This window comes from Quercus lobata, chromosome 3 (genome assembly GCF_001633185.2).
Source record: "Quercus lobata isolate SW786 chromosome 3, ValleyOak3.0 Primary Assembly, whole genome shotgun sequence".
In the NCBI taxonomy this organism is placed as follows: Eukaryota; Viridiplantae; Streptophyta; class Magnoliopsida; order Fagales; family Fagaceae; genus Quercus; species Quercus lobata.
Window position 1 is genome coordinate 7,935,528 of NC_044906.1, and position 72,089 is coordinate 8,007,616.

The following is a 72,089-nucleotide window of genomic DNA, read 5'->3' on the forward strand; positions in this document are numbered from 1 at the left end:
CCCAATATCTTTTTGAGTCGTTACAAATCGAGTCATTACAATTAGCGTCGTCTGTGGGAAGAGCTTGTATTAACTTAAAAGACTTCCGATGCAACGTTTATGATGGAGGAAGTAGGTCCACATCACTACGCGGTGGGACCGCATAAGGAGGATGCCAACCCGCACCAGGCAGAGTCAAGGGGCTCCCAGCATGGTAATCCCCATAGGAGTCCCGAACGAGGAGAAGGCCGTGAGGGGAGTGTACGTACAACTCATACAACTAGAAGTCACTCTCGTGGGAAGAGTCACGTCTCCCACGTGAAGCATGACGGGAATCTGCAACGTGAGATTGTCGATTTGAAGAGAGAGTTGCGCCATGTACGACGGGAACGCTCCCCACCTTGCTCTGAACCATCATCCGAGGAGTCGGATGGAGCTAGTTATAGGCGGAGATCGAGAACTCCACCAAGCGAGACTTTCTCCTATGAGGAGGAGCACCGCCATCGACGTAAGCGTAGAAGTCCACCTAGCAGGGGCTTGGGTAACGATGCCATGAACAAGGCCTTAAGTCAAATTTCCAAATCGCCCTTTATGAGAAATATAGACGATGCAATTCTTCCTCGGCGATTCCATCAGCCTACGTTCTCCTTATATGATGGCCGATCGGACCCGGTAGAACATGTAAGTTATTTTAGCCAGAAAATGGCTATCTACTCCAGGGACGAGGCTTTGATGTGCAAGGTTTTTCCATCGAGTTTGGGTCCGACAGCGATGAGATGGTTTAACGGCTTAAGAGCCAATTCTATTGAATCTTTCAAAACACTGACCCGAGCTTTTGGTGCTCGCTTTATTACATGCAGCAGGACACCTCGGCCTTTGGCGTCTTTGTTGGCTATGTCTATACGAGAGGGCGAGACTCTTAAGACTTATTCGGATAGGTACTGGGAAATGTTTAATGAAATAGAAGGAAAGAACGATGGTGTGGCCATAACCATTTTCAAAGCTAGCCTCCCAGCCGATCACGATTTAAGGAAATCCCTGATGGGTAAACCTATTACCAGTGTGCGCCAATTGATGGACAGGATAGATAAGTACAGAAGGATAGAGGAGGATCAACTTCAGGGAAAAGGGAAGGCCAAAGTGATCCCTCCGGAGATGAGGGATTTCAGGCCGGACCGTTATAATAGTAGCCGACCCCGGAGGAATTTTGTTGGGCAGACACCCAGGTGGTTAATGCAATATTTCGAGAGCCAGTGCAGCAGGTTTTGGAGAAGATAAAGAATGAGTCATTCTTCAAATGGCCGAACAAGATGGCGGGGGAGCCTAGGAAACGCAACCCGAACTTATACTGCCACTATCATCAGGATCATGGGCATACGACGGACAATTGCAGGAATTTATGGGACCACTTGGAACAGTTGGTCCGAGAAGGGAAATTAAAGAAACTCTTGCATCACTCCAGTGGAAGGGCGAGCCAAGCAGGTTCAGAGTTACGTGGGGACGCTTCTTCAAGACTTCCTCTAGGTACAATTAACGTTATCTATGCGGCCTCGGGGAGGACGGGATCTTGCCCTTCTAGGGTATTATCAGTGTTCCGATCCCCGGCCGAGGATCATTCCTAAGCATCGAAGAGAGCCAGGGTGCATGTCCCCCTGATTCTAGGCTTTTCGAATGAGGACATGATTGGGACCATACAACCCCATGATGATGCTTTGGTGGTAACGCTGAGGATTGGCGGGTACGATGTCAGAAGGGTGATGGTCGACCAGGGTAGCGCTGTGGATATAATGTATCCAAACTTGTACAAGGAACTAGGTTTGAAGCCAGAGGATTTAACAACCTACAACTCCCCTCTAGCAAGTTTTGAGGGAAGGATGGTTGCACCCAAATGATTGATCAGGCTGCCTGTACAAGCAGGTTCGGTTGTGGTGGAGGTGGACTTTATTGTCGTAGATGTTTTTTCTCCGTACAAGGCTATTATGAGCAGACCTTGGCTTCATACCCTTAAAGCGGTCTCGTCTACTTTGCATCAGAAAGTGAAGTACCCATCCGAAGGCCAAGTGTTAGAAATAGTGGGGAGTCAGGCGGCTGCTCAGCAATGCCTAGTAGCGACTATACAGCATCGGCCAGAAGTAGAAACCTTGGCTACGGCTGACAATGAACTATAGCAATTAAAGCCCCCAGCATTACGCTTGGATGTACCAGTCGATGAGGTAGAGTGTGAAGATTTGGAGAGGGTAATTGTTGCTGGTGATCCGGAAAAATTCTTCCAGGTTGGGGCTAAATTGCCTTTGCAAGAGAAGAAGAGGTTGTTGGAATTCCTCCGAGTCAATGTGGACGTGTTTGCATGGAACCCGTATGAAGCCCCAGGGGTGGACCCGAATTTCATTTGTCATTGACTCAATGTGAATCCTGCCATTGTGCCCAGGAGGCAGCCTCCTCGGCGACCATCGAAGGAGCACGCTGAGGCGGTTCGGAGTGAAGTTGCCAAGCTCAAATAGGCTGGGGCTATCAAGGAAGTTTTTTATCCTCAATGGTTGGCCATTACAGTGGTGGTAAAAAAGAAGACTGGAAAGTGGCGGGTGTGAATGGACTTCACGGATCTCAATAAAGCTTGCCCCAAGGATCCATTTCCCATGTCGAAGATAGACCAGTTGGTGGATGCAACCGTGGGTCACCCTAGGATGAGTTTCTTGGATGCTTTCCAAGGATATCACCAAATACTGCTGGCCACCGACGATCAGGAAAAGACTGCTTTTGTAACCCCAATTGGGAACTACCATTACAAGGTGATGCCCTTCGGCTTGAAAAACGCCGGATCTACCTACCAACGCATGATGACGAAAATGTTCGAACCGCAGCTTGGTAGAAGCATTGAAGTTTATATCGATGATATGGTTGTGAAGAGTAAAGTGGCGACTGGGCATGTGGAAGATCTCACAAGTATCTTCGGGATACTGAGAAAACACAAGTTGCGCTTGAATGCTTCAAAGTGCACCTTTGGTGTAGGTTCCGGGAAGTTCTTGGGGTACATGGTGACCCATAGAGGAATTGAGGTGAACCCAGATCAGATTAAGGCCATTAACGATTTGCAAGAACCTCGAAATCCAAAAGAAGTGCAGAAACTGACCGGAATGACTGCTACTTTGAACCGGTTCATCTTCAGGTCTGCCGAGAGGTGTCGTCCTTTTTTCCGTCTATTGCATAAGTGGCAAGGATTTGAATGGACCGAGGAGTGTGCCGTGGCATTCCAACAGTTGAAAGAATACCTGTCTAGGCCGCTTATTATGTCTAGTCCTGAAGTGGATGAGGTATTGTTTGCTTATCTGGCGGTTGCCCTTCATGCAGTTAGTTTCGTCTTGATACGAGAGGACAATGGCATACAAAGGCCAGTTTACTATGTGAGCAAATCCCTCCATAAGGCCGAGGTGAGATATTTGTCATTAGAGAAAGCCATCCTAGCGGTGGTCCATGCAACACGCAAACTTCCGCATTATTTTCAGGCCCATACTGTGGTTATCTTGACCCAACTACCTCTCAAATCCATACTCAGAAGTGCAGACTACACGGGAAGAATTGCTAAGTGGGGTACGATTCTAGGTGCTTTTGATATCAAGTACATACCTCGCACCTCTGTGAAGGGCCAAGTCCTTGCCGATCTGGTGGCCGAATTTGCCAAGTGCCCAGAAGAAGTTAATATGAAGCAAGACAACATGGATGAAAAATCGGTTGGCCTAATATCCACACAAGGCGGTTCCGCTTGGAAGGTGTACGTGGATGTGGTGGCAAACCAACGGGGAGCGGGGTTGGGATTAGTATTAATATCCCCCAAAAAGGTCATCATTGAGAAGTCATTAAAGTTAGGGTTCTCGGCTACTAACAACAAAGCGAAATACGAAGCTTTGTTGATGGGAATGAATATGGTCCAAAAAATGGGCGGAAAGGTCGTGGAATTATTCTCGGACTCGAGGTTGGTAGTCGGCCAGGTGAGAGGAGAACTGGAGGCCCGGGATCCGAGGATGCAGGTGTATCTGAGCCAAGTTAGGTGCGTGCAAACGAAGTTTGAGTCTTTTGACTTATCGCATATTCCCCGAGGTGAAAATACTCATGCCGACTCCTTGGCAACCCTTGCCACCTCCTTGGTACAGAATTTTCCTCGGTTGATCATCGTTGAAGACTTGCATACCCCCATGTCACCAGAAAAGGACATTTGCCAAGTCTATCAAACCAATCTGGCACCGAGCTGGACGGATCCCATAGTAAAATTCCTTGAAAGTGACATATTGCTCGAAGAGAAATTAGAAGCTAAGAAAATACGGAGGAAAGCTCCTCGGTACTGGTTATCTGAGGATAAAAAGTTATACAAACGGTCCTTCTCTGGGCCATATCTGCTCTGCGTGCCTCCTGAGACTGCAGAATTAATCTTAGAAGAATTGCATGAGGGCATTTGTGGAAGTCATACAGGGGGAAGATCTCTATCATGCCGAGCCATCACGCAAGGATATTGGTGGCCAAATATGCAGAAGGAAGCGCAGGAGTACGTTAGGAAATGTGATCAGTGCCAAAGATTCGCTCCAAATATCCATCAACTAGGAGGGGTTCTTAATCCTCTCTCCAGCCCTTGGCCTTTTGCTCAATAAGGGCTAGATTTTGTCGGCCCTTTTCCTAAAGCCCTAGGAAACAAGAAGTATCTGCTAGTCGGCATAGATTACTTCACTAAATGGGTCGAAGCTGAGCCCTTGGCGAACATCAGGGACGTAGATGTTAAGAAGTTTATTTGGAGGAACATTGTCACGCGATTTGGAACTCCACGCACTCTTGTCTCGGATAATGGACTTTAATTTGATAGTAATGCCTTTAGGCAATACTGTTCGGACCTAGGTATAAGAAATAGATATTTCACTTCGGCTTATCCTTAAGGGAATGGGCAAGCTGAAGCAGTTAACAAAGTAATAGTGAATGGGCTTAAGAAGAGGCTGGATGAAGCAAAGGGGATGTGGGTGGAAGAATTGCCACATGTTCTCTGGACGTATCGAACAACACCCTGACGTTCAACGGGGGAAACTTCCTTTTCCATGACCTATGGGGCCGAGGCCGTCATCCCTCTGGAAACTGGATTCCTAACGTTAAGGACCAGTACATTCTCTTCGGACAGTAATGATGCGATGTTGGAGAAAAGCTTGGACCTGATCGAAGAGCGAAGGGAGAGCGCGATGGTTCAACTAGCTTACTACCAGCATAAACTCAAGCAAGGTTATGATAGTAATGTGAAGCTGAGGCCGTTAGCCGTAGGAGATCTGGTGTTGAGAAAAGTTCTGGGAACCACCAAGAATCCAAATTGGGGAAAGTTGGGACCTAATTGGGAAGGGCCCTATCGGATCACTTCTGTAGCGGGAATAGGAGCCTATTATCTGGAGGACCTAGATGAAAAAGCTGTACTTCACCCTTGGAATGTAAATAATCTTAAGAGGTATTATTATTAATAAAAGTAGTTCAATTCAGGTTTTTCTTTTAACTTGCGTTAACCATACATCTTGTGTTCCTGCATCCTATGATATGTATTGAAATGTTAAACAGAAACTAAGTTTTGCCCGGTCCTCAGACCACAAACTTAGTGGAAATTAACGTCCTATGATATGTACTGAAATGTTAAACAGAAACTAAGCTATGTCAGGTCTTCGGATCACAAGCTTAGTGGAAATTAACGTCCTATGATATGCATTGAAATGTTAAACAGAAACTAAGTTTTGTCAGGTCCTCAGACCACAAACTTAGTGGAAATTAACGTCCTATGATATGTACTGAAATGTTAAACAGAAACTAAGCTATGTCAGGTCTTCGGATCACAAGTTTAGTGGAAATTAACGTCCTATGATATGTACTGAAATGTTAAACAGAAACTAAGTTTTGTCAGGTCCTCAGACCACAAACTTAGTGGAAATTAACGTCCTATGATATGTACTGAAATGTTAAACAGAAACTAAGCTATGTCAGGTCTTCAGATCACAAGCTTAGTGGAAATTAACGTCCTATGATATGCATTGAAATGTTAAACAGAAACTAAATTTTGTCAGGTCCTCAGACCACAAACTTAGTTGAAATTAACACCCTATGATGTGTATTGAAGTGGTGAACAGTAACTAAGTTGTGGCAGGTCCTCGGACCACAAACTTAGTGGAAATTAACGCCTTATAACATTTATTGAAGTATTAAAGAGGAATCTATGAACGTCATTTAATGTACAATCGAGGTACGGAAGGTATAACTTCATTCAGTTTTTGAACTTTTATAAAAAGTTGCAATTGATTGGAAAGAATACGCTCGTATCTAAAACGTCTCCCTAAGATCCTGTTGTATTAATGCTTATTATTTACTTTTAATTTTCAATTGATGATGTTTATGAGTAGAATTGTCCCATGCAAATGAAAGATAGTTGAAATGAACCCATCCAAATTACAGTAATACAGTGAACAAGTACAGGAATAACCTAAAGCAGCAAAAGCGGTAAGAAAATAAACGTGAGAATCCTTACTAAATTTTAAATTAGATTACAAAACAAGTCCTACTTTTTTGATTTGAGTTGGATCTTTGGGGCCTGGCTAGCAGATTTGTCTGCCTTCGAAGTAGTGATTTCCTCTTTATCCTTAGTAACGCCCCCAGTTGGCAGGACTATGGAAGCCAAATCCTGTTGAAAACTTTGGGAGGCCGTCTCTGCCTCCGAAGCAATTGCGGTCTTGTCTGAGGAAGCTCTCGGAGGGGCAATTCCCCCTTTGGTTGATTTTGGCTGGCCAGAGAGAGGAAAACTGTGAGACAAAACCACCTCATTAGGGTTAACTACTGAAGGAGGAGCTTCAGCCTGATGGGATAGAAGAACTGAGGGACGGATCGCCTCAGGATAGAATACGTTTTCTGGCTTACGTAACTCAGACGAAGCCTCCACCCCTGCGCGGTTAAGGGCCTCATTCCAAGTTCTTGCGCAATAAATACGGCACATCGTTGGAACCTCGGCTTTCAAAGCCGCCTCAGTCTCAGCTATACCAATCTCATAGCCTTTTTGCTCAGCTTCATTCATTGCTCGTTCGGCCTCCGTTTTCTCTTTCTCGGCTTCCTCCCTGGACTTTTCAGCTCGCTCCCTTAGCTTTTGGGTTTCCTCTGAATGCTTCTTGAGAACTAGGACTTGTTCCTGAGCCTTCTTCAATTCGGCATTCGCCTCACGCAAGCGGTTCCCCTGGTCGTCGACCTGCTTTTGATACCCTTCTAGTGCCGACTCGGCGCTCTTGCGAGCTTGCTCTTCAGCAAGTAACTTTTTCCTTACGTCGGCCAAGTCTTGTTCGAGTTTGGACAAGGTTTGTACAGCCGTCGTCCGTCTTTTCCTTTCATCGTCTAGCTGATCGGAGCAGGTGTTGAGCATCTCATCCAACTTGAAAGTTTTTTGGATAATCTGTAGAAAAAAGGTTAACACTATAGTCAGTGAAAAGTACATATTGGTGAGTAATGATCGTAAAAGGAAAGAGACAAAAAGTCAGCTTCTTACCATGCCCAAATATCTTTTATTGTCGAGGATGAGTGCATTCTTCCTCATGTTCTGTATTTCGGCCATATCTTTAGGGAGCAACAAGGCTTCCTCTATGGCCGAGGCTACGTGACACCCTATGTTGCCGTTGAAGTCCCTTATAGATGCATCATTGCGCAGGGGCTCCCCACCGTGCATAGGTGCTGGTAACCATGCTTGTGGCTCAGAAAATTGAGAATCAGATCTCTCTTGGCCCTGCGTAACTTGGTGCCGGGTTTTTTGCTGCTTTGCAACTCGTTGGGCATCCTCCTCGCGAGTAGGACGAGACTTGCCGATGTCTGCCACCTCCTTGCCCTTTTGCTCCCTGCGCCCTTTTAACTCGGCAGCGTCAGAACGAACTAGCTGAGGAGGTTGACGAGAAGGCTGGCGAGGTGTAGGAGGAAGAGACCCAACGGGAAGAGATGGAGCCTGGGATTGTGTTGATTTTGCCGACACACTCTTTCTCGGCTGACCTTCCATCAACTCCAACAAGCTTCTTTGGGGTTTTCTCTGTATCCCCATTTCGTCGAGATCTTCCCCAAGGTTTGTGGATTGATTAAAAATCCCAAAGTTGTCTGAGGTTTCGGAGACCTCTACGACTTCTTCCTGGTCTTTTTCCCTTTCCTTTCTCTCTTCTACTTCCTCTACTTCCTCTTCTCGGGGGGTAAGCGGGGATGAGGAGGCTCCTACAGAGACCTTGGCCATGAAAAGAGGCCCGGTACGAGAGGTATATTGGGGAAGTGGAATACCTTCTGGGACTATGAACCCTGGATAGGCAACACTGATGCGGTGAAGCCGAGGATTGCGGGCTCTAATGACGTACTTCGGCGCCTGAAAAGCGGATGATAGGGGGGTATAGCCGAGGATCAAATGTGTTGCCCGGAGCTGGCCGTCGGCTTCGTTCACATATATCTCGGCTTTCAACACTGTATCCAAGCTCGCCTTATTGACTAATCTAAGGTTAGGCTTTGTGTAACGTCTATCTGTAGAACCATTGAATTGAAGTAAAGCGTTGTTAAAGGTAGGAATCACAAAAAAAAAAAAAAAAGATTGGGGCATATACAGAAACCAAATGTTACGAATCTCTAGCTATGCTCCCACCTGGCACTCCTTCCACTGTGGGGCACGGCAGACCATTATGCTATTCCCCGGAGAAGATAAGGAAATCCTCCTTTAAGTTCTTGTTCGAGGTGGGAAGTTACTGGATTAGCCTCACCTCGGGATATCTCGATCTAAGATAATACCCCTGCCCTTTCAGGTGGTGGAGATTGTACACCCAATTCACATCATAGTGGGTTAGTTTTAGGTCCATCCTCTTGTTCAAGGCATCTATGCTTCCTAGAACTCTAAACATATTAGGGGCGCACTGGGTAGGGGATAGCCTGAAGAAACTAAGGTAGCTCCTAGTGATACTACCCATGGGGATGGTCATCCTGCCTTCTATAAAGGCAATCATGGGAATAACCACTTCCCCTGTTTGCCTAGCGTCAACCCATTCCCCTTGGGCTGCGTATCTCATACCAACTGTTGAGGGAATCTCGTACTTAGAGCAGAAATTTCTGATACCTTCCTGGGACTCAACTAGACACCGAAATGGACTCTTCTTTTTCCCCATTTTTCTAAAGGGTTTAGAAGAGAACTTAACTAGTTTAAGATAAAAGTGGTAAAGATTTCAAGAAAACTTACAGGTTTAAAAGAGGGACCTCGGATGAGATGTGATTATTTGTAAGGCACCAGGAAAATGATAAAAAAGGAGAAAGGCAGGTTCAGTGTATGAGCTCTGGAGCTGTGTGGTCACCGAAGGTAAGAAAGAGAATTAATTTGAGAACGCCTTTATAGTCGTGTAGAAATTAGGGGCGGTAAAATCCCCGCTCATGAAACGAGACAAGCCCTCTACTGTCTGATTTGCATCTCACCATTAAACGTGGGAGACAAGGGCGTTGCTAAAATTTAATGCTGCCAGAATCGGGATACTGAAGCGTCAGAAGCATGCCTCCGAACATAACTGGGTGTGGGCTTATGACGTCAAAATCTATTTTTTCTCCCGAGGAGTCGAAAAGCAAGATTTTGAGGGACTATTGTGAGGGCCGGTCGGTCACTAAAACTATTAAAGTCAAGTTAATTGGGCCTGTGGCCCATCCGAGGAGGCAAACCTGCCCGAGGAGGCCCATATCAGATTAAAGGGGTAACCAAATGAAGGGAAGAGGGAATATCATGAAAGGGGAGTTCAGTATTCGTCCGAGGACAAAACTCTTCTCGGCAATACGAGTCCGAGGACAATCAGGACGCCATCAGGTGACAAACACATCTCGGAGCTGCATCGCCATTCAAGGTGGGATAAAGGGCCAAAGGTGGGAGAGAGAGAGGGCAAACAAATATCTGCGGTAATAGCTGCCCCGCATTAATTGCCTTTCAACCAACTCTCTGGCCGCATTAATGTGGAAGTGATGCCTGAACAGTGATGAAGCAGCCTTATAGCTACTAGAAGGAGGTTCCAGAAGGTATTAGATGGGACAGAAAGAGATCCCCTGAACCCAACCTACACTTGTGCAGTGAAGATGGAATAAAGAGGGCGGTATATAACATGAAAAGGGGGCATGCAGGAAGGGGATCGAAAGATAGAGAAGAAAAAAGAGAAGACTCAAGAAGAAAAGGCGAAAAACAAAAGAACGGTATCGATTTCAAAGAAAAACCAATTGTTGCACCAGCTCTGACCCATCAATAAACGTGAGGTTGAATCTTTTTATTCTACGGAGGTTAATCTAGTTCTTAACATCCACGCTCTACAAATTATATTGTTTGGGCCTTTTTACGTGCGATCCCAATATCTTTTTGGGTCGTTACAAATCGAGTCCTTACAATTATTATTATTATTTTTTATTGTTTCACTGCAAATCAAAGTGCAAATGATGGAAACCTAGTCAATCTAAAACAAACTCGTAGAAAAGGTGAAAACCCCTTAATTTAGAAAAATAATTTTGAGTTCTTTTGTGATCAATAAAATGAAAGATGAGGGTCATTCGAAAATAAATTTTACTATTCAGAATTTCGAACTATTCAACAAGGGTTATTAAATATATATTTTTTAATTTATATTGCAAATAAAGAAATTGAAAGGATACATTGGATTTGAAATGCGATCCTTGAAGGTTAAATTAACTCTTTTAAAAATAAAGATTTGTTTCTGGTTTATTTAATCAAATTGATTGGGTTAGAATTTTTTTTTTCTTTACATGATAAGTTTTCAGGTCTCTTTTTTGACATAATATAAATATAGTCATCGAAGTTTCCTTCACTATTTATAATTTAGCTAGTCTTACTTCACTCATCTTGCATAAAGTAGTCTTTATTAATAAAATTTTTATTACCTATCCAAAAAAAATTAGTTAGTCTAGTAATGGAGCAAGAAGCGGTTTAACGTATCTTGAAGAGACTCTTAGGCAACATTGAGACTTGTCCAAGGTCCAAACTGACACTCAGACATCAAACAAGTTTGACCCAGGAAAACAAGATCAATCAAAATTCAGAACACAGTTTAACATGCAAGGAGGATCATAATTAAAACTCTTGAAACATTAATACAAATGGATGCTAGAAACTATATCAAAAATCATTTTCATGTTTCCCTAAGCCAACAAAACAAATAATTCCAACATAAATGAAAGTAAAGGAAACATAAAAATAAAAAAGAAATTCCCTTAGAAAAAAGAAGTCCCCTTCCCTTTTTGTGACCACCTATCTCAAAATGTTTGCACCTTTGCAAAATACAGGTCAAAAACCAATCATTAGTGTTTAAGTCACTAAACCTTAAGCGGGGGCTATGACACATGCTTAGTGCGTACATCCCTGGGACTGCAACCTCGATCAGCATAATAATTTTGTTGTCTCAGCCTATTTGGAGTGAGAAGAAAACTAATGCAAAGTTTTTTAAAATGATTTTATCTTAACATTCATAAATTGTCAATAAAATAAAAAGATTGAATTAAGTACATTTTAAACCCTTAAAGTTCAAGGTTATTATCATTTTAGCCCTCTACATTTTTAAATTTTCATTTCACTATTGATTCTTTTTTTTTTTTTTTTTGGCCTTTTCCATTTCAATATATATATATATATATATTTGGTCCTTCATTTTAGCCCTTCATGAATATCAAAATTGTGAAATGTAAGAGACCAAACATAAAACTAAATCAAACATAAAGGGTTAAAATAAAAATTTTGAAACATAAAGAACCAATATAAAAAAATTAAAAAAATAAAATATAAAATATGAAGGGTTAAAATGAAAATTTTGAAATGTAAATTAAAGAACTAATGTAGTGAAAAACCTATGAAAATCAGAACACGTTTACTTCAAGAAAAATAACCTAGAATCCATAATGTGATAATGTCTAAAATCCACTAGAGAAACTAAGAATAAACTATAAATTTTATCAATCTAATAACTAAATGTCTTAGATGCTAGAACATGTTTAAATAGTAAAATAAAAACCTATGGCGGCTAGGAAAATGCCCACCAAATCCTAATTTATGCTAATCACAAAATTAGGTGGCAAAATAGTAAATTTTACCAAGAAGCAAGAACAACAAAATTGAGATAATTGCAGAATTAAAAACTATAGTTTTTAAGAGATGTCCCAATATAAATGAAATCTTATTCTGAATTTTAAATTAAAAGTTATAAATGAAATAAATATTAAAAAAAAGCCAAAAACAGAAATTTTAGGGACTATGCCCAAAAAGTGACTTTGGATATGGCCTAAGGCGATGGGTTTTTTTATTTTTATTTTAAATTAAATCCCAGAGTCATTTCCCTACACATCACCAATTTTTACGTGATTTTCTCTTTATTGTCGATAATTTTTACTAGTACTTTTTATTAAGTCGTTGTCACTGTGTGTGTGTTTCACGGTCAAATGGTCTTACTTGAGAATTCCTAGAAGTATGTACTTTTGTGATACTTGAAACCATAAAATCAAGGGATTTAAAGAAAAAGAAAAGAAACACCCCCCCCCCTCCCCTCCCAGGGTTGAGAATCAAAGAGATAATAGTATAAAGTAAAGAAATGGAAAAAGTAAAATGCCAAAAATTGAAGGAAAGAAAAGAATATAAAACTAGGGTACCTGCTCACAAATCCAAGACCCCACCATAATTTTCTTTTTTTCTTTCCTTCTTATAAATTTGTTTGGAAGTTTAGAGAGGAAAGAAAATATTAAATTGAAATGGAATAGATTGGAATAAAAAAGGCTTAAGATAATCTCCATATTCAGAGTTTAAGAAAATTATAATGAATAAAAAATAAGGAAAAAAGAATAATTTTGTCTCAAGTGAAGGAGGTGTTAAATTCCATTTGTTTCTTTGTTGTTTTTGCTTCAAACAAAAGAAGAATTCTTTGCTTTCACTCCTCTCGAGCATAAATTTATCTCATCTTATATTGGTTTTCATCATCTTATAGGAAAATTTGACTATGTTTGCTTTACTATTTATTGAGTCATGTCATTGTTAAATTTTTTGACATAATAGTATAATCATAATTAAATGAATTTGCAAAGGACGTTGTTGATCCTTATAAAGTCATAGCTATGTTGATGGTTGGTTGAGTTTCTGTGCTGGGTTTGTTTGGGGTTTGGGATGAGTTTCTGTGTTGGGGTTTTGGGTCTTCACAGTGGTGATGGAGGTGATGAGAGAGAGAGAGAGAGAGAGAACTTAGAAAGAGACATAAATATATTTTATTGTGTAAATACTAAATATATATTATAATGTGTTGTATAGGAAAATAAAAGTTAAGATGTTGGGTATATTATAAAATGGTATGGTATAATTGATAAAGTAGTTTTTGAGATAGTAAAATACAATATTTTGATGATAGCGGATGTGAATGCTCTAAGGACATGATAACAACAACAACAAACAAAACTTTAGTCCCAAAATATTGGGGTTAGCTATGAATCTTCAACAAATTTAGTTAGGATCGGCCATATGCATGCACAAAGCTAACCCACTACATGATTTTAGATTTCCTAAAAGCAATGACAAAGGTTTACACAAAACTAAGCCACTACGTGATTTCCTAATAGCGATAACACAGTTACACAATCATGATTCATGCCAGCCAGATAAACAATAAAAAAAGAATTGCATACACTCACAATCTGATTTCATCATGTTCTCAACCATTTTCCTATCAACTATCTTCATCAAAGAATACCCGTACATAATACCCTCTGCACACCTTCCAAAGTCCATAATAGCAATGACATAAGTTTGTGAAAAACTAAAACCTCTCTAGGCTAAATCAACCTAAAACCTTTTGAAAAGGGATGTTTTCTGAACAAGACACCAGGAATCACTAACAGCAAAGATTACCAAGTGAGGGTTCCATAACACAAAACAATAGCAAGCAGCTTGACACAATTATTTACCAGTTGAGTCAATTTTCAGACATTCACCATATTGACAATCACCAATGCAAAATGTTGAAACATATTGTAGGACCTTTTGCATTTTCTCAAGGGAAATGCCTAAATCAAAACAGAGAAATCAATCTCAAAATCGTCTCTCTTCTTATTAGTTTCTCCACCAGCATTTTACCTTGTATTGCTCCCACTTTAGAGAGCTCCTAGCCTCCTATATTATATTGCATTTCTTAAAATTTCCAACACCCAAAATGAAACAATAAGCTTTTTTAGCAATTAAACAACAAGAAAAGAAAATGGGAAACTTGTATCCAAACTTGGTGATCACATGGCTTTGCAACACTAGTGCCAATCATGCCAACCAAACAATTATCAAAGTGGTATAGTTCATGCGATATGGGAGAAGAAGGTGAAATTAATTGTTCTTATAAACTCTTTCTTTTTTTAATTGTTCTTATTGTTTTCAAAAATATTTTGTTCTTACCAATTTTACCCCCAATTACACTTACTGCTTAATTCGTTGTTCTTAACAACAGTTTTTTTTTTCCTCCAATTATTATTATTATTGTTGTTGTTGTTGTTTTTTACATGTGATACAGGACTACTGAATGTATTTCCTATAGAGATCATAGCTTACAAAGTTAGAAGGCAAAAAACAAAAGTTAGAATGTTGTTATTCAAAATTTGTAATTAATTGTAAATTGATTTTTTAAAAAGAAATTGTGGAGAAATTTGAGATTGCAATCCTAGAAATATGTACGCACTTTCTATATGTATACAAAAATAATAACTCTGTTATAGCAACTCATTCTTCTCACACAATTCTACCTAGTACCTACTGTGCTTCTTTTTTTTTTTTTTTTCCTTTGGTACATTTGAGAATTATCATTTGATTTTATTTTTTTTTAGGGGAAAAAGAATTTTTCCCTCTTTATGTTTGGGATAGTTCACAATCCCTTCTTTTATCTTTGAAATCAACCAATTTCTCCTTCTATGTTTAAGAAATGAGCAAATACTCCCAATTTGTTACTTTCTCATTTTAAATCTAACAAAACTTTTTGAAGAAATTATTAACTGTACACTACAAGGAAGAGAAAAAGTTAAGGATTGCACTGTTGTTTTCTTAGATTGCATTTATAATCATTGTAATTTCATTTGATTTAACTGAAAAAGTAAATGATTGGAGGTATTTGCTAATTTCTCAAACATAGAGGAGAAAATTGGTTGGTTTCAAAAATGAAGGGGGGAATTGTGAATTACCCCAAACATAAAGGGGGAATGTATTTTTTGCCCTATTTTTTAATATACAATTTTTTCTCTTAATTAATGTCTTATATGCGTTCGGTTTTTCTTTACTTCCAAACTCTTTGGTTGAATACCAAATTCTAATTCAAATATCTTAGTCAAACCGAATCTAATTTGAAATTGGGTAAACTATATATTAGTCACTAATATCTATGCTGAATAAGGGTCCGAATTGTTTCATGACATATGGCAAGGTACCAAAGGGAACAATACCACATCTCTATTCTATCGTTGATGCTATCTTGCACACCACTCCATCTTCAGGTAAAAAGAAAGGGAAATAAAGCAAAATTGTGATCAGAGTTTTTTTTTTTTCCTTTTTCTTTTTTGAGATAGTGTGATTAGAGTTGAACCAGCAAAAAGCATCGACGGTTACGTGATAAACAATACACATGCTTGAAGCGGAATGTATTATGTATATTGTAAACAAAACAACATCGTTTTGATGGGCCCAATGTGTAACACAAAGATGCTTAAAACAAGAATAAAGTATTTATTAAGTGAAACCAAGTACAAATAAAATTTTGAATTTTTTTTTTAATTAAATGCAAGATTTGTGATCCGATTATCATATTATATTCCAAATCAATCATTTCTTTATATAAATCTTTTAAAAGTAATCATAAAAGTCCATATATTTATTACATGTCACTAAAAGAGCAGGGAAAAGTAAATTATTAAGACCAATATAATTAAAAATATGAACATATTACTTTAGTGAATTAACAAATATTTACTTATTTCAACTAATTTAACTTATTTAAGAATAAAAATTAACTTAAAAAAAAGAATACAATTAATTTTTGTATTTTTTATTGCATGTGTTATTAATTTTCTTTTACCTTAGATCGTTTTATGTTTTGATTGTTACCAAAGCAACTTAATGTAAGGAAGAATGTCATATTCTATATCATTTTTTTTTTCTTTCACCTAACAAAAAAATATTTGTTGTTGTTTTATTCTCATATTATTATTTTTAAATAACTATATAAATTCCTATTATATAATAATTAGTGCAACATCTATAGATAATTAATACATTATTATAAATGCATTTTCCTCAATAACACATAACAATTAATTAATAGGTGTTGGGTTATAAATTGATCTCAGTTAATTAATTCAATTATCCAAGTTAATTAATTATTTAGATTTTATGCAAATATCGTAAAGACACCAACAAAACACAATTCTAATCTAAAGTGCAGTGGAAATTAAATTTGATACAATGATTTGTAAACCTTCACAAGGTAAAAACTCCAACAGGTGAATTTGATGTCACCACTCAAGAATCCACTAATCAAGAACAAGTGGTTATAAGTACAAGGAATCTTACATTGTTGGCCTATCCCAAAGTAACTACCTACAGTAGAACTCTTATGCTAATCTCCAATTAGACTTGATCTTATAGAGACTTCTTCAATTGCACAAATCTCCAATCTATAACTAACTCCCAGCAACTTGAAGATTGTTGTTAGATGCAAAGTTCTTCACTACACACTTGTAGGATAAAAAGCAACTTGGTTACAAAATCCTAAGATGCATAAAAACACAATGGCTTTATAAGAAGTATATAGATTCTTTATGTGAGTCTCTATGTATGATGACAGCTATAAAATTTTTACTTTTATATCATCGAGTAGGTTAGGGATCAAAACCCTAACAAGACACATCATCATAAGCCGAAAATTAGATTTGAGAATTCTAGATCTGCAAAATTCAATAGATTAAGAGGTATTGAGGTTCATTAAATCTCGATAGTAGTAAGTGTCGAGTCACTAGTTTTTAGCTTTTCACACTTGTTTTTTTGTAGTCTTCATGTCCTCAATACTACCACTTGTAAAGTCTTTTCAAAATGCTTTATAATATTCTTGAATTCACTTAGAACTACTCAAATAAAAGTAAAGTACATTTTGTCAAAGGATATGGCAACTACATAAAAATATGACCCTAACAATAGGCAAAAATACAAATTACACCTTTTAAATTTGGTTAGTTGTCATTTTGATTCTGTAAGTTTCATTTTGTTTTTTTGGTCATGTATGTTCATAATTTTTTGTCACTATTAGTTCTTCCTCCATTCTATTAAAATTTGTTGCAAAGAAAGACTATCCGTGACAACAAATGCAAACTTAGATGACCAAAATAACAAAAATGAAATTTATAAAACCGAAATGACAATTGAGCAAACTTAAAGGGTGTAATTTGTAGTTTTGCTTCTTCTTTTTTTTGAGAAATAAATTTTAATAACTTTTTAATACTAATTTTTTTAAATAGTTAACAAGAGTTATGGATAGAAAGACTAATGGATAGAAAGACTAACAGTGACAACAAATGTAAACTTCTATGACCAAAATGACCAAAACGAAACTTACAGTACTAAAATAACAATTGACCTAAAGGGTGGAATTTGTAGTTTTTCCTATTAAGACTTAGATAAATGCAAACTTTTGGTTTTGCTGATATAAAATTAAAAGTATAAATGAAAAAAATTATCATACCTTTTCTTGAATCGTATATAACATGCATGTATAAAAACTAGTATGGTAAAAGAAGGCTTCTATGCAAGATCAACTTTTTGTTCATGATGAATTATATATGGATAGATCATATGACTCTAGTTTAGTCCGTTTCTTTTTTACAAGAATTAATCATGATCAGTGATAGTTAAGTACAACTCTTACATGAAGGAGAGGTAGTAAAAGTGTTGGCTTTCAGGTGCAATGCTATCCCAAAATTAAATTAAATTAAGTGGCAAGAAGAAAAGTTAATATATGATTGAAACCCTGTTATAGAGCGTCAACTTATCAGCTTAAAATTCTGGATTAAGGTGGTATTTCAAGAATAACTTGTTCTATAAACCTCATAAAAGAATGTAAAGATAAAGCATTAGTACTTTTTATTTAATTACGTGGTGTTCGGCTTCAAAAAGAAGGTGGTGTTCCAATAAGGATTCACTCTGTGATACCAAAACCCATAACCAAGAAAGATAAAGAAATGGGAAAAAGAAAAAAAAGTAAAAAATTAAAGAGTGAATAGCATAAAGTAAGAAAGATGGAATAGATCCGAATAAAATCAATTAGGAGGTTATTAAGATAATCGGAGTATAGTAAGAAAAAAGAATGTGAATAAAAAAAAATTATATATATATATATAAAAGAAAAACTTGTCTCAAACTCTCAATTGGAAGGGGAGGAGGAAGGAGTGAAAGAGGAGTTCCATTCCATTAAAAAAAAATAAAAAACAAAGAGAACGGAATTATTAAAATATCAGTTCATTTATAAGCTTACGTAAAACTTGTAATGCCCTTATATAACATCAATCATGAAATTGAGAAATATATAATGAAAATAGAGTTTAGTTTACTTCTAGTACTTTTTTAATTGAAATCTCCTTTTTGTTTTAATGAAAACTGTCACATCATCCACTAATTAAATAAAATGTGGAGATTAAAAGCAATTACCATTTATCATTGTATATTTAAAAAAAAAGGATACATCCAATTAAAAAAGTACTATGATTTTTTTTTTTTCAAATATTCCTTCCTTTTACATTAAACATCCAAGAAAATAAAATTCAATAGAAGTGAATTTATCAGACTCTAATATTCCTTTATTCCTTCCCACTTCTTTAAGTTATCAGATTCTACTTCAGAAAATCCAAATAGAAGTGAAACTATATATAAATCTCATTCTGCGCAGCCTAAATTCATGCAACAAAACGAATCTTGTTTTTGTTATTTAAGTACTATCTAAGAGAAGCACTTTGGCCGCTTGACCAACAAAGTTTGAAGTCAAATCAAAGCTTGTGTTCCTGCGTGAGTATTGCTTGTTGTTACTCTCTCTCTCTCTCTCTCTCTCTCTCTCTCTCTCTCTCTCAAACAAATAAAGAGGTAGCTTTTGTAGTATTGCAGAAGTTAAATGCTATAGGATTCTGTTGCTATCTTGAAATTTTAATATATGATGAGTTAGTGAGCATTTTTTACTTTGCTTCTACTCTAATTTTTTTCACTAAATTGAAGGATCCAAATGAATTTCCATTTCAAGATGGTCTTCTTTTCTGGGTGCAGGGAGTGACTAAAGAGTGCATTTTGTTAAAAAGAAGGATCTTGAGGTGAGTATCAAAGATTATCCTTTAAAAAAACTTGCATAAATAGTATATGCACCTATTCAATTAAGGATTTTTTTTTCCTAAAAAAAAAAAAAAAATTAAGGATTTTGATTCTCACATATTTACCTCACATCTCATTTTCACATCTATTTTTATGTGTTAAAATATGGATATTTTTAAAGGAAAAATGCTAAAAATATGGTAAGTTTTAACAATTACCTTATAAATGAATATTTAAATTGTCTTTTTATGATTAATAACACGTCAGTTTGCAAACCCAATATAAAAATTTCAATATTAATTATAGGTAAGTGTGAAATAGTGAATGTTAAGTGTGAAAGAATATTTTTCCTTCAATTAAAACCAAAACTAGATGAAGATCCTTTTAAAGTTCGTAGACTAGAATACTCTACTCTGGTGAGTGGTGAGTCCTTTAAATCCTCACATTCTTTTTAAAATAAAAGGCTAAGATTTTACCGCCTCCAACTCTTGTAAATCAAAAACCATTCCCTTCTCTCACTATCCATCTCCGCCTCCAATGTCATCCCACCACACTCAACAATCAAGAATCCACCGAACCCAAGACATTGGAAAAAACCCATCACCAGCGGCCAACTTCAATCAAAATTGCTACCAAACCTATCAAACCCAGAGAACAGAGTCATGGAAAACATTTGCCGTACTAAACCCATATCCTATTTCCACTTGAACAGGGTAATTAGTAAATGCAGTACCAATCCACAATCTAGCATGACTGGCTACAAGAATTTGTGTCCAAATGATAACGCCACCAAGGGAATGATCAAAGTAATTGCAAAATAAAATATAAAATGTCCAATTTAGTACCAGATCTAGGGAGCAATATTTTTGAAAACTCAACCAACTCTTGGAACCGTAAACAATGTAGTCCATTTTTTTAAGTATTTTATCTAATCACTAATCAACATGGAAACATCCATAATTTGTAAAATATCCATGCTCGGTGATAGCTGGGTTTAATCAGGTCAAGGTTTATTGACCCAAAAAAAAAATCTGGGTTAATGCCATAATGATGATGGGTTTGGTTCCTGTTAGAGATGTTTTTTTAAGCATTACTTTATGTTTTCATTTGGCAAAATCTTAGCTTTTATTCTAAAACGTAGACTACCATGAACTTTGGAAGATCTCAATCCAACAGAACACTTACATCTATGATAATGAAATACAAATTAGTTTATGTATGTCTGCAGTGGAGCCACGATGAAGCATGGCCCCCGAAATTTTGAAATTTTTTTTTGTTCAATATCATATATATTTTCAAATATTTAATGTTTATGCATATAAAAATATGGATTTGACCCCTAAATTTTGAATATTATAGTTATGTTGGTATTATTCGGTGGGCGTCAGCAGTATCCACACTTCAGCCATATTCATCCTCTTACCTTCTATAATGGCGCTATATTCGCTCGTGTGTGTAAGGGATGCGGTGAACGCATAAGGCGTTCACCACGCTACAGTTGCAATCAATGTAACTTCCACCTTCATGAGTCATGTTTCAAATTACCCCTTGAGTTGCAGCTCGCTATACACAGCGAACACCGTCTCAAACTTCACCAAAAGCCTCCATATGATGGGGACACTTGCACATGTAGTTGCTGCAATATGACTTGCAAATGGTTTGTTTACCATTGTTCCCTTTGCAAATTTGACCTTGACATCAAATGTGCTTTTCTACCGCCCACCATTGAAAGTCAAATTCATGACCACCCATTAACCCTCTTTGGGAAGTCGATCTCCTTCATTTGCGATTGTTGTGGTAAAGATGGCAACAGCATGCCCTACCTATGTGGCAGAAACTGTGGATTTTGGGTCCACCACAATTGTGCTTCCTTGCCACGCATGGTCAAACATATACGGCATAAGCACCCTCTCAACTTCATCAACTCTCTTAAGGCTGACGATTCCAAGCAAAGATTTTGTCGTCTTTGTGTTCAAATGGTGGACACAAACCACGGGGTTTATTATTGTTCGAGATGCGATTATGTTGCCCACCTTGATTGTGCTACGATCAAGAAAGACATGGATGAAACATTTATGCGGAAATTGAAAGGTAAGGATCCTATTGAGTCAATTATAATTATGTTGGAATACGAAGATTCAAGTCTTGATGAATTTACCAAAGAATTGTCTTATATTGTTAAAAGAACCGAGGGAGAGGACAAAATTGAAATGGCCGTAGAAATCAAACATTTCAATCATGAGCATGACTTAAAACTTATTAAAGAGCTTGAGAACTATGAAATATGTGACGGGTGTATACGGCCTATATTTTTCCCACCATTTTATAGTTGTGCTCAATGTAACTTCTTTCTTCACAAATCTTGTGTAGAATTACCTACTAAAACACAACACCCACTTCACCAGCACCCACTCGTCTTATGGCTAAGGAGACCAAAGCTCAGTATGTGTGATGCTTGTTTATGTTTAAGTAATGGCTTTACCTATGTGTGCGATGCATGCAATTTTTCACTTGATGTCTCATGTAGTTTGATATATGAGACGCTTAAACATGATGGTCACAAGCATCCCCTTATCCTTTCTAGCTCAACATCTACAGGAAAGTGCAGTGCTTGTAATTCTAAGGGTGAAATCTTTCGCTGTAGTAGATGTGAATTTATCCTAAATTTTAAATGTGCTACATTACCACTCACTGTGAAGTATGAACAACACGAACACCTCTTTACCCTATGTTATACTGTTGAAGATGACTCGGGTGAATATTATTGTGATATTTGTGAAGAAGAACGAGATGCAAAGAATTGGTTTTACTATTGTGCAGATTGCGATTATCCTGCTCATCCCCATTGTATTTTTGGATATGCCAAAAATGATGAAGAAGACTTTCGAAATATCAAGTTTGGGGTCACTTGCACATATTCCTTCCATCAGCATCCCCTCACTCTTGTTCGTGAGACTAAGGACCAACTTCTATGTGATGAATGTAGTAAACCTTGTGATGCATTGGTTTATGAATGCACCTCATGTAACTTCAATATTCACCAGAATTGTTTTGCAAGGTGGGAGAATGATATAATTGACTTTCGCCCTTAAGGACGGATACTGCCACATGGCTAGTGCTATATACACTTTCTATTTGACTTCTTTTCTCAGCATATAAATTTTTCCTTGTCTACATAAAAATTATACCAGTCAATCTTGTTCTTATTTTATTGGCTGAGGTGGTTTATAATATCACTCTTCTCAATTTCCCTGCTGTACTTATGAGAAATCAAATATCATAAATGTTATAAGCTTTCTCTGTATATGGCCCTGTAGTATCTGTGTGCTGCAGAGAATGATGCATGTCAGTGCCTATATATCGTCCAGCTGCCATATTCATAGTTAAAATTGAAATTTAAAAATGAATTGTTCCATTGATGAAGAAGTAGCATTTCAAACAGCTAAACTGCAAGTCTGCAACGCTTCTATCAATAGGACTCCATGCAGTACATCTGTACATGTTTTCTTAGAAGGCTGAAGATGAGACATTGAGACTGCAGTAATCATATCTTATCTACATCTTACACATCCCAAATTCGTCTAAAAAGTGATATTTCCAATTAATGCTTTTCCTGTGTCCACTGATTATATCATATGTTTTTCAAGTGCGACTATGATACCCATCACAAATTGATGCACATATACATGTTGAGGTTACGAATCCACAAGACTATTGGTGAAAATCGGATCACCAATAAAGGAACATTTTTTGTTTCCAGCTTTTCATAAACTTGCGAGAATTCAGCATAGCTCTGCATATATACTCAAGTGGTACAACGTACAAATCATGTTTCACCATATTTGCAATTAACATCTCACAAGCTTTGTAAATTAGAAGTTCGTTATGCATGGGTGGAATCCTTTTCCTGCTGAAACAAGTTTACTTTAATTATCTCAGTTTTTTGTATCAGACTTCTCTTATAATTAACTATTATGCCAATTAAATATAACTCCCATTTGGATTAAATTTAAGAGTATTTTACAAATATCATCCTTGCACTTTTGACGTGTTAATTTAGTCCTTAGATTATGGATTTAAAGACTTAACCCTATACGACATTTGATTTTGACAAATCACCTTCTATTAATATTTTCTATTAAAGCCTAAAGGATTAATCACATAATTATTATAAAGTAATAATAGCATTCCGAAATTATTGATGATGATAAAAAATTATTTATAAATCATATGATTCAATCGTTAGTATTTAACAGAAAAGACTTGTATAAAAGGTCTAATTTGTTATAAACTGCAGGAGGTTAATTGTTCAAATCGAAAGTGCCAATAGAGCCTGTCATTCATGTTAAAATCTATGTATGATATTTGTACAGACTCCTGAATTTAGAAAATAAAAGGAGAAGAAAGTATCGTCTTTAAACAGAGGCAGTGTCATTCCTTTATTTGAAAGTTTCATGTGTCTTTCTCCAATTCAGATATGTATTCCATCACATTTTAAAGACGTACCACTCTTTCTCCAGGCCATGCGACCAAATTTCTCTCTCGACTGTTTCACACTTCTTTTCACGTCAATATCAAGAACAATCCAAAAAATCAAACACACAAACCTATAAAAAGTCAACCCAACCCCTCTGCGTTCGTCAACAGACATAAGCCAAGTAGCCAACCCAACCCATAAAATAAAGCAAGCAACAATCTTACAAAAGCAAAACCACCGGATATTAGTTAAGAGTAGTGTTTATTACACACACTAATCCACACATCCGTATGCACGTACATGCAAAAAATGAACTAAAAGTGTAACTTAAAGTGACGATATTGTAAAGGCACATCTTCAAGGTGGTGTTTTGGAGATCACAGTGCCAAAGTTTTCTGAGGAGAAGAAGAGGCAGCATAAGGTGATTATCGTTGCTGAAGAGAGGTCCTCAGGGGAAGACATTTTAGGCTACAGAGGCTAAGATGTTTTACTGCTTTGCATATTTTATAGTCTCACTTTTGTAATAAGTATGTTTCAAGGTGTAAGTTTTTGGTGGGGATGAAATACTACTTTGCCTACGCAATTTGCTTTTGTATTTCAATCTTTTGTAATATATATGGTCTTGATGCAATAAAATCAAGTTCTATTATTTGGAAATTTCAGCCAAGGTTTAATTAATGAAAGAGATTCTGATGCTCATATTACCCAAGTTGATTTAGGAATTATTCTATCGGCCTGCGTTATATGCCTGTTTGAACTAAACACGGGTTATTGAATAAATTTTCTTCATTTATATTGCATTTTTTTTTTTTTTTTTTTGGAGATTGAAGATAGAAACTTTATTGATGTAAAGAAAACACGTATAAAAACAAGGACTTGCATCAAACTGTGCATGTCTCAGTAAAAGCAGGAACACAATAAAAAATAACAATTCCAAGCAAAAAAAAGAAAAGAAAAGAAAACACAAGGCCTAAGAGCTCTCTTGAGTGGCTGAAACACGCTGATATGCAGGGCCGTAGCTATGTGTAAGGGTGGGGGCCATGGCCCTCCCAAAATTTAGAAATTTTTTAAAATATATATAATTATTTTAATATTTTCAAAATTTAGTCTAAAAGATAAGAGTTGGCCCCTCCAAATATTTGATTTAGTCCATTGATGCTCTTAAAAAAAAATTGGTCTAATAATTATAGAGACATAATATTATTTTTCACAAATTTATTTTTTTTGTAAAATATGCTCTTATATCTGTTAAATATTTGATAAAATTTGACACCAAACATATTTGAGTCTATATCTTTTTCAATCAGTTATGTGGCAATTAACAAGTCATTGACTCATTAAAAAAACAATATCACTAAAACTATACATGAAATGTCTCTTTAGTTACTACACAATGAGTTAGAGCAAGATAGTTTCAAATATGTTTGAAACCTAACTTATTCCTCTACTCTAAGTTTTGGATCATTCATATTTTTGAAAATTTCATTAGTTCAATTGAAATATTTTTTACTTACTTTAGTATAAAATTTGATAATTTGTATCGAAAGTGAAATTTTTTAAGAATTTCACTATAAAAATAGTAAAAATGAATTTTATTTAATGTAAGATCACCACCAAACATAATTTTGATTGAAATTACTAAGTTCTTTTTGTTGTTGTTGTTTGGTGTGTGTATATATATAACTTATCAAATAAAAAAGTGTGTATATAATAAAAAAGTGTATGTATATGTGTATGTGGGGTTGTCTTAATAAATATATTAGAGTTACAACTTAGCCCCTCAAATAAAAATTCCTGACTCCATCCCTGTTGATATGTCTCCAAAACTGCCAAAGCCCCTTCCAGGATTCCCTTTGGCTGTGCTTGAGTTTTCTCAAAATAGAACTTGTTTCTTGCATTCCAAATTGCACAAGACAGAACTGCCCATTGTTCTAGTTCCCTTTTAGTCAGCTTTTCTGCCATCACACCGAACAGATGAAAGAAATCCTGGACTTCATTGCTGCATTTCTGCACTTTCCCCTTCACCAATGCCCAAACATTTGGAGCGAAAGGACATTCCCGTATAGGGTGAGCACAAGTTTCTGGTTGTTGTTGGCATTACCAGCAAGCATCCACGGTCCACCTGTTTTTTCCGTTGGTGGAAGATTATCCCGAGTAGGGAGGATATTGGAGCAAGCTCTCCATATAAAAGTCTTAATCTTTGGGGGCACATTCATTTTCCACCTTCGTCCGTCTTCTTGAGCCCTGGAGTGTTCAGCATCTACCTTCTGCCTTAGTCGAAGAGCCACCTGGTAAGCAGATTTAACTGTAAACTCGTGTTTTCCATTTTCGAGGTTATTATCATTTTAGCCCTCTACAATTTTAAATTTTCATTTCATTATTGATACTTTTTTTCTTTTTCTTTTTTGGCCTTTTCCCTTTCAAATTTTTTTTTTTTTTTTTTGGGTCCTTCATTTTAGCCCTTCATGAATATCAAAATTGTGAAATGTAAGAGACCAAACAGAAAACTAAATAAAAAATAAAGGGTTAAAATAAAAATTTTGAAACATAAAGAACCAATATAAAAACAAATCAAATATGAAGGGTTAACATGAAAATTTTGAAATGTAAATTAAAGAACTAATGTAGCAAAAAACCTATGAAAATCAAAACACGTTTACTTCAGGAAAAATAACCTGGAATCCACAATGTGATAATGTCTAAAATCCACTAGAGAAAATGAGAATAAACTATAAATTTTATTAATCTAATAACTATAAATGAGAATAAACTATAAATGTCTTAGAGGCTAGAACATGTTTAAATAGTAAAATAAAAACCTAGGGCGGCTAGGAAAACGCCCACCAAATCTTAATTTGTGCTAATCACAATATGAGGTGGCAAAATAGTAAATTTAACCAAGAACAATATTGAGATAATTATAGAATTAAAAACTACTATCTCTAAGAGACATTTCAAAATAAACGAAACCTTATTCTAAATTTTAAGGATTATACCCAAAAAGTGGCTTCAATTATGGCCTAAGGTGATGATTTTTTTTAAAAAAAAAATTTTATCCCAGTGTCATTTCCCTACAAATCACCAATTTTAACACAATTTTGTCTTTATCGTCAATGATTTTTACTAGTACTTTTTATTAAGTCGTTGTCACTATGTGTGTTTCACGGTAAGATGGTCTTACTTGAGAATTCCTAGAAGTATGTACTTTTGTGATACTCGAAACCATAAAATCAAGGGATTTAAAGAAATAGAAAAGAAACACCCCCCCCCCCTCTCCCCTCCCAGGATTGAGAATCCGAGAGATAATAGTATAAAGTAAAGAAATGAAAAAAGTAAAATGCCAATAATTGAAGGAAAGAAAAGAATATAAAACTAGTGTACCTACTCACAAACCCATGACCCCACCATAATTTTCTTTTTTCTTTCCTTCTTTTAAATTTGTTTGGGAGTTTAGAGAGGAAAGGAAATATTAAATTGAAATGGAATAGATTGGAATAAAATGGCTTAAGATAATCTCCATATTCAGAGTTTAAGAAAATTATAATAAATAAAAAATAAGGAAAAAAGAATAACTTTGTCTCAATTAATCAAGTGAAGGAGGTGTTCAATTCCATTTGTTCCTTTGTTGTTTTTGCTTCAAACAAAAGAAGGATTCCTTACTTTCACTCCTCTCAAGCTTAAATTTATCTCATCTTATATTGATGAACATGAATAAAAATAAGAATAAAAGAATAACTTTGTCTCAATTGATCAAGTGAAGGAGATGTTCAATTCCATTTGTTCCTTTGTTGTTTTTATTTTTTCAAACAAAAGAAGGATTCCTCGCTTTCTCCCCTCTCGAGCATAAATTTATCTCAACCTATATTGGTGTTCATCATCGTATAGGAAAATTTTACTATGTTTGCTTTACTTTTTATTGAGTCATGTTATTGTTAATTTTTTGACATAATAGTATAATCATAAATAAATGAATTTGTAAAGAACGTTGTTGATCCTTATAAAGTCAGAGCTATCAACTCTTTGCATAGTGTTTGGATGAAAGGAATATAGAAAGAAAATGACTTATTGTTTCTTTATTTTGAAAGTCATAAACTTATAATAGCAAAAGGAATGGAATGGTTAAATTTGTTCCACTTCCACCCACAATTTTTTATGGAAAATGCCAAAGGCACAACAAATTTCATTATAAAAGTTTTATATATTAACATAACAATGGATATCCTAGATAACACATTAACAACTTAATTAAGATATATATATATATATATATTACAAAAATGATACATCAATTTATCACATAACTGTGTTCGGATTAAAATAATTTTTTTTTCTTGGATACATATTTGACATATATGTAGTAAAATTTGCATTGAACATAAAATCACTCTTTTTGTATTGCGTGTGGGCAAAATAGTACATACTTATTAAATAAGTCAAAATTAGATGTTTACCCCCATTCAACTAAAGCACAAATAAAAAATAAAGAACAAAGATGATATTAAATTCCTCTCTCTCTCTCTCTCTTTCTCTCTCTCCTTTGCATTTAACATCCAAAGAAAGAAAGAGATCACCAAATTTGCATGTAAATTTTTTCATTCCTTCCCACTCCTTTACCCTATCCAAATTCCATTTTGAAATCAAAAGAAAAAAAGGAATCAATGGTACTATAAATATTGATCTACCCAACATAAATTATTCATGCAACCAAACGAATCAATGGTTATATATTTTTGGAGAGCCAACAATTGGTAGCTTGACAAACGAAGCTTTGAAGCCAAATCCAAGTTCTTGTTCAATTCCTACGTAAGTATTGCTTGCTGTTATTATTTTAAATAAAACAATAGCTTGTTTTGTATTATAGAATTGAAATACAATACGGTTTCATTGCTATTTTGAAATTAAAATTTATGATGACTTAGTGGGCATTTTTCTTTTCTTATTTTCCAATTTTTTTCACTAAATTGAGAGATCCAAGCCCAGTTTCATTTGAAGATGATCGTCTTTTTTAATTGCAGCTGTTGGTAGCATTTTGTTGAAGTGTATAAAAAGTTGTACTTTTTCGAAGAGTTCATTTTCCAGGTGAGTATCCAAGATAATCTATTAATACTTATTTATTCACATACATATAGAACACCACCTAATCAATTAAAAGCAAAACACACACAACTATCTAGTGCAATAGACAAAAGCAAAGCATCCACCACTTTCAACCATATGATGAGGGGACTTGCACCTGCAGTTTCTACAATTTACCTTGCAAACGGTTTGTTTATCATTACCTCTTCTATAAACTTGACTTTGATATCAAATGTGTCTCACTACCGCTCGTCTTTTTGAAGTTCAAATTCATGAGCTGGTTAATCCTCTTTAAAAGGTTAATATTATTTATCAACAACATAATAAAAAATATTCTTAAGTAATTTTTTTTTTGTTTTGTGTTTAAAAATTAATACATTAGTTTGTATAATTTAAAAATAAATGAATAAAATGTGAGGATAAAAGGATAACTTTTGTCTCAATTGATAGGCAGAAAGAGTTGTCTCATACCCATTCCATTTTTCCTTGAGTTGGTTTTCTTTCCCCCCAAACGAAAGAAGGATTCCTTGCTTTCGTCCCTCCTAAGCAATTACTCTTTCCATAATGGTGTTCATCATCTCAAATATAAATGAAGTGGTAACAATATGGTTGCTTTATTATTTCTTTGTCATTTTTTTTTGGTTAAATTTTTTACATAATTTAATGAAACCATAATGGACATTTAATTGTTGATCCTCAGAAAGTTACAGAGTAATTACAAAGGGTTTGGATATATTGAAGTAATTTTTTTCTTTTTTTGAGAATCAGATTGAAGTAATCTAAAAAGAAACAAATGGATGTGAATGACATATTGTTTCCTTATTTTGGAGATAATAATAGCGAAGAAACAAAAAATTTAAATATTCTACACTTCAAATTTTTATGAAAAATATTAATGGTACTGCTAATTTTAAAACGAAGTCTAAAAATTAACATATCATTAAATCTGATTAGTGTCATATCAACGTAATAATGAAATTTCTTAATTATTTTTTGGTTATTACTTTTTTTTTTTTTTTTTTTTTGAGAAACAAACACACACACACACATAAGGAAGAATGAAATGGGTTCTAACACAAAAACACACCATAACTCCACTCAAAAGTCATGGTAACTTTTAAGGAAGAGTGGAGCAAGTTATACTACATACAACATACTCTCTTAAGCAATGTGGGACAATTACCCATTCTTTTTTTTTTTTTAGAAACAAACACACACACACAAGAGAGAGTGAAAAGGGTTCTAACACAAAAATACACCACAACTTCACTCAAAAGTCATGGTAACTTTTAAGGAAGGGTGGGGCAAGTTATAGTACACATAACACATTCTTACGCAATTTGGGACAATTACCCTTTTTTTTTAGAAACAAACACACACACACAAGGGAAAGGGAAATGCATTATAACACAAAAGCACACCACAACTCTACTCAAAAGTCATGATAACTTTTAAGGGAGAGTGGGGTAAGTTATAGTACACATAACACACTCTCTTACGCAATGTGGGACAATTACCCTTTTTTTTTTTTTTTGAGAAACAAACACACACACAAGAGAGAGGAAAATGGGTTCTAATATAAAGACACACCACAACTTCACTCAAAAACCATGGTAACTTTTTTGGTTATTACTTAAATGTTGAAACATCCGGATTTGAACAAATAATATCAAGGAATATATAATGATAATAAATTTCTATGTTTTTTTCTTTTTTTATTCCTTTATTTTACACTGAACATCCATGAAAAGAAAGAGGTCATTTGATTCTTTTTTTCTTTTCTTTTCTTTTTCATTTCTATTTCATTACATATTAATTTGTTCATTCCATCACGCTCTTTTAAGCTTTCTAGACTCTACCGGTGAAATTTTAAATATAAATCTACGCAACTTATAAACTCACACAACCAAACGGACCAACGAGGTTTTGAAGACAAACCAAGTTCTTGTTATTACGTGAGTATTTCTTGATTTTTATTTTTAGGAAGGTAGATTTTGTTGTATTATAAAAGTGAGAAATGGAATAAGATTTTGTTGTATTATAAAAGTGAGAAATGGAATAAGATTTTGTTGTTACTTTTCTATATGAATTTATGATGAGGTAGCGAGCATTTTTACTTTGCTTCTGCTTCAATTTCTTTCAGTTAATTAAGAGATCCGAGCTTATTTTCATTTGAAGATTATCATCTTTTTTTAGTGCAGGGAGTAGCTAAAGGGTGTGTTCTATTGAAGTGTGCGGAGAGTTGTACTTTCTCAGAGCATTCAATTTCCAAGTGAGTATCTAAGATAATCTTTTAGTACTTTTTTATCCCATATGTATGGAACACCTATTCATATTAAAAGCAAAACACACACAACTATCAATTCCAATAGACAAAGCAAAGCATCCATTACTTTTAAGTCATGTAGATAAATTAGCTGTGTGTGTATGAGACAGAGGAACAGAGAGAAATGGAGCTTCAACACTTCAGCGATGATCATCCTCTGATCTTTAGCGCAGTCACAGCGAGTGGTTTTACGTGTGATGGGTGCAATGAAAGCATAAAGAGTTCACGCTACAGTTGCAGAAAGTGTGACTTCGACCTTCATCCCTCATGTGCCGAACTACCCCGCGAGTTGCAGCACCCTATACACAGCAAACACCCTCTCATTCTCCACAAAACACCACCATATGATGGGAAGACTTGCACGTGCAGTGTCTGCAACTTACCTTGCAAATGGTTTGTTTACAACTGCACGCACTGCAAATTTAACCTTGATATTAAATGTGCTTCACTACGGTTCATCCCGGGAGCTGAAACTCATGACCACCCATTGACCCACTTCCGAAAGTTGATCTCATTCACTTGTGATTTTTGTGGTAAAGAAGGCATGGGCATGCCTTACCTATGTGGCATCTGTGGATTTTGGGTCCACTGCACATGTGCCTCCTTACCACGCATGCTCAAACATATTCGGCACAAGCACCCTCTAAATCTTACCTACTCTCTTAAGGACAATTACTCTAAGCACCGACTTTGCCAAGTCTGTGTCAAAAAGGTGGATACAAATTATGGAGTTTATTATTGCTCTAGTTGTGATTACGTTGCCCACCTTGATTGCGCTACGGACGAGAATGGCATAGATGAAAATTTTATGCAGGAATCTAAAGGCGAGGAGCCTACTGAGTTATCTTATAGTCAAAAAAACCAAGGTGGGAGAGGACAAAATTATAGTACCAATAGAAATCAAACATTTGTATCATGATCATGACTTACAGCTCATTGATGAGCTTCAGAACTACGAAATATGTGACGGATGTGTACTGTCTATCTTCCCTCCATTTTATAGTTGTACTCAATGTAGTTTTGTTCTTCACAAATCCTATGCAGAATTATCTCATATAAAGCAACACCCACTTCACCAACACCCCCCTCACCCTTGAACTAAGTAGACCTCAATTCCGGTGGTATAGATGTCATGCTTGTCAGTTTCAAAGTAATGGCTTTATCTACAACTGCCACAAATGCGATTTTGTCCTTGATGTCTCATGTAGTTTGATCTCAGAATTAGACACGTTAACTCACATTGGTCACGAGCACCCCCTAATCTTCTCTAGCACAACTAATGATGAGGAGTGTAGTGCTTGTAATTCTAAAGGAAGAATCTTTCGTTGTACTAAATGTGAATTTACTTTGGATTTTGGATGTGCTGCATTACCACACACCGTAAAGTATAAATAACATGAGCACCCATTTATCCTTAGTTATATTATTGAAGATGACTCAGATGAATATTATTGCGATATTTGTGAGGAAGAACGAGACCATCCAAAACATTGGTTCTACTATTGTAAAGAATGTAGTTATTCTGCTCATCTCAAATGTATTTTTGAAAAGCCTTCGTATTACTCATGGGGAGACCACAGAAATATTAAGTTCGGGAGCACTTATATATCCACCGTCCACCAACATCCCCTTACTATTGTTCAGGAGACTAAGGACGGCTTTCGTCATTGTAACAGGTGTGGTAATCCTTGCCATGATATAGCCTATGCATGTGCCACGTGTAATATCAATTTTCACGACTCGTGTGTAAGCTAAATGTGAAAATGATGTATTTATCTTCTCTTCTTTGCATCCATATGGAAAATTGTCCTTATTATCAATAAAGAAGTATCTTTTTCAAGTTATTATTTAGTAATTTTTCGCATCCTGTCAGAGTCGGAGAACATATTTTATCGTAGCTAACCAACGACATTTCTAGCCAAAAAAGCGATGCTGGTCCATGTAGACTTTTTTTTTAAATATTTTTTTAAGTCATTGATTCGGTAAACACCACACACCTGTTAAAAATACAACAATGTTGCCGCTATTTAATTGGTTATAGTGATTTAATTGCAGTCTATCCCTTGAATATATGGCTAATCCCACTCTGGCTCTATATTCTTTTTTCTGCCCGTAAACCTGTCAACACAAAAATCAATGAAAATTAAATTTCTTTTCTTTTTTCCAATTGTTTCAGAAAATATCATAATTTTATCCATATGATAATATAAAATACGAACGTAAACTTTGTAATTAGATTTTCTTTTTAATCTATTGAAATTCCATTAAATCCAATAATTATATTCAATTAAATTAATTTCTCTTTATTTTCACAATTGTTTTAGAAAAAGAAACATTACGTTTATAACATTTTTATAACATTTTCACAACAATTAAAGTATATCAATACTTTTACAATATTTTTATAACCTACAACTTAAGGTTTGTTGTGAAAATGTTGTGGATATAACACTATCTTTTCAGAAAATAAAAATAAATAAATAAATATCATAATTTTACATACAACAGTATAAAAATGATATTGTAATTAGATCCGATAATTATCTTATTTATATAATATATGTATTACATATTTTATAATATATGGGTTTTGTACAATTGTAAACCCTATATTGTAAGATTATATATTTTATAATATATGTATAATTTTTTTATTTTTTTTTTGATAAAGCAGCTATGTTAACTAAACTATATGTTTTTTTCTAAATAAATACAATTTTAATTTTCCTTTCCTTTATTCTTTGAGAACAACCAATTAAGCAAGCATCACAGCCCTCTTTTGCTTTTCTCTTCTCTTTTTTGCTTTTAACCTTCAGCTATAATTTGCATGTATGAAAGCTTTCTAAGAAGCAAGCAACAAAGATTCCTTTTCTAATTTTCCTCCTCTTCTAAGCCAACATTCGCTTGATTGTAACAATTTTACTGCTCACCCGACTACCCAACCTCCCTTCTTTCTTACTTTCTCATATATAGATATAATAAAGTAAAAGAGATCCTAGAAGTAGTTATGTATTTAGAAAAACCAAATAAATCATACATAGCCCTATATAGATCACAATCCCAGAGTGCCCTTCAAGCACCATTCTTGGCCTTTCTTCACCATTTATTATATATACCTCTAGGTTCCAACTTCCAAGCAGCTGCGATCAACATTTTATTTCAGAAACTAGGCCAAGCTCACTTGTCTCTCGCACTTAGGTCCTCAGAGAATTCAGAAAGTGCAGCTCGAGAATTACCATTTGATATAGATAAGTAATATTGAGCAGTCCCATCATCGACTTGCATGCTTCTCTTCAACGAGTCAATAACCTTTCTCTTGCCTTGTTTAGTAGTCATCTTATTCAACATATGGCTAGAGTTTCCATGCGAACCATCTTGAAGAACATATGTCACTGCCACTTCCCTTTTCGCATAGGTATCTAGCTCGATGTAGTATGCTCCATTTACAAGAATGTCAGGATTGCTCATAGAGATTAACAACGTCTCCCTTGAGTATATGCCATGGTCGCTCATCATGTTGTTGAAACGTTTTATGTCCATAACCTGCTAACACCAAAAACAGAAAAATTATGAATGTAGTAATCAAAAAAAAAAAAAAATTTAAGAATGTACACACAAGTTCGTCGGCTATGTACAGGACAGGAAGAGCAAACCAACTTTTAGGACTAACAATATGCACGCAGCAAAAAAAAAAAATCAATTATTTTTCTTTAAATACAATCTTGACCTCAATATAACCAAAAGGGTAAGAAAATTTCCGTTAGGTATTTCATGTTGACATATGTAAAGTTGAATTTATTCAACTATGCGTTGACTTTATTCTGTGTCAAATTTGCTTGTAATTCAGCATTTAGAAACCTTGTATTTAGGTGAGAATAATGTAAGGGTTGTGCGTGAAAGAGTGTTAAAATTTGATTAAGAGTGTGCAACAAGAAGGTGACTCACGACTGACTCACCAAAATGAAGCACATGTGTGAAGCATACAGGAAGATGTAGATTCAGGCCAGCTAAATCGCTATAGGACAAAAAATACAGTCTGGCCTAGTCTGGTAACTGGTGACTGGAACTCGACTCATCCCAATCGCAAGTGACTCGCCTGTGCACCATGTTTTACTGAAAAGTGACTTTTCACATTCCATCTCATACCTACTATAAATACCCTTATACCCACAAAATGTAGTGAGCTTCTAGAGAGAATTTTGAGAGAGAAACTGTAATACTCCAAAAAAAAAAAGATTAAAGGAAGGGTATTTAAGTAATCTTTTGTGGGGTCAATTTGATAATTTATAATTATAAGAGAGTTTTTAGAAAATAAGGTTGAAACTCTAACTATATAAGGTTGATAATTTATAAAAACTTATTGAAAGAGGAGACTACCCAAAATACTCAAGTAGAGGAGGTTTGACTACACAATTGAGGTAAGAGCCTAAGAATCTCTTTCTTGTCAAATCTAAGTTTTATTTAGATTTAGAGTACTTTTTATGTGGGTATTTTGGCCAATAGTGAAACTATTTAATCATTCAAGAGTTTTAACGATGTAAACGAAGAAAAGTTTGGATTTATTTTCGGTAAACTAGCTAGACACTGTTCAATAACTTAATATTATCTATCCCTTTTGTTGCCTTTTGTTGCGTTGAGCGGAGATAGAATTTTTTAGGCTTCATGGGTCCGGTTTCTGCACAGGCCTTTATTCCGAAGTGATGGAGTTAGGGAGTATGAGAAATCAAAATGAATAGTAACTAGTCTAGGCTCTGAGGCGTGACAAGTTATCAGTTATCGCATGTTAAAAAAAAAAGAAAAAAAAAAAAAAAAAAAGGTGTTAACGTAATTGTGTTCAGGTGGTTTTTTTTTTTTTAATTGACTTTTGACGCTATAGGTATTCTATAGTCTTTAACCCTAGGAAACTACTTGTGGCAGAAAGTAAAGAAAATATATGATATGACTAACCCTAGGAAACTATTTGTGGCAGAAATTAAAGAAAATATATGATATGAATAGGTGGATTTTTGATGTGAGATAAAAGTGGAGAATTATTGGATATTTTACAAAGTTTTCTTCTAGTCAAGTACCTTGCAAGTTAATTTTAAAATTTTATTTTGGAGTAAATTGTATCTAAAAACTGTTTTAGGTGATATCTAAGGATTTTAGAAAAAGGATTAAAAAGAAATTCTTTTGTCGTATGCTAGTTGAGGTAAGTAACCTTATTCTAATTGGTTTTATTTTGACTACTATTGCATTTTTAACTATTGAAAATTATTTATAACTGTTAGAATTTTATTTCAACTTGTATTACTGATTTCAAGTAAAGAATTATCGCAAATATATCAGATTACTAAATATATGATGTATTTCATTTAATTGTTTTTAACTATACTGTTTCAAAGTAAAGAATAAAGAACTTTCACAAATATATATGAGCATTGAATATAAGATTTCTTTTATTTAATTGTTTTTCTTTTAGCTATATTGATTGAAGGTCAAGAATATAGAATTATCATAAATATATTTGAATACTAAATATATGATTTTATATATATATATATATTTTTTTTTTTTGAGTGAGATATATTTTTTGGTTTGAACTATGATTTGATATATATGATTTTGGACAATTTGACTATGTTTGACTCTGATACCTAGCCAATGGGGGTTATTGGTACTCTGATACCCAAACCAATGGAGGTTATTCATTAGTACTCTGATGCCCAATCACGGGAATATAGTGTAACCATAGTCATAAAATTGTTAAGAATATTAATTACGTTTGAATATTTGAACTATTTTGAGTTCTTAAAACTACATATTTGATTTTGGAAATGTTTAAGTATTTGAACTATTTTGAGTTATTAAAACTGCTTATTTATTTTTGGAACCTATTGTAAGTTATAGCTTTTGATATATGGAAAATTGACTACTTTCTAAACCATCTATGATATATTTGTAACATTAAAGTATGTGATCTATTTGCAACTTATTATTTTAAGATTATGAAATTTCTTTAGTTATTTTTGAAAATCCATAGTATATCATGACTTTTGAAGACTTATACTACATCTTATTACTTTACAAATCTATTGCTTGATAGAACTTATTAGGATTTTGGTTACTTAATGAGTTGTCAGCTCACCCCTTTTTCCCCTCCAGTTTTAGATTGTGAAGAATAGCAAGTTTTGGGAGTTTTGATATTGTGTTGCTAGCAGGAAAAGAAGTTTAGTGATTTTGATATTGGATGGTCTTCTAATAGTTTTATATTTATTGGCCAATTGGCATTATGCACATGAAGTTTGAATTTTGTTTCTATTAAATTATTGGAGATCTATTCATAAAAAAATTGTTGAGGTATTTTGAATTTATTTGAATTAATTTTTGAGGATAAATTTTAGTTGCTAAGAAGGTCTTGCACACTTGTAGGATTCTTACTTTATAAGCGTGCGGTAGTTGTCACGTGCCTAGCTTTATACTTGGGTTCAGGGCGTGACAGAAACCTTAGAGAAAAGCAAGATTGATTCATCCACAATCTTATACACTTGATTCACCAAATTCCTCTACTCCCACCCTCTCCATTATCATACCCATGAGAGGATCATAAATCAAATCCTTACCTCACCAAATTCAGAATAGTGAGAAGGTTCTTGGTGTTTGGGAAGTAGTTCAGGAGAGAATCAATTCATATTGGTTGCTGTTGCAGCATCCGGAAAGTTAGAGAAGATACAGTTCAGCGTAATCTTGTTGGAGCAAGAAGCTTAGAGGGTTTAGGTGCATTGGGTAGATTAGGCTTGAAGGGTCTATTACTATTCATGTATCCCAACTGATTTTCTAGTGGATCATTTACAACTTGGATGGCGGCGGAGAGGTTTTTTGCCCAGTTCTTCAATAACACGTGCCGGTGTTATCTTATATTTGCACCTCTCTTTCCCTTACTCTTAGCTTTTAATTTCTACTGGTTGTGATTAATTAATGGCTTAGAGTAGCTTGCTAATTTGGGTATTGCTTATATTTCATATTCCACATATATATTGTTTAAATAAAAGTTTGTATTGGAAAATTTGTATTTTGGGGTCTAAACATTCACAAGTGTTTTATACACTAAGTGAGTTTTCAATATACTTTTCTTATATATCATAATTAATGGAATATTATCTCTTTTATATGTCAAACATTGATTTAAAAATAGAAAAAAAATTTACATAATTTATCAATGTCTTATTATCTTTTAAGATTCAAAACTTATAAAAGGGAAACAAGTTACATTAAAAAGAAGAGGAAATACAGATCTAGAAGCAAGAGTAGTAATCGAAGAGAGAAAATAATAAAAGAACATTAAATTACCTTTCAAAAGGTTTTTTTTTTAATGCATCCCATATTCTTAACGTAATATTTTATTCACATTCATATAAATTTGTGTTTGGGGATAATCACATTAAAAAAAAAAAAAAAAAAAATTAGAGTTTGATAATATTTTCATGTCAAACTCTAACGTTTTAAGTGCACAAATGCTCACAATATTACAATTTGAACATTTTAAGTTTATATTAACCAACATATGGAAATTCATGTAAAGAATATTTTGAGTCTGTCAAGGTGCTAAAAAATCCTTTCATTCGTAAGTGGATTTTTTACTTTGAAAAGGTTGGAAAATGACTTATTCGTACGTAAAAAAAAAATATATATATATATATATATATAATTACAATAAAATGAATATTCTATTTTTGTGGGTTTCCTACCATAACATTCCATTACCATATAATATCCGTGTGCCAAGACTCTGGAGTAGTTACATATATGTTCATTCATAATTTGATTTCACCTTTTCTCAATCACTTTCCATCAAATATATTTTCATGAAACAACCATTACAAAATACTCATTATTACCCATATTATTTTACTCTCTAATGATGCAACAACAACAACAACAAACAAAGTCTTAGTCTCAAAATTTTGAGGTAAGCTATGGATCATTGAACTCTCAACAAATTAGTTAGGGACAGGCCATATGTATGCACAAAACTAAACCACTTTCAGATTTCCTAAAAGCAATGACAGAGGTCAGAGGTGTGCACAAAATTAAGCCACTACACAATTTCCTAATAGCAATAACACAGGTGTGCACAATCATGCCAACCAGATAAACAATAAAAAAAGAATTGCATATACTCATAATCTGATTTCATCATGTTCTCAACCATTTTCCTATCAACTATGTTCATCAAACAATACCCGTACATAAATACCCTCTGCACATCTTCTTCTTCCAATGTCCATAATAGCATTAACATAAGTTTGTGCAAAACTAAAACCTCTATAGGATAATTTAACCTAAAAACCTTTTGAAGAGGTATGTTTTCTGAACAAGACAACAGGAATCACTAACAGCAAAGATTACCCAGTGAGGGTTCCACGATACAAACAATAGCAAGCTACTTGACACAGTTATTTACCAGTTGAGTCAATCTGCAGACATTCACCATATTGGCAATCACCAATGCAAAATTTTGAAACATATTGTAGGACCTTTTACATTTTCTCAAGGAAAATGTCTATATCAGAACAGAGAAATCAATCTCAAAATCCTTTCTCTTCTTTTTAGTTTCTCCGCAAGCATTTTTTCCCTTGTATTGCTCCCACGTTTGAGAGCTCCTACTTTATATTAAAATTCTTACCAAAAATGAAAAAAATAAGCCTTTTTAGCAATTAAACAGCAAGAAAAGAAATTGGGAAACTTGTATCCAAAATTCGTGATCGCATGGCTTTGCAACACTAGTGCCAATCATTCCAACCAACCAATAATCACACCTGAATGCACATTGATTTATTATATATAATCCAGTATCTTAGCCAAAATTTCTAATTTATGAACTAAAATTTTTCTTAATTTGGAGCTAAACAAAAAAAAAAAAAAAAAAAAAAATCACTGCACAGTCTACACCAAATAGATTCACTTACTTGAAGCATGGCTCTCTCTCTCTCCGTCTTTCAACAATGATAAAATAAAGCAACGAAATTTCTACAAAATTTTTAATTTTATTTGCAGTTTCTCAATTTATCATAAATCAAAAATAGTGAGTCAACATTTTCTTTTATGTGCACATTGAAAATTTTCAGGCAAAATAATATTCCTTTTCTTTCCTACAGTTTCTAGGCAAACAAACAGCACCTAGCCCACATAAATGTACAGTTCATACTTCATACAGATAACATATGCATCTTTAAAAGCTTCAATTAAAGGTCATATTTATAATTTAAAATTAACCACCACAGCTAACAAAAATACAGTAACATCAACAACTAAGCTATACTATATGCATTATCTAAAAACCTAACAAATTTAAGTCTTTTCTTGTCCTTTCCCACACTTTCTCGATAACCAAACAGTGCTTGAGAGAACTTGACAGCCAGACTAGCCACACTATCTCCTTTAACGATCCGACGCGAAATAGCGAACTTCCAGCTCTCATTGTCTCTCCAGAAGGTTCCAGAGACTGGCTTTCCGATCACGTATCTGAGCTTCCACTTCGCCTTGAAGGCTTCAACGACGAGTTCGTCGGTGACCGAGTTTGGGACTCGGCACACGCAATGGTTGATGACGGTGGACAACACTGGACATGGAATTGGATGACTTACCACTTTTATATTATTTATCAACATCAATATCTTTTTTTCTCAAAAATAAAAATAAACAATTACCTATATCAATATAGATGTCCTGATGTGTACACCACCCAATCCATAAATAAAATGATAAAATAGTATAAACAGATTTTGATTAAATTATATTTGTTATTTCTACTAATTCTTTAATTTAATTTTTTATTAATTAAATATTTATTCACTATAAATATTTTTGTTAAATTACTGTGTTTTTTTTTAATGTGAAACAAATATTATATTAAGAGAACGAGGCAAAATACAAAAATAACCTATCTTATTTGCTTTACACGAGCCCAAAATGAATAAGAAAATTGAAGAGATCTACATGGGGATGATTTCTTCTCTATGATTTCTTTCATTTTACTAAATGTGAATTCACTTTGGACTTTGAATATGCTACATTACCACACACCATAAAGTACAAACAATATGTTCACCTGTTTATCGTTAATTATATTACTGAATATGACTCAAGTGAATATTATTGTGATATTTGTGAGGAAGAACGACACCACCCAAATTATTGGTTTTACTATTGTGAAGAATGTAGTTATTCTGCACATCCCAAATGTATTTTTGGAGAATTCTTAAATACCAAAGATGGAGACTACCGAAATATTAAGTTCGTGAGCACTTATATATCCACCATTCACCAACATCCCCTTACTCTTGTACAGGAGACTATGGACATCTCTCATTGTAACAACTGTGGTCGGCCTTGCAAGTATATAGCCCATGCATGTGCCACATGTAATATCAATTTTGACTGGCAGTGTGCAAGTATCAAATGAGAAAATGAGATAACCGGTATTTAACTTCTATATATCAAGGATGGACACTGCCTTAAGAGTTGTGATAATAAGACACTATCTATGGATTTAATCCTGACAGTGTATTTATGTTTAGTGAAATACCCATTACTGGTAGAGCAAGTTACCGTATAAAAGCCAAAAAATAAAGCTAAAACGAAGAAGCAGATCTTCACTCACTTGCGTTCTTACTTCTCTCAATATTGGGGGCAAACCAAGCGATAAAGAAAACTGTTGAATCCCTGAAGCAAATCTTCTCTCGGATTCTCTCAATTTTAATTTAAAGCGAGATTGTTTCTTAATCTTCTCCCTGGCGTGTGTGCTCTGTGTGCGTTGATCTCCTTTTAGCATTCCGTCGATTTACTCACCGGTGAAGGTAAGGATCAAATGATCGATCAGTGTTGGCTGCATATCATTTAGGGGTGGCAAAGGCAAAATCAACCCAAACCCACCCACTCTAATAGATCTGCTTGGGTTTAATTACAATGAAGAGTTTTGGACTTGGGTCATTAGGTGTAAGGTCAATGAGTATGAAATGAAATTGTGTTATTATTATGAGTTTGTTAATAAGATCTTAATCTTGACCTGCTCAATTGTATGATAATGACCTGGCGCATGTGTGTTCAATTGTCTTTGAGAACTTGTTGATTGAAGAAATTTGATGATAGGTTATGGTTGTGGCATGTTTTGTTGATATCAATATTCACTGGAATGATATAATTGTTGAATTTTATTGTGTCTACCTGGACAAGTTTGCTTAATTCATTTTGTATTTGTCACACGCTTTATGGTTTTATGTATTCTGGTGTAACTTCCTTTTATAATTGTTAATGCGAATACTTCCTGCGATAGTTGGAATCTAATTGTGTTTTTTTTTTTCATATTTGCACAAGTTTTAGTCACTAGTAAATTGATTCCATCTTTTTAAGTAAATATTTGATAGACTATGCAAATATCGTACTTCTCTGTATATTGTTATTCTGTAGTATGTTTAGAAATTTGATTTGGCCATAATTGTTCTATGGTTTCGTAATGGATTGTAGTTGTTATCTCAACTACCTTCACAATATTTATTTAGTTTGGCTAATCTTTCTATATTTTTTTGTGTTCTTTGAAATTTGTATATAATGGAGTCATTCTGTATCTTGAAATATAAAAGGAATTGAGGGCGGAAAGAGCAAGACACAGAGAGAGACACTCTGTGTGTGTGTTTTGTTTATTACATAGTGTCATTAATGTCCCTTATCATATATGTTCAATTGGTTAGAATCTGAACAGCTTTTTCTTTGGACACTGTGTTTTAACTTCTTTTATGAAAGATAATTTCATGTATCATAATGTCTTATATTTCATGTTATAACTTATAACTATGAGATTTACTCATAAGCAATTTGGTTATACTCCTGCCTAATCAGCGATCATTTCTTGATATCAAGTACCTAATAATGCTTGGTCAATGTCATTGCTAGTTTGCATCATTTACACTTCTAGTATTCTTTAGTAACAAATCAAGGTAGTTTTAGTTGGGTGAGACGTATATCAAATTCCTGCCATGGTATTTATATCTGAAAAAGAAATAAGAAATCACCTAAAAGAGGGGCGCATCTGGTTTACTGATGAGAGCCTTTAGTGGTTAATGTTTTGGTTTTAAAGAACTTCTTTTGCATCAAATACTTGAAATGGATGAGATTTTAAAATATTTGTCAAATGTTTATATTATGTTATGAACAAATTGTGGATATGCAATGATATTTATGAAAATGATTTGAGAAGTGAGTGTTCCTCCCTTTTTTCCTTTTTCTTTTTAGTTTCTGAAAAGCATGTTCTTTATATTCATTCTAGTTAGATTTTATCTTTTAGTTGGACCGCTCCTAAGTTGTTTTTTTTCTTTTTGGTTTCTGGTCTTTGGGTTATAAAAGCTTACACCTTCATTTTGGCTGTTACTGAGTTGTTCCATTGTTTTCCTTGAAACAATGAAACCCAATCAGGCTCCTCATGCATTTTTAGAGCAATTTGGGTGGAAATGGCAGCAACTGGAGCTTCATTTGTCAAAGTAAAGAGGCATATACTCGGGTTTACAACTGTCTTGAAGTCTGTAGCTTGTGAATTTTATTTTTCTGCTACTTGTTGATGCTGTATTATCAAATTCGCTGACAAAATTTGCTAGTTATTGTAAATTGCAACGCCTTGTATTTTTTGTTCCAGGCTAGATCATCTCTTAGGCCATGAGAAATTTGGTTAGTAATTTTAGTTTCAATTGGGTCAGATTTATTTTGCTCTCTCTCTCTCTCTCATTTGTAGTGATAGTGTAAAACCTGAGAATGTGATAATGTCTAAAATCCACCGGAGATCTCTCTCTCTCTCTCTCTCTCTCTCTCTCTCATTTGTAGTGATAGTGTAAAACCTGAGAATCTGATAATGTCTAAAATCCACCGGAGAAACTGATAATAAACTCTAAATTTTATTAATTTGATAACTAAATGGCTTAGAGCCTAGAACATGTTTAATTTGTAAAATAAAACCCTAGGGCAGCTAGGAAAACACCCACCGAATCATAATTTGCGCTAATCTCACAAGATGAGGTGGTAAATTTTACCAAGAACAACAAAATTGAGATAATTGTAAAATTAAAAATTATTGTCTCCAAAAGACGTCCCAAAATAAACGAGATCTTATTCGGAATTTTAAATTGAAAGTTATAATGGAAATAAATATTACAAAAAATGGCAAAAATGAAAATTTTAGGAACTTTGCCCAAAAAGTGCTTCAAATGTGGCCTAAGGCAGCATTTTTTTTTTTTATCCCAGTATCATTTCCATACATGTCACTAATTTTTACGCAATTTTATCTTTATCGTTGACGATTTTTACTAGTACTTTTTATTAAATCGTTATCACCCTGTGTGTTTCACGGTTAGATGGTCTTACTTGAGAATTCCTAGAAGTACGTACTTTTGTGATACTCGAAACCATAAAATCAAGGGATCAAAAGAAATAGAAAAGAAACACCCTTCTCCCCCCGTAGGGTTGAGAATCAGAGAGATAATAGTATAAAGTAAAGAAATGGAAAAAATAAAATGCCAAAAATTGAAGAAAAGAAAAATAATATAAAACTAGGATACCTGCTCACAAACCCAAGACCCCACTATAATTTTCTTTTTCTCTTTCCTTCTTTTAAATTTGTTTCGAAGTTTAGAGAGGAAAGGAAATATTAAATTGAAATGGAATAGATTGGAATAAAAAGGCTTAAGATAATCTCCATATTCAAACTTTAAGAAAATAATAATGAATAAAAAATAAGGAAAAAAAATAACTTTGTCTCAATTAATCAAGTGAATGAGGTGTTCTTCCATTTGTTCCTTTGTTGTTTTTGTTTCAAATAAAAGAAGGATTCCTTACTTCCACTCCTCTCAAGCATAAATTTATCTTATCTAATATTGATGAACATGAATAAAAAATAAGAAAAAAAGAATAACTTTGTCTCAATTGATCAAGTGAAGGAGGTGTTCAATTCCATTTTCTTTTTCTTTTCTTTTTTCAAACAAAAGAAGGATTCCTTACTTTCACCCCTCTCAAGCATAAATTTATCTCAACTTATATTGGTATTCATCATTGTATAGGAAAATTTTAATATATTTGCTTTACTATTTATTGAGTCATATTATTTGTAAATTTGTAGACATAATAGTGTAATCATAATTAAATGAATTTGTAAAGCACGTTGTTGATCCTTATAAAGTCACAGCTATCAACTCTTTGCATAGTGTTTGGATGAAAGGAATATAGAAATAAATGATTTATTGTTTATTTATTTTGAAAGTCATAAACTTAAAATAGCAAAAGGAATGGAATGGTTAAATTTGTTCCACTTCCACCCACAAATTTTTATGGAAAATACTAAAGGCACAACAAATTTCATTATAAAAGTTTTACATATTAACATAACAATGGATATCCTAGATAACACATTAACAACATAATTAAGACATATATTACAAAAATGATACATCAATTTATCATGTAATTTTGTTCAGATTAAAATAATTTTTTTTTTCTTGGATATGCATTTGAAGTATATGTAGTAAAATTTGCATTGCGCCTTTAATCAGTAATTTTGTATTGCGTGTGGGCAAAATGGTACATTCTTATTAATTAAATCAAAATTAGATGTTTACGCCCATTCAACTAATGCAAAAATCATTCTCACAAAAAAAAAAAAAAAAAAAAAAAAAAAAAAAAAAAACACTAAAGCACAAATAAAAAATAAAGAACAAAGATGACATTAAATTCCTTCTCTCTCTCTCTCTCTCTCTCTCTCTCTCTCTCTCCTTTACATCTAACATCCAAAGAAAGAAAGAGATCACCAAATTTACACGTAAAGTTTTTCATTCCTTTCCACTTCTTTACACTATCTAAATTATATTTGAAATTAAAAGAAAAGGAATCAATGGTGCTATAAATATTGATCTACCCAACATAAATTATTCATGCAACCAAACGGATCAATGGTTATATATTTTAAGAGAGCCAACAATTGATAGCTTGACCAACGAAGCTTTGAAGCCAAATCCAAGTTCTTGATCAATTCCTACGTAAGTATTGCTTGCTGTTATTATTTTAAATAAAACAATAGCTTGTTCTATATTGTAGAAGTGAAATACAATAAGGTTTCATTGCTATTATGAAATTAAAATTTATGATGAGTTAGTGGGCATTTTTCTTAGCTTATTCACCAATTTTTTTCCCTAAATTGAGAGATCCAAGCCCAGTTTCATTTGAAGATGGTCATCCTTTTTAAGTGCAGGTAGCATTTTGTTGAAGTGTACAAAAAGTTGTACTTGTTCGAAGAGTTCATTTTCTAGGTGAGTATCCAAGATAATCTATTAATACTTATTTATTCACATACATATAGAACACCACCTAATCAATTAGAAGCAAAACACACACAACTATCAAGTGCAATAGACAAAAGCAAAGCATCCACCACTTTCAACCATATGATGAGGGGACTTGTACCTGCAGTTAGGGGTGTGCATGGGTCGGGTTGGGTCGGGTTGAGGGGATTTTTTGACCCAACCCACCATGGTGGGTCAAAAAAAATTCAACCCAACCCAACCCATCACATAAGTCCAACCCAACCCACATGGGTCGGGTTGGGTCGGGTTGAACCCATGGATTTGACAAATTTTTATTATTATTATTATTAAATTGAGTAAAAAAAAATATAAATATTAATATATTAAAAAAACTTAAAGATTAGTATCAATGTAACTAGGGATGGCAACGGGTCGGGTTCGGGCCGGGTTTTTTCATATCCGGACCCGACCCGCGGGTCTGTTTCAGAAATCCGAATCCGACCCGTTTATTAAACGGGTTTTTTTCTTTACCCCAAACCCGCCCCGTCGGGCCTCCACGGGCCCCGCGGGCCCCGTCCCTCATGCCCAGCCAAGCCCAAAATCAGAAACACAAACTTCGATCTATGATTTTTCGGCCCAAAATCACAAACACAAACACAAATCCAAACACCATCACAAACATAAACACAGAAATCCTAAACACAAATTTTGGATCTATAATTTTCCCTTTCAAAATCACAATCACAAACACAAACTCACATTGAGAATTTGACACGAACTGAAGTTCTGAATCCAGAAAAAAAGAAAAGAAAAAAAAAAGAAAAAAGATGGAGATCGAGGTGGAGCGAGGCCGTGAGGCCATGGGCGAGGAAGATGAGAGGGGAAGAGGGCTGTGCGATAGTGAGATCGGCGACAATGAGGCCGAACGGAGTTGAGACTTGAGAGAGTAGAGAGCTGTAGGCTTGTGACAGTGTGGCGACAGTGTGAGATCGGCGACGGACTGCCTGTGCAGCTGTGCTTGACCGCTTGTGGGCTTGTGGCCGTGTGAGACAGTGAGTGAGAGAGCTGAGACAGAGTGATTGAGTGAAAGAGATTGTGAGCTGGACCTGAGGCGTGAGGCTGAGGGCGTGATATGCAAATTAGATCAGACCATGAGAGGCGGCTGGGTTAGGGAAAATGAGAGATAGGGTTTATTACAGCTATATATATATATAAGGGGGGTGTTTTTGTAATTTTAAGATAACCGGGTCATAAACGGGTTGGGTTTCGGGTCGGGTTTCGGATTTTTTAATGAAAACCCGAACCCGACCCGGACCCGCTTCGGGTTTTTTTTAAAAAACCCATACCCGACCCTATTCTTTATCGGACCGGGTAAAATCCGGCCCATTAGGGTCGGACCGGACCGGGTATCCATGGATCGGATTTAAATTGCCATCCCTAAATGTAACTCCATAAAGACTCAACACTAATGACTAAACAATAATAGTAATTTATTAGGATTTGTGTGAACTAATTGGCTTTTATATAGGATAGGAAGAATTGGTTATTTAAAAAAATTTATTAATTATATAATATATTTTTTATATATATTAAATTAGTATTAGTAGGAGGAATTGAGAAAATGTTACTCTACAGCTGGTTTTTAAAAAAAAATTATTAAATATATAATATATATTTAAATATATATATATATATATATAAGTGCCCTACAATTGATTTTTCTTTTAAAAATTTATTAAATATAAAATATATTTTAAATATATATTAAATATGGTGGGTCGGGTTGGGTTTGGTGGGTTTGTAATTTTATGACCCAAACCCAACCCGACCCGCTATAAATTTTTTTTTTATAACCCAACCCAACCCACCAAGCCTAAAAAACCGACCCAACCCGGTGGGTCGGGTTGGGTTGGGTCGGGTTTGGCGGGTCGGTGGGTTTTCTGCACACCCCCACCTACAGTTTCTACAGTTTACCTTGCAAACGGTTTGTTTATCATTACCCCCTCTATAAACTTGACTTTGGTATCAAATGTGTCTCGCTACCACTCATCTTTTTGAAGTTCAAATTCATGAGCTGGTTAATCCTCTTTAATAGGTTAGTATTATTTATCAACAACATATTAAAAAAATATTCTTAAGTAATTTTTTTATTTTTTTGTTTAAAAATTAATACATTAGTTTGTAAGATTTTAATAATAAATATAATATACTCCAAGAATCATTGATTTTCATTTTGTATCGCCGGCCTTTAGGCAAAACATTACTTGTTAATTGAGTTAAAATTAGATTTTTACCCCCATTCAGTTCAAGGTGCCGATAAATAGTACATAGAGCATCCTTATCGAGACTTCTAAAAAATTTAGCATTTACCCTCTCAAAACCTATATTTATAACATATAACACACCACTTTACAAAACAGCTTATATCATGACTTCTATTTTTTTTACAATTTTATTTAAATATTATTTCTTTATTATTTTTCAATAATTTTTTATTTTTCCTCTCTCCTCTGTCTCTCTCTTCTGTCTCTCTCTTTCTCACAGCACAGCCGGCGCCACACTACCACATCCACTCACCACCACCACCACTGGTATAACAAAACCCAACAGCCACCACACCCAAAAGCCAATAGCCACCTCACCCAGCAGCCCACAACCACCACAAACCCATCACCCACAAACCCACCACACAAACCCAACCACAAACCACCACAGCACAGCCATAGCCACCATCACCGACGGCACCCACAACCTTTGCAAATCGGGATTCCCACCACCCAAAACCAAATCAAAAACTCAACAAACTAACATCAAAACCACCAATCAAACCCAGTACCACCATAAATCACAAACCCATGTTAGAAATCACAGACCCAAAATTAGAAAGAGCATATTTTTGAAATTTCTCACCCAAAATCAAATCACAAAACCCACCCAAACCCAGCCACACCAGTCGAAACCCAGCCATGCTCACCGAACCACCGCAACCTAGCCACCCCGATCAACAGCAGAGACCCACAAACCACAAACTCGACCTCATATTCTTCACGGTTTCGCCGAACCACTACCACCATGGTTTTCAGTTGTGGATGCCGGTGAATGAAGAAAAGAGAAAGAGATATGGTTGGAGAGCAAGAACGACCGACGGAAGAAAGCCAAGAAAAGGAGAAAGAAAAAATATAAGAAGAAAAGTAAGCGGGTCCCACGGAATAAAAAAATAATATAACTTTTACACTTGGTGAACAGTGCGGTCTCAAATTTGAGACTGCACTGTTCATCCATGCAAAAAATTATGGCATTTAGAGCATTCCCATCAGCTATTCTATAAAAAATGTCATTTTAACACATCAAAAATCTACTTTACTATTTTACCACATCATTTTACAACATCTAATTTATCAGATGTTCTATTCTTCAATCTCATATATTAAAATAATATATACATCACATTAAAATATCATTAAAAAAAAACTTCAAACGGTAATATACTGCATAGCCCCCCACCACCATTGCCCATAGTAGCCGGCCACCACCCACCGCCATAACCCACCAATATCAACCCATTAAAACCCACGAAACTCAACCCACATCCACCAAAAAAAAAAAAAAAAACCCAAGTGATTTGATCTGAGAGTGTGAGATGGGCGGCGCTGCATGGTGGACGCCGATCTGCCCATCCGAACCCACCCACCGCCGATCTGTCCATTCGAACCCACCCATGCCCAACCCAACCATCAAACCACAAAAAAAAAAAAAAAAAACCACAGCTAGAGAGAGATCGGCATGGAATTGATGCGTCGGCGTTGGCGTCGGTGTCGGCGTCGATGTCGGCGACGGCATGGAAGGGAACTGATGGTGAGGAAGAAAATATGAGGGGATGAGAATGAGAGAACCGATCGGTGTTTGAGAAAAAAATGAGGAAGAAACTGACTGAGGAATGAGAGAGAAAAAAATAAAATATTCATTAAAATTATAACACATCTGTCCGTACGCTCTCAAATATGAGAGCGTACTGTTCATGTGTGCCAAATTTTTTAAGATTTAGAACACCTCATGAGAGATATTTTTTGGTGTTTGGTGTGCCAAATGCCAAATATTTGGCATTTGGCACACCTGATGAGAGTGCTCTGATGGGAGTGATTTTTAAGAGTTTGGGGTGTCAAATGCCAAATATTTGGCATTTGACACCCTTGATAAGGATGCTCTAAATGATATTAAGTTCTAAAGAAAGAAAATTATCTGATTCCTTTATTTCTTATTTCATATACATTAATCATTCATTTCTTCCCACTCTTTTAAGCTCTCTAAATCCTATTTTAGAAATCCAAATAAAAGGTTTGACAGAAATGGAGGTTTAAATATATATCTTCCCAACCTAAATTTATGCAACAAAACGGACCGTACCTTATATACTTAAGAGAGGTAACGTGGTACTTGACCAACGAAGTTTTGAAGCCAAGCACAAGTTCTTGTTCCTACGTGAGAATTGCTTGTTCTTATATATATATATATATATATATATATATATATATATATATATATATAATGTAGCTTATGTTGTATTAATAATGCAGTATTATAGAAGTGAAATGCAATAAGATTTTGTTGCTATTTTTCTATTCTATTTGAAGATGATCATCATCCCTTCTAAGTGTAGGGACTAGGAGTGACAAAAGGCTGCGTTCTGTTGAATAGCACGGAAATTGAGTTTTGCTATTTATAATACAAATGAATATGGAAGGTAAGTATATTTAAGATAATCCTTCATTAATATTTTTCAAATATATAGAACTCCCTATTCAGTTAAAAGCAAATTACACTCACGAGTATCAAGTCTAATAATACACAAAAGCAAAGCATCCACCACTTTCAATTTCTTTAAACAAATTAGTTGTGTGTCTGATTGACAGGGGAACTTAAACACATCAGCCATGAGCATCCTTTGGTCTCCTTCAATGCTGATGATTCAAATGTTTTAGAAGATGTAAGATCTAAATTATGTAGCGGGTGCGGTAAAGGCCTACATGGTTCATGCTACGGTTGCGTAATTTGTTATCCCTCTTTTTCGTTTTTCCTTCACAAGTCATGTTTCGAAGTAGCCCACTCCCACGAGGTGCAACACCCCATACTCGACAAGCACCCTCTGATCATTTGCAAAACACCACCGTATGATAAGGAGACTTGCACATGCAATATTTGCGGTGAACCTTGCATGAGTTTTATTGTTTACCACTGTCCCCTTTGCAAAATTTACGTTCATTTCAAGTGTCTTTCGTTACCGCTCTCCATTGAAAGTAAAATTCACAACCACCCATTAACCTTATTCAGGAAGTTCATCACGTTCATTTGTGATTTTTGTGGTAAAGAAGGTAAAACATTGACCTACCTATGCAATGTTAGCTTTTGTGGATTTTGGGCCCACCATAATTGTGCTTCCTTACCACGCATGGTCAAACGTATGCGCCATAAGCACCCTCTCATCCTCACTAACTCTATTAAGGATGATCATTCTGAGCACCGAGTTTGCCAACTTTGCGTGAAACATATAGACACAAACCATGGGGTTTATTATTGCTCAAGTTGTGATTATGTTGCGCACCTTGATTGCGCTACAGACAAGAATGGCATGGATGAAAATTTTATGCGGAAATCTAAAGGCAAGGAACCTGCTGAGTTAACAAATATGCTGAAATTTGAAGATTTGGAGCTTGATGAATTCGCCAATGAATCATCTTATAGTGTCCAAAAAACCAAGGTGGGTGAGGGTGAAATTAAAATACCCATAGAAATCAAACATTTTTGTCATGAGCATGACTTAAAACTTATTGATGAGCTTGAGAACTACAAAATATGTGACGGGTGTGTACGACCTATCTTCCCTCCATTTTATAGTTGTACTGAGTGTAACTTCTTTCTTCACAAATGTTGTGTAGAATTACCTCGTAAAAAGCGACACCCATTTCACCAACACCCCTTTAAGCTTGAGAGACCTTTCCTTGCTCCTTGTCATGCTTGTAACTATTTAAGTAATGGCTTTATCTACAACTGCAAGGAATGTGATTTTGGCCTTGATGTCTCATGTAGTTTGATCTCAGAATTAGACACATTAACTCACGTTGGTCATGAGCACCCCCTAATCTTCTCTAGCGCAACTAATGATAAGGAGTGTAGTGCTTGCAATTCCAAAGGAAGAATCTTTTGTTGTACTAAATGTGAATTCACTTTGGATTTTGGATGTGCTACATTACCGCATACCGTAAAGTACAAACAACATGAGCACCTATTTACCCTTAGTTATATTGTTGAAGATGACTCAGGTGAATATTATTGCGATATTTGTGAGGAAGAACGAGACTACCCAAAGCATTGGTTCTATTATTGTGAAGAATGTAATTATCCTGCTCATCCCAAATGTATTTTTGAAGAATCCTTATATTATAGATTGGGAGACTACAGAAATATTAAGTTCGGGAGCACTTACATATCCACCGTCCACCAACATCCCCTTACTCTTGTTCAGGAGACTAAGGATGGCTTTCATCGTTGTGACAGGTGTGGTGATCGTTGCCATGATATAGCCTATGCATGTGCCACGTGTAATATCAGTTTTGACCTGAATTGCATGTGGGTAATGTTAGAATGACGTAACTGGCATCCAGCTCCTATCAAGAACGGACACAGCCTTAAGAGTTGTGTTAATAAGACACTACCTAAGTATATATGTATTTAACTTCTTTTCTTTGCATCCATATGGAATATTGTTCTTATTATCAACAAAGAAGTATCTTTTTCAAGTAATTATTAATTATCCGTTTCTTTCTTATTTCATTTTTTTTTTTTTTTGGTTATAACGGAATTTGAAATAGTGATGAAATGAATGATGAATGTGTATTAATGCCTTGCTGCATTAAAGAGAGAAAACAATAAATTGAAAATATTTACAATTAAAGCTTAAATTAATTAATACACACCAAAAGCTTCCTGTCAGAGTCAGACAACATATTTTATTGTAGCTAACCAACTACAGTAGTTCTAGCCGAAAAGGCAATGCTGGCCCGTTGGGTACCAAAACCTCTTCTTCTCCATTTTTTTTTTTTTTTTTTTTTATTGTTTTATAGATATAGTGCCAATATTTATGATTTGGTAGAGCTATCAAATACAACAATGCTGCCGCTAGCATCTCTTGGAGCATCAGCATTCAAAAATACTACTCTATCTTATTTTACCATCTCAAAAAGTTATTTTATCAATTATACCATATCATTTTACAATACACCCTACATCCAAAAACTCTATTATTTTACTTTTTCATTAAAATATTATTTTTTAATCTTTCTTTATTATTTCTTTCACATCATCACTTTTTTTCAGCCAAGGATCTGATTCCAACGGAAAAGGGGTGGAATAAATTTTTTTTTTTTTTTTTTTTTACCATAGTGCTACAGTACAATTTTAAATTTAGAATTGTATTGTAGCACTATTGCAAAAAATTTTATAATAATAAGGTATACCATTTTTTAATGCAAAGGTTTTTGAGCTATGAAATGCCAAAAAGGCCTTAGATATAGCATTAGCATTCTTCAATGCTAATGCTTTTATGGATATTATAATAACATGCCTTATTTATAAGAATGTCAAGATTATTGGTGTAGTTGCACGATTTTTCTGGCCCAAATTCTATTGATCAGGCCTTGGCTCAAAGCGCAACCCACAATAAATATTTGTAGAGGATGGGTCAAAGAACTTAGCCTCAGTGAGTCTATTCGGTCTAATGCATGGATAATATTGTTACCGAAAATGAAAACACAAGAATGGAGCTCTCCTGTATGATTCTATTCCTTTCGTTCTTAATACAGTTTTTCCGTTCCCTTCTATGAGGGACTCCACTACATTATATAGCTCTCCTCCTCTCATCTCCACCTTACACTTGTTGACCATCTAAGCATCTACTTGAGCACCTGTCCCATCAGCCGCCCTCATCACTCCCTTCGTGAGTTGCAGAGGCCAATGTGGTACTGTTCAGGGGTCTTTTCCTCATTAATGCGGCCAAGAGGGTGGTTGGGGCGCAATTAATGTGGTGGTAGCTTTTGTCAGATATTTTGGATTTTATTCATTTTATATGTTGGGAGGATGAACCGAAATGAGTGGGGAGAGTTTTTCGTCTGGGTTTCGTGATGTCCGAGGAGGAGTTACTCCTCGGACAGGTTTCCTTGGCGTTATTGGGATTGAGTAACGCTTCATGCGTGGTTTTTCTTCGGACAGGACGCTCCTCGGATAGGCCTGAATCTGGAATAGCCCATCATATTTGGGCCGGGCCCCACAATAGCCCCTCAAAACTCCGGATTTTATCTCCTTCCAAGGAAAAAAGCGGGGTTTTGATGTCAGTGAGAGGATGGAAATAGGGAGAGTCATGAGGCGCGCGTGCGGACCGTTACTTTTGACGCGCTACAGTTTACGAGACGCGGCCATTAACTTCTGGAGGTGTTATGTTCCCTTCATCCAACGGTGTGGCGTGGATCAAACGGCCATCGTTTTTTCTCGTATTTTTAGGCAGGAATGATATTTTCTCTCTCCTCCCGGCTATATAAGACGTCAGAGAGGTTCAGTTCCTTCTTTTATCTGCATTTCATAAACCTCAAAGGACTCCAGAGAACTCCAGCGAATCCCAGAGATATACGAACACTTGCGTCCGTTACGCCACCATAGCCGTTTTTGTGAAGCGTTTTGCCCAAGAGAGATTTCCAGGCGATCCATTAAGCGTTTTGTGAAGGTATCGGTACATTTCGTTCATCTTGCTGTTTCAATTCCCTCCTTGGACTCTACTTTTCTTCTCAGTCTTTACTTTCGTTTCCCCAGTTCAGTTCAGATGGGTAGATTTCAGAAATTAGTAAAAACTCCAGCCGCTATGGAGGCCTTTAGGGCTAAATACCACATTCCCCCGGGGGTTGGACTGCAGTACTGTCCTCTTGAAGGAGTATTGACAGATAGAGGTGAGGGAGAAGTCGTTATCCCCATGATTGCTTTCATAGAGGAAGGGATGACACTTCCCATGCGTAGGATTACAAGGGACTACCTGTTCAACCATAGGTTAACGCCGTATCAGTGTGCCCCGAATATGTTCAAGATACTAGGCTGTGTAGATGTCTTAGACGAGCGGATGAATCTAGGCCTTACTTGGCACGATGTGGCTTATCTGTACGAATGTCACCGCCTCGGGGATGAGGGGTATTATCTTAAATCCCGGAACGAGGACGTTAGGTTGATTTCTTGTTTCCCAATATCCAATAAGACCGTGAAGAATGACTTCCTTATTACTTCTGGGGAGTGGTTCGACGGTATTCATTGTCCAACTCGGACAGGAAACCCAGGTGCGGCGTCTTTAGGATCGGTCCTTTTTGGGAAAGGATTTAGTATTGAGGGGTTATTTTTTTGCTTTCCTTGTAATTGGAAAATTTCGTGAACTAACCCCATTTTTCTTGGTTGTTTGCAGATAAAGTCCACGTCGCCCCTCGGCTAAACTTTGTGAACGTGCCCGCGTTGAACTACCTTCTTAGGTCGGAGATCTACATTTCCGAGGACGGACAGTTGCGTGCGGCCCATCTGGTTCTGGGCTATCAACCTCTGAGCAGCTCTTTCCAGGCTATCGATCACGCTATAAGGGCTGGCAGTCCGAGGTTGGCTAGGATTGACGTGTCCAAGGACCGGTTCCTAGCTGAACACGATCTGCCACCAGTCGTGTTGCCCGGTGTTAGAGATCCCTACTTGGCAGAGCAGCTACCTCCGCCGAACGAGCCTGGTGTTGCCGTTTAGGTTGAAGAGGAAGCTGAATCATCTTGTCTTTCCCTTGAGGAAGAGATAGACGAGTTTTACTTTGAGGAGGAAGTTCAGCAGACCCCCTTGGTGGAACTTTCCGATCCTGAAGGAGAGCGGGACCGACATTCTGCAGTCGGTGTTCCTTCCATCGTTATCTGTTCGGACGATACTTCGGACGAAGAGACACAGCCCATGGCAGGAAAGGGAAAATCTCTAAAGGAGCTGATGGCCTCCCGAGGGAAAGGTCAGTCATCGAAGGGACCATCTCCATCAAAAGTCAAAACCCTTCCTCCTGTGGTCCCTCAGGGCATTTCGGAACCTGGCCTTAAGGTTAATCCGGACCTGAAGAAGAAGAGGCCGGTTGACACCCCTGAGGAGGGTAAGGTGGTTGCCCAGCCGACCAAACAGCAAAAAACAACTCGTGCCCCAAGGAGCAGAAGGGGTAGCTCCTCGGAAAGACGGGACGAGGAGAACATTGCTGAGGTGCGCGCTACTCCGCGTACATGGAGCCCCAAGTTGGCGCTGGATGAGGTTGCCATCCCCTACAATGCCTCTGTCCGAGAGTACAACCGAGGCCGGGCAGGGTACGTGGTCGAGGCCTTAGAGCAACCCATGCTCCTTCCTCGGGATATGGAGGCTTATAGGCGGTTCTCTCAGCATGAGATCTTCCTATCCCTGAAAAGGGATCTCGCGATGGTAAGTAATCCTTTTACTGTTTCATTAATTTATTTGACCTTGTTAGATTAAAGCACTCTTATTTCGTTTGTAGATTACTCAGCAGGTATTTGTGGCTGAGGAATTTTGCCGCGGTAACAGTAGTTGGGCTGAGGTCGAGAACCAAGCTCGGGCGGAGATGGAGAAAGCCTTGGTTTGAAGAGTGCCGAGACCCAGGCAGAGGACCAGCGCAAAGAGCTGTTCACGACCCAGATTAACCTCGCCACTGAGAAGCAGGCAGTGCAGGACCTCAAGACTGCTCTGCAAAAAGTCGAGGATGAGCTGCGGCGGGTCAAAGAGGAGGCCCAGCTGATCCGAGAGGCTACAGAGGCTGAGAAGAGTGCCGCTCGCCAGCTCGAGGCCGAAGAGACGGAGGCCAGGCTATCCGAGGAGATCCCCGAGGTGTGCCGGGACTATTGCAGCATCACATGGGTTTGTGCCCTTGATGCTGCAGGAGTTCCTGCCGATTCGGCGCTGAGACAGCCCGAAAGCATCTTCTATCCTGAGGAGATCCGAGAACATCCTGATGGTGTCCAAGCGGTCTCTGAGCAGGATCTGATGGTGCCTGATGCCGCCCCTGTGCCTGATATGGCGAAGGATCCTGCCACGGACTCTTCCATCGAGGTTCCTCCCCCCCAGCCCGAGCCAACAGAAGATCCTCCTGCTAAGGCTTAGCTTTTTAGCTTCTTAGCTTTTTTGCTTTTTTTTTTTTTTTTGGAATGAGAGTCGTCCTAATTTTTCATTCTTTTGTAAGGATTTCTCTTTCTGATGTACTCAGAATACTAATATAAAATGTTCGTTTTGCTTACTAGAGATGTATGTCAGTAACGCTGTTCTTTAAACATTTGCAACGATGTAGATATAGGTAAACGGTAAAAATAAAATGGGTTTTTGGGCTGCGCATTTGTGGGTTGCGATGGTGCCAGACTATGCGCCCGCATTAGGATGATTTCCTTTAAGTAATAATCCCCCAATCTATCATGAGTAATAATTTCCACTAAGTCTGTGGTCCGAGGAGCCATGCAGGACTTAGGTTCTATTTAAAACTATGAATAGTTGCCTTAAGTATTAATTTCCCCTTAGTCTGTGGTCCGTGGAGCCATGCAAGACTAGGTTCTGTTTAAAACTTATAAGAATTGTCATGAGTAATAATTTCCCCCAAGTCTGTGGTCCGAGGAGCCATGCAGGACTTGGGTTCTGTTTAAAACTATGAATAGTTGTCTTAAGTATTAATTTCCCCTTAGTCTGTGGTCCGTGGAGCCATGCAGAACTAGGTTCTGTTTAAAACTTATAAGAATTGTCATGAGTAATAATTTCCCCCAAGTTTGTGGTCCGAGGAGCCATGCAGGACTTGGGTTCTGTTTAAAACTATGAATAGTTGTCTTAAGTATTAATTTCCCCTTAGTCTGTGGTCCGTGGAGCCATGCAGAACTAGGTTCTGTTTAAAACTTATAAGAATTGTCATGAGTAATAATTTCCACTAAGTCTGTGGTCCGAGGAGCCATGCAGGACTTGGGTTCTGTTTAAAACTATGAATAGTTGTCTTAAGTATTAATTTCCCCTTAGTCTGTGGTCCGTGGAGCCATGCAGGACTAGGTTCTGTTTAAAACTTATAAAAATTGTCATTAGTAATAATTTTCCCCAAGTCTGTGGTCCGAGGAGCCATACAGGACTTGGGTTCTGTTTAAAACTATGAATAGTTGTCAGTAGACCAGCAAGCAGCGGATATTCACGAAAGAAAACGTATGCCAAGCCATTCTCATTAATAACAATATCTTCTTAGGTTATTTACATTCCATGGTCGAGGTACAGCTTTTTCATCCAAATCTTCTAGGTAGTAGGCGCCTATTCCGGCCACAGATGTGACACGGTATGGTCCCTCCCAATTGGGTCCCAACTTGCCCCAAGAGGGGTTTTTTGCGCTGCCAAGAATTTTCCTCATCACGAGATCACCTGGACCCAGAGGCCGCAGTTTGACGTTTGCATCATACCCTTGTCTCAGCTTCTGGTGATAATAGGCCATATGAATCATCACTTTTTCCCTTCTTTCTTCGGCTAGGTCCAGACTCCGTTCTGATAACTTATCGTTATCGCTTGGGGTAAACGATCTAGACCTTAGCGTGGGAAAGTTGTTCTCAATTGGGAGCACGGCCTCAGCCCCATAAGTCATCGAGAAGGGGGTCTCACCGGTTGATCGTCGCGGCGTCGTCCGATAAGTCCATAAGACGTGGGGGAGTTCTTCTACCCATCTCCCCTTGGCCTCGTCCAGTCTCTTCTTCAGTCCGTTCACTATGACCTTGTTCACGGCTTCGACCTGCCCATTTCCTTGAAGGTAGGCGGGGGTGGAATATTAATGATTCCAAACTCATGGCAATACTCCCTAAAGTTCTTACTGTCGAACTGCAGACCATTGTCGGAAATGAGTGTGCGCGGAGTCCCGAAGCGGGTGATGATGTTCTTCCAGATGAATTTTTGGGCGTCCACGTCCCTAATGTTGGCCAAGGGTTCAGCTTCCACCCATTTAGTGAAGTAATCAGTTCCGACTATTATGTATCGCTTGTTCCCCGCGGCCTTGGGGAAGGGTCCAACCAGATCAAGGCCCCATTGTGCGAACGGCCATGGACTAGAGAGGGGGTTGAGAACCCCTCCGGGTTGGTGAATATTCTGGGCGAATCTCTGGCACTGGTCGCACTTCTTAGCGTATTCTTGGGCCTCGCTTTGCATGTTCGGCCACCAATACCCTTGGGTAAGTGCCCTGTGCGCGAGCGACCTTCCTCCGGTATGACTTCCACAAATCCCCTCATGTAACTCTTCAAGTCGAGATTCGGATTCTTCTGGGTGCACGCAGAGCAGGTACGGTCCAGAGTAGGAGCGCCGATATAGTTTGTGGTCCTCTGATAGCCAGAACCGAGGAGCATTCCTACGTATCTTCTCGGCTTCCAATTTTTCCTCCGGCAGGATGTCGTTTTGAAGGAAGTTTTTTATGGGGTCCATCCAGCTGTGACTCTTTCTGATCTGATGGACTCCGGCCGGGCTTCCGCTGATAGGGCTTGCCTGGGCTAGATCTTCAACCAGGATCATCCGCGGCAGATTATGTGCCGAAGACGTGGCGAGAGTGGCCAGCGAGTCCGCATGGGTGTTTACACTCCTGGAAATGTGCGTCAGATTGAAGGATTCAAAATTCATTTGCAGCCGCTTCACCTGCCCCAGATACTCCTGCATCCTAGTATCTCGAGCTTCCAGCTCACCCATCACTTGTCCGACTACCAGTCTGGAGTCCGAGAATGCTTCTATTACTCTTCCGCCCAACCTTTGAACCATCGTCATTCCTTGGAGTAAGGCTTCGTATTCGGCTTCATTGTTTGTAGCCGAGAATCCGAGCCCTCTTTGGTTGGCTGCGCCATCCACGTAGACCTTCCAATGCATGGTCTTCGTTGAAATCGCACCAACCGATTTTCCATCCATGTCTTTCTCCTCAGTTATTGTTTCTACAGAGGGCTCGGCAAACTCCGCCACCAAGTCTGCGAGGACCTGTCCTTTGATGGAGGATCGGGGCATATATTTAATATCAAAGGCCCCCAAAAGCGCACTCCACATGGCGATCCTTCCGGTGTAGTCAGCGCTTCGAAGCACTGCTCGAAGGGGAAGCTGAGTCAGAACGATGACCATATGTGCTTGAAAGTAGTGAGGAAGCTTCCGGGTTGCGTGTACTATCGCCAGAATTGCCTTTTCTAAAGGTAGGTACCGCACCTCGGCCTCATGTAATGATTTGCTCACATAGTAAACCGGTCGCTGCACCCCATTATCATCCCGTATCAGTACCAAGCTTACAGCATGGGGAGCTACAGCGACATATGCAAACAGCACCTCATCTGCCTCAAGGCTGGACATGATGGGTGGTCGGGACAGGTAGTCCTTAAGCTGCTGGAAAGCCTGAGCGCAATCCTCCGACCATTCGAACCCTTTCCATTTGTTTATCAGGAGGTAGAAAGGCCGACATCGATCCGCCGATCGTGATATGAACCGGTTTAATGCCGCAATCATGCCAGTGAGCTTCTGCACTTCCTTCGGATTCCGAGGAGCCTGTAGGCTGTTAATGGCTTTGATTTGGTCGGGACTTACTTCTATTCCCCTGTGGGTGACCATGTACCCTAGGAATTTCCCAGACCCGACCCCGAATGAACATTTGGAAGTGTTCAGCCGCAGCCGGTGTTCCCTTAAGATAGAGAAGATTATTCCGAGGTCTTTCACGTGCTCGGACACCCTTTTACTCTTCACAACCATATCGTCTATATAAACCTCAATGATCTTGCCCAGCTGTGGCTCGAACATTCGGGTCATCATCCTTTGGTAGGTTGAGCCGGCGTTCTTCAGCCTAAAGGGCATTACCTTATAGTGATAATTTCCGATGGGTGTCATGAAAGCCGTCTTCTCCTGGTCTTCTAGCGCGAGGGGTATCTGATGATATCCCTGGAAGGCATCCAGGAAACTCATTCGGGGGTGGCCCACGGTTGCATCCACCAATCTATCGATTCGGGGCAGGGGGAATGGGTCCTTTGGGCACGCCTTGTTTAGGTCCGTGAAGTCCACGCAGACCCTCCATTTCCCTGTCTTCTTCTTTACCACCACAGTGTTTGCCAACCATTCAGGGTAAAAGACCTCTTTAATAGCCCCCGCTCTTTTTAGTTTTGCCACTTCGTCTCTTACGGCACTAGCATGTTCCTTTGAAGGGCGTCGGGGTGGCTGCTTCTTCGGAGTGGAAGAGGGGTTGACGTTCAAGTGGTGGCAAATAAGGCTAGGATCAACGCCCGGGGCGTCGTAGGCGTCCCATGCAAACACATCGACATTCCCTCTGAGAAATCCGACCAGTTCCTCTTTTTCTTGAGAAGATAACTCAGAGCCGACCTGAAAAAACTTCTTCGGGTCGCTGTTGACAGCGATCGTATCTAAACTTTCACACCTTATCTCCTCGGCTAGTCCATCGTCTTGCCCTGCCGAGGCGGTTGATTGCTATAAACTTTCAGGGGCCGAGGACTCGGCAGGGGGCCGATGTAAGACAGCGGCCACCATACACTGTCTGGATACGGCCTGATCTCCTCGGATCTCTTCTACTTGTCCTCTGGATGGGTACTTTACTTTTTGGTGAAGTGTGGAGGTCACGGCCTCTAGGGCATGGATCCACGGCCTTGCAACTATCGCGGTGTAGGGTGAATATGCGTCGACCACGATAAAATTCACCTCCACCACTTCCGCCCCAGTCTGTACGGGTAGTTGGATTTGCCCTTTTGGCGTAACCATTCTTCCCTCGAAGCTGAGAAGGGGGGAGTTATAAGCTGCCAAATCTTCTGGCTTCAGGTTCAGCCCCTTGTATAGATCAGGGTACATTATCTCTACTGCACTTCCCGAATCCACCAGCACCCTTTTCACGTCGAAGCCCCCAATCCTCAGCATGACCACCAAGGCGTCATCGTGAGGTTGAATAGTTCCTCTCTTATCCTCATCCGAGAACCCCAGTATCAAAGAGCTTCTCTTTTTTGACCTTTTGTGCTCCCTTTGCCTGCCCTCGGAGGGGAGCCGATCAACAGCTAACACCCTGGGGATTGGTGGCCCCGTTCTTCCTGGTGCAGCGAGGATGACGTGTATCGTCCCGGTGGGGGGTCTTAAGGTCACGTCTTTTCGAGGCTCTTGTGTTGCTTGGCCGGGATGGCCACTCGATGGGTGTAGCAGGTGACGTAACTTTCCTTCTCGGACCAACTGATCTAGGTGATTCCACAGATGCCTGCAGTCCTCAGTAGTGTGCCCATGGTCTTGATGATAGTGGTAGTACAGGTTCTGGTTACGTTTGGAAGGTTCTCCAGCCATCTTTCCCGGCCACCTGAAATAGGGCTCATTCCTTACTTTCTCCAGTACCTGCTGTACTGGCTCTCTGAATATGGCATTCACTGTTTGCGGGTTATTCTGCCCAGCCTGTCGCGAAAAATCTCTCCTCGGTTGACCAGGGTTGTGCCGTTCCAACCTGAAATCATTTGCTTTGGGGTGGATAACCTTCTCCTTTCCCCTCCCTTGCAGCTGATCTTCCTCCACTCTTTTGTACTTGTCTATCCTATCCCTCAACTGATCAACGTTGGCAACCGGTTTACCAGTGAGGGATTTCCTCAAGCCATGGTCGGTGGGGAGCCCGCTTTTGAATGTGCTGATAGCGACAGCATCATGGTTATCATCCAGGTCGTTATATACTTCCCAGTATCTATCGGAGTATGCTTTCAGAGTCTCTCCCTCGTGCATGGATAAGGACAGTAGCGAACCGAGGGGCCTAGGGACTCTGGTGTTGGTGATAAAGCGGGAGCAGAAATCTCGAGTGAGCTGCTTGTAAGAGCTTACGGAATTTGTCTTCAGGTCGTTGAACCACCTCATCGCCATTGATCCCAAGCTGGACGGGAAGATTTTACACATAAGGGCTTCATTTTGCGAGTAGATCGCCATCTTTTGGTTAAATTGACTCACATGCTCTACCGGGTCTGCTCGACCGTTATAGATGGCGAATGCTGGTTGGTTGAACTGTCGAGGCAGCTTAGCCCCTTCAATTCTATAAGTGAAGGGGGACCTTGAAACCTGGTCCAACGCCTTCTTCATGGCGTCGCTTCCCGAACCCCTGCTAGATGTGCTCTCATACTTCCGCACAGGGCGTGGTTCCTTTTCGTAGGAAAAGGTTTCACTTGGAGGGGTCCTTGACCTCCGTCGGTAACTCGCGTCCTCCGCATTAGAGGACTCATCTGAGTCTGAAGGAGATCGTTTTCGCTGTGCCCGTCGTAACTTCCTCTTCAGATCATCTATCTCTCGCTGCATGGCCTGGTGACTATTTCGCTTCTGGGACACGTGACTACCTATCTGAGTGTGACTCTGGCTTGTCCAGATAGTATTCACACTTCCCTCACGATCTCCCCTGTGGCCTGGGTTGCCAGGGTTATTTTGCCTCTGGGACTCGATGGGTTGTGTCTGCTGGGAGTTAGCCTGGTGAGGATTCTCCTGGTGCGAACCTAGTTCTGCCATGCTTGACCGTTGTGCTAGCTGATGCCCTAGTTCTCCCCACAGACGGCGCCAATTGTAGTTACACGATTTTCCTGGCCCAAATTCTATTGATCAGGCCTTGGCCCAAAGCGCAACCCACAATAAATATTTGTAGAGACTTGGTCAAAGAACTTAGCCTCAGTGAGCCTATTCGGTCTAATGCATGGATAATATTGTTACCGAAAATGAAAACACAAGAATGGAGCTCCACTGTATGATTCTATTCCTTTTCGTTCTTAATACAGTTTTTTCGTCCTCTTCTATGAGGGACTCCACTACATTATATAGCTCTCCTCCTCTCATCTCCACCTTACACTTGTTGACCATCTAAGGATCTACTTGAGCACCTGTCCCATCAGCCGCCCTCATCACTCCCTTTGTGAGTTGCAGAGGCTAAGGTGGTACTGTTCAGGGGTCTTTTCCTCATTATTACGACCAAGAGGGTGGTTGGGGCGCAATTAATGTGGTGGTAGTTTTTGTCAGATATTCTAGATTTTATTCATTTTATATGTTGGGAGGATGAACTGAAGTGAGTGGGGAGAGTTTTTCGTCTGGGCTTTGTGATGTCCGAGGAGGAGTTACTCCTCGGACAGGTTTCCTTGGCGTCATTGGGATTGAGTAACGCTTCACACGTGGTTTTTCTTCGGACAGGACGCTCCTCGGATGGGCCTGAATCTGGAATAGCCCATCATATTTGGGCCGGGCCCCACACAAAGCATATATATGTATGCCACTATGAAATTGGGAACAAAAAATAATGATAAGTTTATGAAAAAAGTTATAAAAAAAGTGATAACTCACTGATCAAAATCATGAGAAAATCTATGAAAGTAGAAGAACTTATTTTGAAAAATTTTTTTAAAAAAAAAAAAAAAAAAAAAGCTCTCACATCAATTAATAAATTATTATAAAAAATTTTCAATAAAAAAAATAATTTTTTGTTTTTATTCATTTTCTCTTTCATCCTTTATGGCTTTCTTTCTTTCTTCTCTCTCTTTCTTTTTCTTTTATTCTTTCTTTCTCCGCCACTCAATCTCTGTCACTCCCTTTTCCTCTTTTCTTCTTCCTTTATTCTTCTTTTTTTTTTTTTTTTTTGAGAATCCCTTTATTCTTCTTCTTTCTCCAGAAGCTTCAACTCCCTGTTTTTCTTTTTCTTTTTCTTTTCCTTTTTTCTTTTTTCTATCACTTTCTGGTTTTCTGGGACTTAAAAAATACACAAATAATTAAACAAAAAAATATATAAGAAAAAAAAAATCCAAACTTGTTATTAATATCCAACCTCTCACATGTTTTTATTCTTTTTTATGGACCAAATATTGATAGTTGAACTTGTTTATAATTTTTCAAAACTCTATCGTTTAGAGAAAGATTCTGTTTAGTAGAAACTGGAAATAATCAATATATATAATAATATATATAATGTAAATGATGTATCAAATGCGAGTCCTCCACTCACATGAGTCACATCACATGCCTTGTGCTTCAGTTATTGGGTAAGGGAGGAAACCAATCTGAACCTCCTTTTTGGCACAAGTTCCCAGTTTCAAATCCAACCGTTAAACCAAATCAAGATTGAAATTCTACGGTTACAATTATACTCTATAAAATCCTTTGAGTCGAGTCATATCAGTAGACCCTAGCACGGTAGTACAGAGATGCCTTGTGCTTCGGTTATTGGGTAAGGGAGGAAACCAATCTGAACATCCTTTTTGGCACAAGTTCCCAATTTCAAACCTAACCGTTAAACCAAATCAAGATTGAAATTCTACGGTTACAATTATACTCTACAAAATCCTTTGAGTCGAGTCATATCAGTAGACTCTAGCACGGTAGTACAGAGATACATCGTATCAGTGATTAAGAGCAAAGGTACCAAATTACAAATCAATCGTTAAAATCAAAACTAATAACACAATCCAACGGTCACAGTTAGAGATCAATTTCTTGATTAGATATCTCAATCTCATATCCCAATCCAACGGACACAATCTGAGACGCTCTCTCTCTCTAATCTCCAGTCTACACCGAGTCAATGGTCTCAGTCTCTCTTCAGTCTTCAGTCTTCACCGAAGCACCAAACTTTCAAAATTCGAAGCACCAAACTTTCAAAATTTGAAATTCAAAATTATATCTAAATTTAATGTTTTTCTGACATCACTGTACTCATTAATTTACCATATGATGCCATATTGATATGGTGAATGAATCTTTAAAAGTTTGTGATTCGGTGAAGGCTGAAGAGAGACTGAGACCGTTGATTCGGTGAAGACTGCAGATTAGAGAGAGAACGGCTGAGATTGTATCCGTTGGATTGGGATATAAGTTGAGATATCTAATCAAGAAATTCATCTCTAATTGTGACCGTTGGATTGTGTTATCGGCTTTGATTATAACGATTGATTTGTTATTTGGTTCCTTTGCTATAAATTACTGTTAAGATGTTTCTCTGTACTACTGTGCTAGAGCCTACTGATATAAGGAGTTTGTAGAGGACTCGCATTTGGTACAGCATTTATATTATATATATATATATATATTGATTATTTCCAGTTTACGTTAGGATTTTTTTTTTCTTATATATCTTTTTGTTTAATTATTTGTGTATTTTTTTTAAGTCCCATTTTTTGAAGATATAATAATATTTTTTTCACTAATTTTCAATAGATAAACCAATAAAGTTGCCGATAAAATAATCTAAATACAAACCCGACAATTAAACACGTTAAAGACAAACCATTTCTTCATCTTTGAGATATATCTACCTTCATTTTTTTTTTTTTTTTTAAATTTCTTGGGTTTTGTTTTTTCTACTCCCAACGTTCACACCGTCTGCCAGTTTCACATTTCATGAATTAATTAATAAGTAGTAGATGGTACTGTATTACAGCGCGGATCTGTATGTTAGTAGAGGGTTCTGCCTCTATAGGACTAGGACAGACCTTGGGTCACATGACTCTGATAGCTGCCAAAACGTACGTTTGGGCTTTTTGATATCTGATCCAATATTGGGTTTTGCAAACAAAGTTTGAGGTCAGCTTTATTTTTTACTTTTTGAATTATCTTTTTTAATTATACTTTATAAAATCATAAAATATTTACCTTAACCAAATTAGCCTATGTTCTTTGGGGTCAGGCATGTGGTCAGGTTGGGCTGAGTACTCAAGCTTAGGTCAACACTACTGCGCCATGCACCATTTGTTTCAACTTTCAAACGAGTTCAGTTTTAATTTTTTAAAAAATAATATGTGTAAATAAAAAAATGATATAAAAATATTTATAATAATGTTTAAAAACTAAAAATATGTATTTGGATATTTGTACTAAACAGGCCCTTAATTGCTTATAATAGTCCCTTCTTCTAAATTATGGAACAAAATTTAATTGTATTTTTATTTTTCTTACAATTGATTTTTCCATTTGTTTTTTGAAGCTATATATATATATATTTATATATGTTATCTACAAGTTTTTGTGCCAAAACAGCGAAATCGTATTCTGATCAAATTTTTTGACCCGTAAGACCTACGAGCATTTTCAAAACAAAATTTAACTGAGTATTTTTTTTTCTTCGTAAAGAATTTTTGTGTAAAAATGCCAACCTTCCAAAAAAATTATTGGCCAGCAGGGCCTGGGGCATTTTTGAACAAAATTTAACCATGTTTTTTTTTTTCTTGGAAAAGATTTTTTATTTGATGACAAAATCTCTAGCTGTACACTTCTAGTTCTAAGGGGATTATTGATTTCTGCAAAAGGCTTAAGAGAGTTTTGCTCCTTGCAGCTCGTTTGATAGGACATTTTAAATATATTTTTAATTATTTTAAATATATTTTTGATTATTTTTCACTTACATATATATCAAAAATATTTAAATAACATTACTTAAACCCTTCTTTTTCTATCATATACACCTATTTCTTATCACACCTATTTAAATAACACTCATTGCTTAGTGTCAAGAGGCTAGAAATATAATCGATAAACAGCTAAATCTAGCGAAGATACCATAGAAATCTGTGAGCGTTGAAAATATTATATAATCAAGCCTCACACATAAAAATTCTAAAAAACCAAAAGAACAATTGACTGCTTAAATACAAGCACAAGCATAAGAAATATGCTTCTAAGAAATTGAAGCTATATAAAACATGTGTTATTGGCTTAAAAATCATAAATCAATAAAATAGCTTACGTTTCATACTACTAAACAAAATCTTTCTCTAAACAATTAGGGGCGTTTGGTAGATAAGCTTAAATATATTTTTGTGCATTTTAAACACGATTACACATATTTTTACACACTTTTTCATCTATATGTATATGAAAAACATCCAAACAATATTTTTCAAACTACTCTTCCAAACTAGAGTTTTGAAAAATTATAAACAAGTTCAACTACCAATATTTGGTCAAAAAAAGAACAAAAATATGTGAGTGGTTAGATACTAATAACACGTTAGGATTTTTTTTTTTCTTATATATCTTTTTGTTTAATTATTTGTGTATTTTTTTTAAGTCCCATTTTTTGAAGATATAATAATGTTTTTTTCACTAATTTTCAATAGATAAACCAATAAAGTTGCCGATAAAATAATCTAAATACAAACCCTACAATTAAACACATTACAGACAAACCATTTCTTCATTTTAGAGATATATCAGCCTTCTTTTTTTTTTTTTTAATTAATTTCTTGGGTTTTGTTTTTTCTACTCCCAACGTTCATAGCATGATGGGAATAGAATTATCTATATATATATATAAAACCGAAGCTTTTAGAGCTCCCACATTTTTCCACATCAGCATTATTTAAAAAAAAAGATTATTAAAAAAAAAAAGTAAAACCCTTTTCTGACCCAATAACTATTTCTCCAAAAACAAACCCAATAAAACCTATTTCTCTCCCTCAAACGCAAACGTATCTCTCTCTCTCGTTCCCCCACTCCTCTTCTACCTGTGGCTCTGCTACCCCAGACAGATTCTATTCTACAAAAAATAGAACCGCCGCATCCAAAAAAAAAAAACACAGAGCCGCGAAACGCCGAGACAGAGATAGCAATTTGATTTTGAGGGTCCTTCACCATTCTCTTTGATTTTCGGGTTGTGGCCTACTTCCTCTCAAAAGGTAATTCTCCTCCGCCCATAAACACCGCTGCTGATGGGTTCCTACTCTTTCTCTGATAAAAAAAATTCCTCCACCGATGGGTTCCCATTCTTTCTTTGATTTTTTGTTATATGTTTTCAAAATTTATAATTTCAGTTGGCTTTGGTTCTAGATTTAAATTCAGAAATTAGGGCTTAGAAAATAGGATTCTGATGTGATTGATTAAATGTTTTCGTTTATATATATATATATATATATATATTTTAATTCATCTCTTTGGATTTAAATCATTCAGTTTCTTTGCAGAGATGAAGTGGAATACTCTAATTTCATCACAGCAAAGGTATTAATTTCTTTTTCTAATATTCTCTTCAATTATGGTTTGTTGTCAAGTTAGGAATTTTAGTTCATACCCCTTTTCCTCTCTAAACGGGCATAATCCAAAGAACCCAACGACATCGCAAATTGTCTTCTGGAACAAATCGATCTTCCTTTTATTCAAAACATACAAAGTCTTCCATATGTTATTCAAAATCCAATTTTGTTTGACAAATTCACCAGCTTTCTTGCTTTTTCTCTCTGTAATTCTCTCTTTCTCATGTTTTTGCTGGTATAATGGTTGAGAGAATGATGTAAGAATCGGTATCCTTTGTGAAAATAAGCCAACCCTAAGTGTTTGACAAAATGACCCAGAGAAATTAGAATCAATGAAAATTAAAGGTTTGGTAAAAATTTTATGTCTGTTTTGTTAAAATCCTCCCCATCACCCTAAGTGTTTGACAGAATGTCTCAATGAAATTGAAATCTTTTTTTTTCTTACCATGTTGTAATAATGAAATTCATTCTCATTTAAAGTTGCTGCAAAATATGTTTGTATGGCATTGTTACCGTATTGTTGGAATTAGAGATAAGTCAGACTTCATCTATTTGTTTTTTCCATACTCTATTCCTGTTTTATGGAGGACTTTTGGATTGAACTTTCAGCTTTAGCTCATGATTTTTGTAGCAATCATCAAATGTTTTTTTTATAGCCCAATTTAATAGGTGTCTCTTTTCTTATCTTTGGGTTGCTACTGACGGCTATAATAAATTTTTGGACTTGGATATGTGACTTTTTGTTAGAATAATACACTTATTGGTATTTGATGCAAGTTTCCTAAAGTTTAGGACTTTTGGATTGAACTTTCAGCTTTAGCTCGTGATTTTTGTAGCAATCATCAAATGTTTTTTTTATAGCCCAATTTAATAGGTGTCTCTTTTCTTATCTTTGGGTTGCTACTGACGGCTATAATAAATTTTTGGACTTGGATATGTGACTTTTTGTTAGAATAATACACTTATTGGCATTTGATGCAAGTTTCCTAAAATTTATGTTGGTTGCAACTTGGGTTCTTATTGTTGTTAATTGTTCTGCTGATAGGTAGCACTTTGATTTTCTTGGAAGGATTGCAAAAATATGTCTTTAACTTAATGGAATTCCCCGTGGGATGTAATGATAGTGTTGGGCAGTTAGGGAAACAACACTTTTGAAATTTAAAAGGGGTATGAACTAAAATTTAAAGAATTTTTTCTTTTAAAAATTCTGTCATACTCTACATTGTTATACTTATCCCTTTTTCATCGCAGGTGAATTTTAGTTCTTTTAAACTTAATCATGTCACTTTAATTTTCAAGTTTTGTTTTCCCTCTTATCTGTTCTGTTATTCGTAAGGGGGAGTGAAATTGAGGAATTCTGTCGGTTTGATCTACTTTTGGTTTTTTGGGTTGCTATGGTTGAATGGTTGGCCTTTGGTTCAACGCCCTTAAAAAGGGGTTTTTAGCAAATTTTTAATTGTGTAGTTTTGGTATTTGATGTCCTCCACCGTAAGAATTCTCAGTTTATGCTCTATTTGTATTAACATGAGACCTTTATTATCATTATTATTTTTTTTTTGGGGATTTAATTAAAGTTTCTAGGTTATCTCAAGCTTTGGTTTCATGTTTAGTCTCTATTTATTTTGTATTTTAGTTTGACCGAATCTTCTTTAATAGTAGCATCTTGATTTTTGAGGGGTTTTATTTGATTCTTTGTTTGGTTGCAGACCCCAGCTTCTTTTCCAATTTCCTCCTTTAGTAACCCACGGATTATTTTCTGCTTTCTGTTATGCACAGCGAAAGACCAAATCTATATAGTTTAGAAGCTGTCTGCAAATCCCAGCAATAGCAAAGTGAAAAGGTAGAGCTATTTAAGATAGAAATTATGAGAAAATTTTACTAATGATAGAAGATTTTCTGTTGTGATTATTTAATGCAAATTGTTGGTATGGGTTGCAGGGAAAAGAAAGCTATGAGTAATGGACATAGACATGAGTTATTAAAACACTAAACAATTGTATCTTTTTGGTGGTTTGCTATTGGTAATTCTTTTCTTCACAATCATGCTATTGTTTTCTGTTTTTAATTTTTAATTTTTATAATAACAAACATTTATAACTAAGGCATTGAAATATTTTGTGCACAACATGTGTTTGAGAAAATGCCTTGCTTACTCTTGCATTAGTTTGTAGCCACTTTATGGTTTGTGCATCTTGGTTTTAATTGATACTGGTTATTGACTACTTTTTGTTATGTATCAATCATAAGTTATGATGATACAAAAAATATTCTGTTTGTACCCAACGATCGGAAAAAAATATGTTTTGCCAAGTCATTAAAGGATGAAGAAACTCTTAGATGTCAGTTCTGCTAAATAGCCAATGTACTTAATCAGTAGATTTGATTTCAATTGCCAGATTTTCAATTGATATAGAAATAATGGAAGGATGGATTGTTGTTCTTTTCAAATTTTTTTTATAAT

The 72,089-nt window shown here is 36.5% G+C and overlaps 4 protein-coding genes and 1 long non-coding RNA gene across 7 annotated transcripts; 4 read left to right on the top strand and 1 right to left on the bottom strand.

Annotated features, from left to right (window-relative positions):
- The first annotated feature begins 21,006 nt into the window (after positions 1-21,006).
- Positions 21,007-22,455, top strand: LOC115980228. The gene has a single exon (XM_031102503.1). It carries the CDS (start codon positions 21,007-21,009, stop codon positions 22,453-22,455), a length of 1,449 nt encoding a protein of 482 aa, XP_030958363.1.
- Positions 22,456-31,123: 8,668 nt separating this feature from the next.
- On the top strand, positions 31,124-32,637 carry LOC115980229. Its single transcript, XM_031102504.1, has 3 exons — positions 31,124-31,188; positions 31,353-32,082; positions 32,304-32,637. The coding sequence occupies exons 2-3, from the start codon at positions 31,367-31,369 to the stop codon at positions 32,635-32,637; spliced, it is 1,050 nt and encodes a 349-aa protein (XP_030958364.1). The 5' UTR covers positions 31,124-31,188; positions 31,353-31,366.
- Positions 32,638-34,419: 1,782 nt separating this feature from the next.
- LOC115980230 (F-box protein At1g55000-like) lies at positions 34,420-49,633 on the bottom strand. Its single transcript, XM_031102505.1, has 3 exons — positions 49,534-49,633; positions 40,623-40,843; positions 34,420-34,788 (listed from the first exon to the last, which is right to left on the bottom strand). Exons 1-3 carry the CDS (start codon positions 49,631-49,633, stop codon positions 34,420-34,422), a joined length of 690 nt encoding a protein of 229 aa, XP_030958365.1.
- A 1,660-nt stretch (positions 49,634-51,293) lies between these two features.
- Positions 51,294-53,281, top strand: LOC115980231. Its single transcript, XM_031102506.1, has 3 exons — positions 51,294-51,300; positions 51,470-51,543; positions 51,643-53,281. The coding sequence occupies exons 1-3, from the start codon at positions 51,294-51,296 to the stop codon at positions 53,200-53,202; spliced, it is 1,641 nt and encodes a 546-aa protein (XP_030958366.1). The 3' UTR covers positions 53,203-53,281.
- A 15,886-nt stretch (positions 53,282-69,167) lies between these two features.
- Positions 69,168-71,984, top strand: LOC115982468. Of its 3 annotated transcripts, none has more exons than XR_004089630.1 (4): positions 69,168-69,274; positions 69,549-69,596; positions 71,335-71,468; positions 71,567-71,984. It is a non-coding gene; the product is annotated as an uncharacterized LOC115982468 (long non-coding RNA). The 3 variants fall into 3 exon arrangements; XR_004089628.1 differs by having other exon boundaries at positions 69,560-69,596; XR_004089629.1 differs by lacking the exon at positions 69,549-69,596.
- Positions 71,985-72,089: the final 105 nt, after the last annotated feature.

What these genes read in the sequence shown, in the direction of transcription:
- LOC115980228 (XM_031102503.1), top strand. Translation starts at nt 21,007, where the DNA reads ATGACTTGCAAATGGTTTGTTTACCATTGTTCCCTTTGCAAATTTGAC.
- LOC115980229 (XM_031102504.1), top strand. Translation starts at nt 31,367, where the DNA reads ATGGAGCTTCAACACTTCAGCGATGATCATCCTCTGATCTTTAGCGCA. An exon ending in AAAGGCGAGGAGCCTACTGA is followed by an intron (nt 32,083 to 32,303) that starts GTTATCTTATAG and finishes TCTCATATAAAG; the next exon opens with CAACACCCACTTCACCAACA.
- LOC115980230 (XM_031102505.1), bottom strand. Translation starts at nt 49,633, where the DNA reads ATGGTGGTAGTGGTTCGGCGAAACCGTGAAGAATATGAGGTCGAGTTT. An exon ending in GGCTAGGTTGCGGTGGTTCG is followed by an intron (nt 40,844 to 49,533) that starts GTGAGCATGGCT and finishes TTCCATGTCCAG; the next exon opens with TGTTGTCCACCGTCATCAAC. An exon ending in TGGCTGTCAAGTTCTCTCAA is followed by an intron (nt 34,789 to 40,622) that starts GCACTGTTTGGT and finishes TTTTGGTGTTAG; the next exon opens with CAGGTTATGGACATAAAACG.
- LOC115980231 (XM_031102506.1), top strand. An exon ending in ATTCAAATGTTTTAGAAGAT is followed by an intron (nt 51,544 to 51,642) that starts GTAAGATCTAAA and finishes TTCCTTCACAAG; the next exon opens with TCATGTTTCGAAGTAGCCCA.